This window comes from Lactuca saligna, chromosome 2, assembly GCF_052625555.1.
Source record: "Lactuca saligna cultivar CGN05327 chromosome 2, ASM5262555v1, whole genome shotgun sequence".
NCBI classification, from domain to species: Eukaryota; Viridiplantae; Streptophyta; class Magnoliopsida; order Asterales; family Asteraceae; genus Lactuca; species Lactuca saligna.
The window spans coordinates 4275593-4336540 of record NC_136418.1 but is presented as its reverse complement, the minus strand read 5'-3'; the positions used below and the strand labels follow the sequence as shown (position 1 = coordinate 4336540).

General features: G+C 41.2%; 1 pseudogene across 1 annotated transcript; it reads left to right on the top strand.

Moving 5' to 3' along the window:
- The first annotated feature begins 14654 nt into the window (after positions 1–14654).
- LOC145030597 (F-box/kelch-repeat protein At5g42350 pseudogene) lies at positions 14655–18944 on the top strand (annotated as a pseudogene). Its single transcript, XR_013676645.1, has 2 exons — positions 14655–15016; positions 17307–18944. The product of XR_013676645.1 is annotated as an F-box/kelch-repeat protein At5g42350 pseudogene (transcript).
- Positions 18945–60948: the final 42004 nt, after the last annotated feature.

Below are 60948 nucleotides of genomic sequence, written 5' to 3'. Positions count from 1 at the left end.
CAAAATGGCCCCAAATCTCATTCAAGAATAAATCTAGGAGCAACAAAGGAAACGTAACAACTCATTACCTCCAAGATGTGCCCAAAATTGTAGTAAATTCTGGATCTACACTACTTTCTTGATGCAAACCCTTTTGATCTTCAAGTTTCTTCCACTAGAACGCCTCCCAAAGCTTCAATCTCCCTCCAATGGCCTTATACATATGAGCTAGGGTTTACTGGATCTCAAAGGGGGATAATGGAGCTGAGGGGAGGACATTAAGTCCTTTAAATAAGGTGCAAACCCTAAGATTATGGGTTTTCTCATCCCAGCACCAACTCATCGAGTCCAGCTTCCGACTCGGCGAGTTGGTCACTTAATTCGCGATCCAAACCCGCTCCGACTCGGCGAGTAAGCGTACCTACTCGTCGAGTCCCTTCTTCGAAATTACACTTTAAACTCTTAAATCGTACTTCTTAAATTTAGGATGTTACACCATGAGGTTGTTAGAGTGCTCAAAACTCATCAGTGGTATCAAAGCCTAGGATTGTTTTCTGTTATACTTGATGCTTATTGGTTTTCAAAGTTGAAAAAATTGATTTTCCGCCTTTTGACTGGTGAACTTACCAAGTCCACTGGCTGACTCGATGAGTCCACTCAGAAACTGACCAACTCGACGAGTCCAGTTCATGTACTCGCCGAGTTGGTGCTACTATATGCAGGATTTCGAGTTTTTTTCCAGAATTAGATTAGGATCATTACCCTAAACTGTGTTTTTGAAGCATGCAGTGGCGGATCTAGGATTTCGATATGTTGGGGGGCACCAAAGTATCAAACAAAGGGCCAGGTCAAAATTATTTTAAACAAGATTTCATGATTAGGTTCTTTTCTTTGAACCAAAGAATTGATATTGAAAATAAATAGTTTTTGAAGCTTGTAAAGACTCTAAAGATAATCTAACATTAATAAGCATTATATCTAAAACTCCAAAATAGAAGCTATAAAGCTAAGGTGATAAACGGGAAAGGAAAACATCATTTCATTCCAATCAAAATATATTGCATTGTTGATAAACTGGTAAAGAAAGAATCATGAACGGAGGAATGTCATTCCATTAACTAGCATGTTTTTCATTCCATCTCTCCAAGGAATGAGAGTTCCCATTTTACCCTTTACAAATTACACCATTTTACCCTTTATAAATTACACAAGCTTGTCATCAATCTACCAAAATAACCTTCCAAATCACTTTTATGCATGTATTTAAAACAGATTTGATAATCGATATTAATGACCTAATCAATTTCAAGCACAGTGGAGAATTGATGATTTTTTTACAGTAAGTCATAAATTCTAACCTAGTATTCTTCAACCATTCCCCAACATTAATACATTAAGAATTCATAAAGAAAACCTCAATCAGAAATAATATTAAACATTTTTATGAAGCCTCAATCATATGACTAACCTGATCTCACGAAGCTTGATTTTGAGTTATAGCCTGTAGGTCGAATCATGCACTTCAATTTCAAGTTTCTTCCTTTCGATTTTTCATATTTTATGGTTTTCTTGAGTGGTTGAAGGGAGACGGAACACAGATTACGTTCTAGGGTTTTAAGTCTTAATGGTTTGACAAAACTAAAAAGGAATGACATAAAAGAATAGAAGATGTTGTTGAAAGTTAACAATTAAACCCCAAATTGGGCTTAATTTGTTTTCAACTAAATTATGGTGCCCCCGACTCTCAAAGTCCAATAGCTTTAGCCATATTTTGTTGGGGCATGTTGTATCAAGAAGAACAAATATCCAGAATTTAAGACTACTCTAATAGAAGAAATTTCAAACCCTTGGGGGCACTTCCCCCTTCCCTTGCAGTTGCGACCACCCCTGGAACCATGAAATATGTTTTATGATATGGTAATCATCATGCTTATCCAGTTAAAAGATAATTTTCATAATTTCAAGATTTGTATTAGTTTATATGATTAGGCTAATTTCTTGAATATTGTTGATGTGAATTATCTTGTTCTTATGAGTTTAACTAGATCATGGATGGATTATTTGATTATTGTATTAATTAAAATAATGATCTAAATGCCTTTAATGGAATCCATAACTTGTCCTCAATTTATGGAAAATGAAAAGTCTTTTCTTTAAGAAGTCATTAAACTCATAAGTTATGAAAATGAAAAGTTTTGAAGAGTTTCAAAACTTTCCCTCAAGTTTTGGAATTTGTAAAGTCACCCTTATGAATACTTTAATTCCAAACCCTATAATTTTAAAATTTTAAAATTCAACCCTTTTACTATTATAATATTAAAAGTTTAATAATTATATATATGTATAAGATAAGTCAGTCTTACTATTAGTATGCCTCATTCACGAAGCCGGTCTATAAGGGGTATAAAGTTACTGCCTATTAAATGGTGGTTTAATGGGTGTTCACTCTCACCCACCGCTTCCTTGATTGATGGAGGGTCGTTAGCCGAACAGGTAGGATATGACATTAATTCTCATTAAAAGTATAATGAAAATTATAAAGTAACTAAATGTTTTATTAAATTCCTAATCTTAGTTACTTTAGGAAAGATGTGAAATTGATGCTAATCCATGAAATTGTACTTTGCACCTTGCCAGGTCGTTAATGGAGCGTGTGTGGTTAACCGACACATTAACTTGGACTAGTAAGGGTGGTAAATGGCAGCTTGATGTTTGTCATAGATCAATGGGACGTGTGTGGTTAACCGACACATTGATTAGGTGATAAATGACATCGAGTGTACCAAGCACATTTGCATGGTTATTCACACCTTGTTTGTGATCCTTGGTATCCCAGTCACAAACTTAAAGGGCATAATCGAGATTTAAACATGCCATTAAAAAGTTCAATGAATCTCAAAGGAATCTATGAATTTCAATCCAATTAAAACTTAATAATCAATTTCGTTTTTCATGGTGGAAATTGGTAAATCGTCATTTACCTACCTTCAAATATTTTTCATTTGTAAAATATTGTGTTAGGTACTAGCCTTAAGATTTCATTTTGGGTGTTATATTAAGGATTATTATATAATCTAAACTTTGTCTTTCTTTTTTAAGATGTCTTCCAACACTGCTTCTGGCTCAAACCCTACTGGCTCATTCTCTCTCATGAAATTGTGTGGGAGGGTCATCTTTGATGGTACCAACTTCAATGATTGTATTAGGAACATCAGGATGGTCAGTCGCTATGAGGACAAGGAATATGTCCTCGATAAGGAGATCTGAAGCTTTTTGAGATTAGTCAGATATTACCGAAGGTTTATCCATGGATTTTCTTCGATAGCTAATCCATTGACAACTTTGACCCATAAAGGAGCTACTTATAAATGGGGTGAGAAGCACGAGGAAGCATTCGAGAGGCTAAAAGAGAAGTTGTGTGAAGCACCAATTCTTTCTCTACTCGACGGAGTTGAGGACTTCACTGTTTATAGTGATGCATCCGTAGTTGGGTTAGGTTGTGTTCTGACCTAAAGGGATAAGGTGATAAAATATGCATCGAGACAATTGAAAGAACACGAAAAGAACTACCCCACTCATGATCTGGAGTTGGCAGCAGTAATATTTACCCTAAAGATATGGAGACATTATCTTTACGGCATGAAGTGCAAACTTTTCACTGATTAAGAGTCTTCAGTATCTCTTTGATAAAAAAAAAGTTAAATATGAGGCAACGACGCTAGCTAGAGTTGCTTAAGGATTACGATTGTGAGATACTTTACCACCCTGGTAAAGCAAATATCGTAGCTGATGCTTTTAGCTGAAAAGTGAGCCTAGAAAGGAAAAGGCCAAGAGCATTAAGAATTGAAGTTGTCTCAACGATTGTGGAAAGCATCAAGAAAGCTCAGGAAGAAGCTTAAGAGAAAAGTGACTGAAAGGAAGAGTATTTGGGCAAAACGCTGGTGTTCGATATAAACAGTCAAGGATTGAAGGTATTCCAAGATATGATTTGGGTACCTAAGACGGGAGGAATAAGAGATCTTCTGATGGAAGAAGCTCACAAGACCATGTAATTGATTCATCCTAGAAGCACAAATATGTATAAGGATCTGAAACCCTACTACTGGTGGCCGATGATGAAGCTCAATGTTGCAAAGTATGTGGCCGAGTGTGTGACATGTGCGAGAGTTAAGACATAACATCAGAAACCATATGGGAGTTTAGAACCTTTACTTGTACCCATGGGTAAATGGGAAGACATTACCATGGATTTTGTCGCTAAACTGCCCAGAACAAAGGACATTCACAACATGATTATGGTGGTTGTTGATCGATTCACTAAGAGTGCACACTTCATAGCAGCCAATGAAAGATGGTCTATGTATAAGCTTGCAAATGTTTACGTGAAGTAAGTAGTAAGACTTCATGGTGTTCCTTTAACGATTGTATTAGACCGTGATATCCGTTTCACGTCAAGGTTTTGGAGGAGTCTACAAGAGGAATTGGGTACGAAGTTGTGCTTAAGTACAACCTACCATTTGCAGACTAATGGCTAGAGCGAAAGAACAATTTAAACACTTGAAGATATGCTGAGAGCATGTACCCTCGAGTTTCAAGGTAACTGGGATGAACATTTACCTCTGGTAGATTTTTTTTACAACAATAGTTACCATTCGAGCATCAAGATAGCACCTTACCAGGCTTTGTATGGACAAAAGTGTCATACGCCGTATTGTTGGCTTGAAGCTGGAGAAAAGCAGTTTATGGGCCCCGAGATAATCCATCAAACCGCTGAAAAGCTGAAAGTAATTAGGGAAAGGATGTTAGCAGCTCAGGATCGTCAAAAGAGCTATGCTGACAACAAAAAACGACTGGTGACATTCGAAGTTGGGGATTCATTTTTGCTTAAAGTCTCACCATGGAAGGGAATTATAAGATTTGGGAGAAGAGGAAAGTTGAGTCCAAGGTTCATTGGATCGTTTAAAGTTCTTCAGAGGATTGGGAACCAAGCTTACAAGCTCAAACTACCAGAAGAACTAAATGATATTCATAACACTTTCCATGTGTGTTGTTTGAGGAAGTTCACGGGCGAAGTTCCCAACATAAATCCAATTTCAGAATTAAGGATGGATGAAAATAAGAGACTAATTGAAGAATCGAAAGCAATTGTTGACCGTAAGACAAAGAAGTTGCGATGTTAGATGGTCGACTTAGTGCTTGTGCGATGGAAACATTCAAATGGGCCAAATCTCACATGGGAAACAAAGAGTGACATGATGAGTCGCTATCTATATTTGTTTGCTGATGCATGATTCCAGGATGAAATCATCCTAAGGGGGAGAGAATTATAATGTCTGTGTTTCTGGGCTAAGCATTAATAACGATGGAATAGTCTGGGTCAACCGTTGTAACCTATCTTAAAGTAGTAAAGATGAATTACTTGAATATTATGTGAATTATGTGATTATATACTTGTTTGTAAAGATATAATAAAATAAGCTTCAAAAATAAAATGTTAGATAAGCCCGATATCGATGACGTAAGTCGTAGTGGTCGTGACAAGGATTTTGGACATATAAAGTACACCGGAATCCGAATTATAACGAAGAAGTTATGGTCTGTCGAAGTTTCGCGACAGAACCGGCACGACACTACGTGACGTAAATAGTGAATTTACAATAGAAGAATTTTAGAATTATTGATCTAAACGAAAGTCGTAGTGTTCATCAAACCGAGAGCGTGCGTAAAAAGAATGCCCAAATCTGACTTCGTATGAGAAAGTTATGATTTTTCTAAGTTTCGACTTAGCAATATGCAATCCGAAGTTCGAATATCAGATCGAACGATTTCTGGCCGACACAACCTAAACAAGAATTGAAGATCTCATTAATAGTAGCGCAACGGTAAAAGACAGATGAAAGTGGACGTCGGATGAAGGAGTTATGAATTTTTAATGGACTTTCCTATCACGGTCTGTTAAAAATATAACTTTATATATAGATTGAAAATTAATCGACGGAGTATAAACCAAAGTTGTAGAGTACGGTCTCACCTACATCGCGAATATAAAGAATGTCAAAAATGGAGCTCGTATGCGAAAGTTATGAATCTTTGAAGACGGGATGGAAAATTGCGAGCTAGGTGTGAGGGGTACGCCTAACGTACCTTCAGACACAAAGTGTTTCAGAGTACGCCCCGCGCAAAGAAGCTCGTACGCCCTGCGTTTTGACTTCTTCTGCGGTCCGAAATGGTCTACGTAGCCCCAACCAAAGTTCGACAACTACCCCTTACGCGCCACGTAGATTTGGAGTACGCCCAATGTAGTCCGAGGTCTCGCAGCTATAAATAGAGGAGCGAGGCCAACCACAATTCCCACACCATTCTTCATCTCTTTCTCTCTCAACTCTCTCTCTCTCTCTCTCTCTCTCTCTAGCCTTCGAAAACACCTCCAAAGTTTTGCTGCCCGCGCAAAGCCTAGTTTTCAAGCAAACCTCCCGGTTTGGTCAAAGAAGATTATTTTAAGATGCGAAGTGTTGTCCGAATCATCCCTTATCAAGTGAGTGTATAGTCACTTTCATCTTACACATAGATATGAAGTATTTTATATAAATTATGTGCTATGTGTATATTTATTATCTGTTTACTTGAGATTTATGCTGGATGAAAGATCTGAACCTCTTTCTTTTCAGATTTGAACCTTTTCAATTAGATCTAAGACTTTTTCTTCAGATCTGAACTGTATATGTATTTTTTTGTCAGATCTAGATCTTTTCTTTCAATATGAACTGTATATGTATTTTTTTGTCAGATTTAGACCTTTTCTTCAGATATGAACTTCATATGTATTTTTACTTTGAAGATCTATGTTGGGTGAAAGATTTGGACTTTGTTTTTCAGATCTAAACTATATATATATATATATATATATATATATATATATATATATATATATATATATCTATATCTACAAATATGTTGGGAAAAACATGGGTAGATGAAATAGGTGGTGTGTGATGAAATAAAACGATGAGAGGCCTCGATGTTGACGTTGATCCAGTCATCTAGCGGAGTATGGATGACAACCATAGACTTTTCTAGGAAGTCCAGTGGAATGCTAGCAGACTCACACCATGTAGGTGTTTGTGAACGATGTGTTCACCGATGTACTCCATCCCCCCTCCCCATGGTTGCCTTACAGACCCTTATGGTTGAGGAACCCGTTTAGCAGTAGTGTCCATCCCGATGAAATTCCTTAGGATATGTCTCTTATAATAGATGCTTTAGGGACGTAAAGTGAGGATAATGGAAACGGGTAATCAGGTTGAATGATTGTTGAAAATAATAAACTTATTTATTGTGGGTTGAACACCCTATATGCTCACCAGGCTCCCCAGCCCGACCCACTCAGTTTCTTGTATTACAGGTAGTGGCAAAAGCATATTTGGATGATCTGATGAGAGATTATGGATTTATAGGCCAGAATAAAATAAATAGAATGTTGTTAGACATATATTGTTTTGAGGCCAATTTTGTTTTATGGCCTATGATGTTTGTTTATGCTTTTGATCTGTATTGACGATGACATCCCGAGTTTTGTAATGTAATGATAATACATTTCTTTAAGAAATGCTTTGATAAATTTATTTTATCATATTTTGTTTTTGGGAACAAATTCTGCAACACTTTTCTTTAAAAATTACTCTGATTTTATTATAAAAAGCATAAACGAAATCGGTCTTTTCTGGCCGTAAAAATGGGGATGTCATAGCTGGGTCGGCATTGGTGCCTTCAACCCACAAGTGGAGTGAGGAAAACTCACATCTCAGTCGGAAATGCCAACTACATAAATCTCTGTTCTGAAAAATTGGCTTAATGATCACCTAACCAAAACCAAGGACCTAATCTCAATTAAAAGCTCAAAATACCCAAAATACCCTTAGGTCCAACTTGGTCAAAACTCTAGTCAAAGGTCAAGGTCAACGAGTCAACTCGGTCAACTCAGCTAAGTACACGGGGGGTACTTAGCTCCTATGTTGGGCGCAAGGCCTGACCAGGATCGGGCGGTTGACCCCTTACAAGCGGCATACGTTGGGTGACACACAATGTACACACCAAAGTCTTTTTCATTAATATGAGCTTAATGCGTTAAGCTCTTACGTTCCAAATGTAGATCGAATGCCAAAATACCACTAGGAGTCATAAAGTTTCCGACTTTATGACTTTGCATGCCCATTAAGTGCTTAATACCAACAAACTTAACTTTTTAACACCTAAAGACCTTCTAGAGCATATATGGGGAAGAAATCAGCATCAAAATCTCATTTTTATTACTCAAGACCCCTTATTGGGTCTGAAAGGATGACTTATTTGGTTAAGAGCATGCCATGCTCAAGAATCACAAAGGTTGGGACCAAAAATGCCCTAAATGAAGAAATACCTAGATCCATAAGAAAAGATGATCGAGCTAGGAGCTTTTTACCTCTGGAAGGTTGCTATCAAGGTGAGAGTCCCACATCTAAGCTTCTTCTAAGCTCCAATGTCCTTTTACCACCTTCTTCTTCTTCTTCTTCTTCTTCAAGAACACCACCAAAACACACAAATGAGCTCAAAGTGCACTCTTCTCACTTAGGGTTAGCTAGATGGACGATTTTTAGGTAGAGGTTGATGAGGATGAATGTCTTGGGGCTATAAGTTGGATTATATAGGGTGTCCCTCAAAGTAGGGTTTTGGTTTGAATAACGTACGCACTACGTACCTGGTGAGTACGCCGGGCATACGCATGCGAGACTCGATTCCTCATACATGAGTACGCCTTGTGTACACCCCGAGTACGCACAATGTACAAACCAAAATGTCAATCTTAAATATGTTTTAGGGTTAAAAATGAACCTTTCTCATAACGGGTGTTACAAACTAAATCCAAGTCAAATGGGACAAAGACTAAAAACTACATAATTTATTTAATCAACTAGTTACATATACTTATCAAAAGGTTTCTCAAAGTACCCATATATTTGTACATGACATAAATAATCATACTATATGATTATATTTGTTGGGATTAAAACCCTAATTGAGATTTGATGAACAAGATGCAGAAAATAAGAACAAACACAAATATGAAGATTATGTCGAATGATCACTCGATTTATTGAATTGTGAGGAACAAATTACACTTAAGAAATAAGAATCTAACTCTACAAGAAACCTCACAACGTGGCAGCTACATTTTGTCTCACTCTCTTCACCCTAATTGTGAATAATACATGACTATTTATAGGGAAAAGAGAAGTCTTGGGCTTTTGACCTAGAATTAGTCAAAGGGGCCCATTGCCATCATCCATGGAGTGCTTTGAAACCCTACAATCTCCCCCTCAAAGTATGGAATGGATGACAATGCTTTAACTTCCAAAACAAGCATCTAGCAAATAAAAAGATCTGCAACGAGGAATATATGAAGCAATCCACGAATCTTGATTCTTCAATAGTCTTCAAACACGGGCTCTAGGATATATAAATCAGGCACTGAAGTAATGTCTTTAAACTTCATTTTCGAATGTAATCCCAAAGAATCTTCATGAAAACCAAACCCGCCATAAAAACCCATTTCAAAACAAAGAAACCGAATCACTTCTTGTCTTTGAAGAGCTCCCCCTCCAAGTCACAATGATCTTCAAATAAGCTAATGATATAAGCCATCAAAAAATATCATGTAACAACCCAAACTTTATGATTCGTAACGCCACTTGATCGACAAAATACAAGAAGTCGGAGATATAACAAGTCCTTAGCAGAGCTCGATAAAGAACTTCCGCCGTAAAGGATACTTCTCTGTAAAAGCTTTAGCAGAGCTCGATGAAGAACTTCCGCTATAAAAGCTACATTCATAATTCTACCATAAGCTTTATCAAAAATCTTCAACTTTGAAAAGTCACAAATCCAATTTCGAATGGCCATACCAAATTCTCCCCCGATTTATAATAAAAAACATGATTATAAAGCCTTCAAATGGTCATGAGAATGATCTTGAATGGATAAAAATTTACTAAGCTCCCCCGCGACAAATCGTGAAAATTTGACGTTATCACGAAAAACGACTTTCCGAACTGCCAAGACTTGATGGAATCTTTATTTTTCTGTTCACGAAAAATATGAGCGTTAAAGAATTCAAAACTGTTCACCGGCCCTCAAAGTAGTAAACTTTTCTGAATATTGGGCCGAAACTGTCACTTGCTGAAAGATAGGGGCTAGAATGGTAATTCTGAATCAATATACCCCTTTATTTGTAACAATTTCTGGGATTGGTCCAAAAATATCAAACTGTGAAAACAACAGGGATCAAAAGTGCCATTTTATTGGAGTTATAGGGACCAAATATGAAACGTTGTGTCTTCTTCCCATATATCGACTGATTAAAAGAATCAGCACCAAAAAGCGACTCGCATGGCAACTTCAAACGGATGAAACCACGAATCCTATTCCGATCAAACCTTTCGTTCTCATTTCTTATGTTCGTGGGACTTAGGAATCCAAGCCAATTCCAGTTGCGAACATATTTGAAGCTAGATGCGAATTAGTGTCGACTGGAAGAGAATCTCAGGTTCACTTCAAATGTTCGCGTCTGTGACCTTCACTTCTATGAGTTTTGCTTGTGATTGTAAGGTTCATTTCTTGTTGATTACACACCCAAAAAGCAAACCCAACCGAACGTTCATTTCCTTTCGTTTCCATTTCCGTTTCAAGCTCCTTCAGGCGAATCACCCTTTCGCTCCAAGCTCTTTCGTTCCAAGAGCTTACATACACAAATTCGTTCCATGTTCTTTTTGAGCACGAGCCTTTATATCGATCCTTGAGTTTTGAACACCAAGAATCATACCCAAAGTGAACCAATTTTAAAGAAGAACCCATTCACAGGTTCGCTTCCGAGTACAAGCAACCGAAACCAAGTTCGGTCCAGGTTCATTGAACCGAAACAATGTTCGGTCCCAGCACAGGTTCGCTTTCGGCTCATCTCCTCTTTCGGTCCAAGCATAAACACGCGAGACCAAGATCGAGGTTCGTTCCAAGTCTGTCGATTATACTCCAAGGCGAATCTCCATTCTCAAGTTCGCTTATTGTTCTCACTCTACATTCGCTTCAAGCCCTTTCGTTCCAAGAGCTACCACCCAAACCCAAGTTCGTTCCAGGTCCGTTCCAAGGCCATTGATACAAAAGCAAAATCAAGCATGACGATGCGAACAAAGAGCGAAACTTTGGCCAAGCCGAACCACAGGTTCGCTTTCTGTCTTCCCTTCTTTCGTTCTAAGGAAACAGACGAACCCAATCATAGATTTGCTTCAATTTTGACGATTATACCCCAAAGAGAAGAACAGTAAACGAGCATTCACAGGTAAGGCTTTCATAGAGATTTTGACTTTTCAGTATTTGACCACAAACAAACCCAGTTCTGTTCATTCGATCCTCATCTGTTCATCACACAATCGATTTTGACATAAACCCCAACCAAACACATGCTCGATTCCGAGACCCATTTCACCGTGATTGATAAGAACAACGGACCATCAAATTGCGAACAGATGAGAACACCACAATTTCACTTTGACTTTTTAATTGGCCATTTCGATTCCAAGTCAGTCGACAACATACTCCATAAATTCAGATCAGTGACCAATGATCAATTCAATTCCAAGATTGATTTTGACTTTGAATGCGTTTCAGGTTTGACCATCTGTTCATCAACTATAAGTCACAGGACTCCAAAATTCCACTCAACCATCATACAATCGAGATGAGGAATAGATTAATAATCAAATCAAATCAAACGACATAATCAGATAACAAAATCAAAATCGATTTTTGAATGATGCGATTCACACATCTCGACTCAAGAACAGAAAATGGGTGATAAATAAAATTGGAACAAATGATTATCAAAGTCAAATAAATCGTTTAGATTGACCAGAGGATTTCAATATGCAATGTTCCCAATCTAGAGATATGTCGACTGCGTGATTTGTGATTTCAAACGCCATAAAGAAATGATCATCGAACAAAGATTTTGACTTACGAATCTAGAACTTACGATTTCAACAATTAAGTGGGCTAAACGATGAATAGTAAACACACACAATGAGCCCAAAGGATGCAACGAATGTACAGTAAAAAAATGGGCTCAAGAACAAATAAACTGTACTGGATCGTTGAACGAATAATAATCAGATCCAAAAAAAAATGAGTGACAGTGGAACTCGTGATTAACGTGGATCTATAGAAAAATAATTAAATCAAAATATTTTGATCTCAAAACAATTCAGATCCAAAGAACAGAAAAAAGATACCACGATGAATAGTAGAATACACCATAAATCTTCATGAACAGTAACTTGAACAGAATTTTGATTCCTAGACGCCAAAACACCAATAATCTTCAATAACTTGTGCAGAAAATCATCAAATCAAGAACCGATACTTCAAAAATCAATAGATCTTCAAAGACCCGCTCTGATACCACTTGTTGGGATTAAAACCCTAATTGAGATTTGATGAACAAGATGCGGAAAATAAGAACAAACACAAATATGAAGATTATGTCGAATGATCACTCGATTTATTGAATTGTGAGGAACAAATTACACTTAAGAAATAAGAATCTAACTCTACAAGAAACCTCACAACGTGGCGGCTACATTTTATCTCACTCTCTTCACCCTAATTGTGAATAATACATGACTATTTATAGGGAAAAGACAAGTCTTGGGCTTTTGATCTAGAATTAGTCAAAGGGGCCCATTGCCATCATCCATGGAGTGCTTTTAAATTTTTTAAATTTTTTAGAAATAATAATTCCCAATATGTTGGTAAAATATTATTTCACAAAATAATGTTTTTCCAATCAAATACAAATGTTTATATATTTATTAATAATCAAATTATACTAATAAATAATTAATTGATGGTAACTTGCTATAAGTTGTGATCCTATAGGATCATATATTATTAGCAATACCACTCTATAAGGACTCTTGGGCATACTAGATCATTCACTGGAAACTCTTGATCTTGGCTTTCTTACCTGTTTCTTGTTTGGTTGTGGTTCTAGAGTGGGATCACATGTTCGAATGTCTATCTCACATCTGGTTACATATAGCTATGAATTCCATGGAGATCTACCGATAACGACGTATCCATGTTAGTCAGGTAGACTAGTGTAGATAGTTGCCTGTGTTTATGTGTTTACTTGATTGCTTGTTTGTTACATATGTCGACTTTTTGGGTGGTGGGCTGAGGCGATCTTGGTATGTGCGGTAGACCAAGATACTCGGGTAGGCCAATGGTGTGTTGTAGGCCACGTATGGAACAACTGTATGTTGTGGGGGAGCAGTCCAGACATACTATTGGCCTTGTGAGGTGGGCCAGACAGACTGAAGGCTTATGTGTGCATGCATTGTATGTATATTGTGGTATGTTGTATTTTGGGAACTCATTAAACTTTGATGTACAGTTCTGGATTAAATGTTTTTAAGGTACCATTGGTGATTGTGGGAAGACGAAGATGTGACTGTACACACTCATTAGCAACACTGGAGTTCCATGTTTATATCTTAATGCTCTGTTTTCCTAATTAATTGTAATTGAACAAATGAATTTCTTAACTTTGGATTGTATGAAAATGATGTTTTATCTTAATTAAAAATGAAAAATTTATTTGTGAACTGGGACATTAGATATTATATATTATATGTAACAATATGCTGTTTCTTGGCCATTTAGGATTCTTGGAGGATAAAATGAGTATTTTTTGGTAAGTTTAGATGACTGATTAGTTTATTTATTTATTTATTATTATTATTATTATTATTATTATTATTATTATTATTATTATTATTTACATGAGGATCCATATTATTATAAACTAGGTGTGAGCCCCATGTATTACATGAGTGTATTTAAAACAATTAAATATGTATAAATATTTGAGAAATTTGAATTTATAAGAAAAATGAGAAAAATATTGAATTACTAAAATTAAAATGTTTTTTTCTCTTTTAAATTTAAACAAATTATTTAGATAAAATAATCAAAGCAAATTAATGAGATTTTATTTTAAAATTTTGAAATTATAAGGAAAATCCATTAATAAAATTGATATGATTTATTATTAAATTTAAATACCATATGAAATTTAATAAAATAGGAAAACCATAAAATTACATATGAAATAAAAATTAATTCAAAATAACCACAAAATAACATGTGACAAAATGAATGAAAGTGTGATAACTAATAAAAAAATCTTCATTTATTAAAGAAGATAGGGGAGTTATTATGAATTGATTAATAAAAACTTATTCGAAAGAATTAGAGATCACTTCCTTTTATAGTTTTATCCCTAAAAAAGAAAGATTGTTCTTGAAAGTTGTGAGCTAAGTTTCAAAGATTTATTTCCACTTTCTAGTTGGTTCATTTAATTTAGCACATTCTTTTCTCTCCCATTAAACCTATTTAGTTTTTGGATATAATGTGGAGTGTAGAGTGTAGACAGCTTTAATCAAATAGCAAAAATGAATAATGTAATTTTGGATGAATAAAACCAAAAATAGAGAACTGTTTCCGCTTTTCTTCAAATAAAGCCATTTAATTGAACAAAACAAATAATAAATAAGTACACCCACTTCTTGACATGATGATTAAACTCAAAAAGAGAGAGACCAGATCCATCACTTTCATATCTCTCTCTCTTTCTTCCCCTTAAAAACGTTTAATTTCTGCTTTTGCTTTGCCTTTCAAACTTTACCAAAAATCCTCCCTTCTTGATTGCATCCTTTAACCTAACCAGATAATCAATTGCTATCCCAAAGATTTCACATTTCATCTTCCTACTCAAACCCCTTCTTTTTAAAGAATTGAATCCCCAAGAAATTACTACTTTTAGTACCCTTTTGTTGGATCTATTATTTGGATCGATCGTTTGGAGTGCAGAACAAGAATCTTGAAGCGAAACACCGGTCTTTTTTTCTGCTTACACGCATCTGGACTGTGGCTGTATAAACTTGATGAGGTTTGGTTTCTTTACTTTTACCTGTTTGTGTAATTTCAGTGCATTCAGCTGCTTAAGTTTCTGGGTTGTTGTTCACATTCGTCGCATTTTTTCTTCTTACATAGTTTGTGCGTCTTTCTGAGAGCATTGTATTTTGACTTTTCCTTGGTAGTCAAACCTGATGCTTTTCAAATTCTGCATTTTTCGTTTTGATTTTTGGTCCTGTGTAACTGTTCTTCTTTGAGTTATCTTCGGGTAGATGTATATATTGGCTGATTGCTTACATATAATGATTACTCTTATCAATTTATGAAGTTAGAGAATCATTCGTTTGATACAAAAGAGTTAACAGTTACATCTGTTTCGTGTGTTCATAGTTGATAGTTCTCTGGGTTCGTTGACTGTAGATAGTCAAACCTATCAAATTACAGATTCACAACCGACATCAAATTTTTACTTTTTTTTTACCCAAAAGATATATTTTTTGTAATAATGTATTAATATTTAAGCATGGTTACTAAAATTTTCTGGATTAAGATCAGCATTATTGAAAATAATAAGGGAAAGAACAAATCATTTGACTTCAAATTTGGACTGTTTTGGAACTAAGGGGATATTATTTTTGGAATCATATACTGTATCTGTATGTCTTTTTCTGAATTTATTTAAATTTGACTCTTTTAGGTTCTTCATTTCAATTTATTTAAACCTCCTTGATTTACATATTTGATGTATGATTAAGTTGAGATTGTTTCAGAAGCAATTTCACTAATTATTAATCACCTCTGTCAAAATGAGATTCCACTTTGATGCTAAGACTCAAACAAAGGTGAATTCATTAAGCACAAGAATAATGGGAAAACAGCTTGATTTCATGGAAATAACGTTTCAAAGGCTAGTGCTTTCTTGATACTCACTGAGTCACTCCCTTATTCTCCATACCCACAAATAAGCTAGAGTAACAAACTCTATAAATTAAACTTCCGAAATTGCCCTCCAATGCCCAGGTATTCTGTTTTGCCTGTATTTCCAGTTTTACCCCTCCTAGAGTACATGGACTTTAGAGGTGGCTTAGCAAACAACCACCTTGTACTCAATGTGGAATTTCAATTGACTTCTTTCCTCTTTTTATCCTCAACACTCTTCATTTACTATTTGAACAAGTAGAAAATTGAGTTTCTGTTTCAATTCATCTAAAGATTGTGTCTCTTTCAGTTAGTTGATGCAACTGTAGTTTGTCCCATCTTGTGCTTCACAAGTCTAGGAGGGTCCCATCAGTATAAAATTTTGACAAAAGTGCATAAATGGCCCCTATGGTTTCCAAAAAGTCTCAAGTTTAGGATCATGTTAGTTTTCGTTACACCTGTGGTCCTTGTGGTTCCAAGATCAGGCATGCCGAGTCCTTTACGGTAACTCCATTGAAAATAGGGGTTAGTTACTTGTGAAATGACCAATTTACCCCTCTTTGTTACTTTTTAGTCTTGTACTCTAGCTTGTATTTTTTCCAACTTCTAACAGGTTTCTCATCTATTTTCTAAAAATTCTCTGTAACCAAGAAAATAAGTCAAGTTTAAACCAAAAGAATCCACTAGTATGCAGATTGTGCTTTTGGCCAAGAACAAGTTTAAACTATAGAGATAAATAAGTGTAAATTAAAATTATAAAAAGTGACTAGATCAAATTTGGTTTTGATTATAATAATATAATATAAAGTGGTTGGAAAAAAAGAAAAACAACCATAATACAAAATTACAAATACAAAATAAAAATAAGTAAAGATTGCAAAAAGGGTCCTTGTAGCATTTTGTATATTTCAGATTTGGTCCAAGGGCAAATTGGTCATATTAGAGAAGTTACTCCCTAACCGGTTAAAAGTTAGGTTTAACGGCCGAGGGACTAAGCATGCTTGATTTTGAAACCATAGGGACAACTATTGTAGCAAAAACAAACATTGTCTTGAACCTGAGACTTTTTGGAAACCACAGGGACCATTTATGAAATTTTGTTAAATTTTTTTTTTTTTTTTTTTTTTATCATGGTCCGATACAATTGAGTTTGGAAATCTGTGAAGCCTTACAATCTCTTTCACTAATAAACTAGCAACCATATAAGCCGAAAATGGGTGTTTGAGGCTCAAAATATTGTCAAACTTTGAAAGCCGAAACACCATAACTATTATCGTATCATTCCATGAGATTTTGGTAAAGCTTCTATGAAATCCATGGATACTTTTTTCTGAATTTCAACGAATCATATTTCTTGTGATCTTGTATTGCTATCATCATCTAACATGTAATGTTCATATGCCCAGGCTTAGGAGCAAGCACATTTTCACATCAAGACACAAACATGTTAATAGATGTTAGAATGCAAGATGAAATCTGAGCAACAACAGGGTGAAAGTTCACATCAAGAACTCAAAACTTCCAACAATTATGGAAGTGTGATGGAGGATGAAGATGACACCACAGGGGTTTCATTAAGGTGTCTAAGTTTATACACCCGAGGTGGAGGAGGGTGCAAGGTTGGAGCTGCAACAACCGACGACTTCGCCCAACTCGGTAAAGTACCCAAACCTGTGTGCGGGACCCACGACACGAGTATCGATTGTTTCTCGTATGGAGTTGAGAGGTTTTGGAAAAGAAATTATACAAAAAAGAATAATTTTGAAGCCCAAAACAACGCCATGCATGTGTTTCTTCCCGATGATATTCTCGAGATGTGTTTAATGAGACTCCCGTTAACAAGCCTAATGAACACACGTCTCGTGTGCAAAAAATGGAGGTCATTAACAACCACCCCTCGGTTTTTACAAATGAGAAAAGACGGGTTTTACCCGAGCCCATGGTTGTTCCTTTTTGGTACTGTTAAAAACGGATATTGCTCACGTGAGATTTACGCGTTTGATGTTTCTTTCAAAAAATGGCATAAAATTGAAACCGAAGTTTTAAACGGCCGGTTTTTATTCTCCGTGGCGACGGTCCATGATACTGTTTACATCATCGGAGGGTGTTCGAGCCGGAAAACACACCGTGGAGTATTGGTTTTTAATCCGTTGATGAAATCTTTTCACAAAGTCGCATCTATGAGACATGCAAGATCGAAACCGGTTCTTGGAGTCTATGAAGTCAACTCCGATCGTTTGACCATCAAAAGTCAAACCCGAACACGGACACGGACATTGACACAGACACAAACACGGTTCTTGATAATTGCGGTAGGTGGGGTCGGTTCATTCGACGAGCCGTTAGATTCATGCGAGATTTACGATTCTTCATCGAACAAATGGACGGAAATCCAACGGGTCCCGGTTGATTTCGGGATCATTTGTTCGGCCGTTGTTTGTAACGGGATTTTTTACGTTTACTCCGAGAGTGATAAACTTGCGGCGTATGACATTAAACACGGTTTTTGGGTTCGGGTCCCGACGAATCCGGTGCCGCCACGTGTCCATGAGTACTCCCCGAAACTGGTGTCGTGTGGTGGTGAACGGTTGTTTATGGTGGCGGTTTCGTGGTGTGAAGGAGATGGTGAAATTGGAAGGAGAAATAAGGCGGTTAGAAAGTTGTGGGAGCTTGATCTTGTTTGTTTAAGTTGGAATCAGGTTTTGATGCATCCTGATGCACCCATGGACTGGAATGCAGTGTTTGTTGGAGATAAGAACTTAATTTTTGGGGTTGAAATGTTTAAGATTTTTGGACAGGTGTTGGAGTTTGTGACCATCTGTGATGTATCGGATCCGAATATGGATTGGGTTCATGTGTCCAAGAATGAGGTGGCTCGTGACATGGATGTGTCTTCGTGTGTCATGAAATCTATGGCTGTTGTGCATTTGTAACTCGTGCGAAGTGAAATTGATATCTTTATGTTTGTATTTTCTTGTAAGTTTTTGCTTCGAAACGAAATTTGGTAATTAATTTTCAATATTTCTTGCGTTTATGGGATTCAATCCATATGTTTTGGAGCCAAAACGAGTAACTTTTAAATATGGATTCCTTTAATTTTTTTTGCAAACTCATGGGTGCTCCGGAATTTCAAAGAATAAATCCTCTTTGCAAGAACCTTGAAAATGACTTGCATAATTAATAATAAAGGTATTCAAGATCATCCTTTTCAAAAGATTCATTTGTTCAATGATTTAGAAACCGGTTGAACCGGCCGGACCAAGAAGGGAGGGCGGGTCGGGTGTTTTTACAAAAAACCTGGTTGAACCAGTAAAAATTAAATCGGTTGAACATGTTAAATTGAACAAAAACACATGGAAAAGAACAATTTTGCATAAGAAACTTTGGTGGTCTTTTTCACATTTATTTGGTGGTTGAACCAGTTAAATAAAAACATATGATAAATGTTATAAAGTATTTTGATATGCTTGTATTTATCTAAAACATTATTTCGTTTCGGTATTATATTTTGTTTTCTTTTTAATATATGTGAATTGATGTAAAACTTATGCTTATATGTTATCTAATGTATTTGGATTTATATAAAACTTGTTTTTATGTGTATTTTTAATGTTTGAACTTGTGGAAAATTCTTAATTTATGCATGTATGTATATGTAGAAAAATAGAAAGAATATGAAAAATTATAGAAATCGGAGATGCTTTTTGGAATATAATTAAGCAGTTAGATTCTAAATAATGCTTTATTGGTTTTTACCATAGATTTAGTATTCAGTGTAATATATTAATTTTATTTAATGTTACTGTAAAATACTTTTTTCTTTTTAAAAATATTACATGTGTTTGCAAATAACAAATTAGATTTGGGTGAATTATAAAACATTTTATTTTCAAACAAATTACATTGGGGTGAATTATAAAACATTTTATAAAGACTAAGGATAAATTAATTTAGTTATTATTTGTTTAAAAATGGTTAATAGGGTTGTAAAATAACCAAACGAATACAAAAATTGGCTTGTTTTTGTATAACAAATGTCCTTGAGTTGACATGTTTTGTATGATATTGGTAAACAATGCTTATTCATTGTAATACTGGAGTTCAATTATAGTTTCGGCCTGAATAGATTCTAGTTTGTTTGGGGTCGAGCAAAGTCCAAGTGTGAGGTATTTTCATATTATCATAATTATACATAAATTTTAGGCAATATCTTATACGTTAGAATACCTGATATGTGTATTTTTATATATATTTTTATGCACTTTATCTTAATATTTTGGCCTTATTTACTCTATTTTAGAACTAAAAAGTACTCATAATACTTTGAATTATGTTTTGCAGCTAATTGTTGTCGATAAAGCACAAAAGAAAAGACTGAAGTGGAAACCGGGCTTAGAAGCTAAAAGAAAGAAAAGAATGCTGAGGTAGCGAGTACGCCCCGCGTACCTTAAGGTTACGCCCCGCGTACCTGCTTGTGCCGGATAGACTTGATCGCGTGATTATCTTGAGTACGCGCTGCGTAATCCTAAGTACGCCCAGCGTACTTAGGTCGGCCACAAAGATTATAAATATCGATTTTTAGCTAACCAGGAGGGAGGATTCGACTTCTAACCTAATTTAGTCGACAATTAACTTCTGTTAAGCCGTTTTGAAGGTCTAGAAGGCGGCCGGAAGGCCGTTAAGCTAACGGAAGCGGAGATCGGACGGATTGGAGAGCGAATACATGTTGATTATCATATGGTTTGCTGACGTGACCATGTTTAGCATTCCATTGTGGTACTTTTCTGTATTTAGTTTCTGATTTAGGTGTAAAAACCTTTTACTTTGTGTTTATGATTGAATGAAGCTTTGATTATTAGACTAATTGCTATATTAAATAGTTTATTTGTGTTTAATTTATCTTGCCAAGCTTGTTTAAAGATCCTCATGTGTTAATAATGATTATTTTCTGTTAATTGTTAAGTGAATTGAGTTGCTTGAACATCTTCTTGATTTGCTTGTCTCTTATGATTTTTGATGACCATCGAGATTATAAGACTAGAAATAACGAATGTGAAACTAGGATTAACTTGAGAATAGGTAAGTTAATGTGTGAGCCTTGTTTGATGACCATCAACAAGAGGTTGATTAAATGTCTACATTGATTAACTATATTTACAAGTCTTGCTTGATACGAACTGAACACTAGGAAGCATGTTAGTTTAATCAACTGATCACTGTTTGAATTGACTTGTTTGCTAAAGGATTAGTTATAGTGAACATGAATCTAATCATTTTAGGAATCGGTGAACATGAATAAATGAATTTGTGTATGCAATTGTCTATGTTTTAAGGTGTAATTTATCTAAACCAAAGTACCTGAAGAGATTTGTTTTCCTGTTAGTTTATCGAGAATTGTTAATTGATTTATTAAACCATTTTATTTATTATTTTCGTGTGACCTGTAACCTATAGTCAAATATATTAAATTAATCCACCGTTCCCTGTGATCGACACCCGACTTACCTAAGCTATACTGTAATCTGACTAGGTACACTGCCTATAAGTGCATAGATAGTCTAAGTTTGTTAGGTTATAAATATTAAAATTAGTGGGTACTTTTGTGCACATCAAGTTTTTGGCGCCGTTGCCGGGGACACAAAGAACACAAATATAGTGTCTAAGGCTGTAACTAAATTAATCCGGTGGATTAATTTAATATATTTGATTATAGGTTACAGGTTACACGAAAATAATAAAATGGTTTAATAAATCAATTAACAACTCTTCTGTTAATAAATTAGTAATTAAGTTGTATGAACATCTCTTAGTTATTAATTTCATATGATTTATTGTGACCACATAGTTGTATGTCTAGGAATAACGAATGTGAAACTAGAATTAACTAGAAGATAGGTAAGTTAATGTGTGAGATTGTTTGATGAACATCAGCAATAGGTTAATTGAAGGGTCAATTTAATTAACCATTACAAGTCTTACTTAACCCGAATCAATAATCTAGGAAACCCGTTAATTTAGACAACTGGCCATTGCTTGAGTTAATTTGTTTTCTAAGAATTAGGAATAGCGAACGTGAACCTAATTATCTTAATCGGTAGAGAGAGGAGAGGGAAGGAATTCGTCCATAGCTTATCCAAATGGATTTACAGTCTAAAGCTTAACTATCAAACAATTGACAGTTTATACCCCTTTATTTAATTAATCTCTTTAAGTCACCAAATTAATTCTAATTAATTCTATGACTTATATTAATCAAATAACAATATATTATTCATTATATTATTCACATAATATATTAATAATATTTACTCTCTCTTAATAAATCATCCTATCAAGTTGCTATGGTGAAGGCAACCCAAAAGGACCATGCACAACCGAATATAGTTACAGCCTTAGACACTATATTTGATTAATTCTAATTTTTTTTTTTATATGTGCAGATTATGGCTCGAAGGACACAAAGAACCAACCCTCCCGAGGATGTGACCGATCATCGATTTTTACAATTTCCGCAAACGCTGAACGATGCTACCCGGGCGCGTTATGTCACCAACTTGAGCTTGCTTCTCACAAAGGAGATTGATATTGCACCATCATTCGACTGGGAGTTGGCTACCAGGACTGGACTTGATGCATTGATCCAGGAATTTTTGCAATACACACACTCGGACGCGAGTGGTGTGGAATTGTTTGTGTGTCAGGGATGGGCGCGTTTGTTCAGGATCCAGGAGCCTGTGTATCGGGAGTTTTTGCTGGAGTTCTACGCTACAGTTTCCTATGATCCTAGGAAGCCACTCGATGACAGGACAGCCTTTGCTTTCAGACTGGGAGGAGTGAGCCGGGAATGCAGCGTGATAGAGCTTGCTACTCGGGTGGGTATTTACACAGCCGACGAGACGAGGAGTGTCCACTTCCCGACATTCCTTGCTGACTGTATCACGGACCGGCCAGCGGACTATAATGAGAACACCTTTTGGGCCGAGATTACAGGAGGAGTCTATACACCATCTACCGCTCGAGGGGGGATGATTCGGTCCACTACATACCGAATGTTGCACCAGTTGATTTCTATGTCTCTCACGCATCACAAGAATAGTGAGAGAGTGCCTTCGACGGACCTGTATTTCCTATGGGCACTAGTTACTCCAGGGAGGCACCTGAACCTTCCAGTTGCTTTAGCTGCATACTTGGGACGGAGGGCCAGGGGACTTCGGGGAGATAGCCCGATATGCGGAGGGCATTTTATCACAAGGTTAGCTCGATCATACCAGTTGATGACACGTGAGATCACGAGATCGATGGTGTTTCACGACATGAGGCCGATGAGTCTTCAGCTACTGGAGTCGATGCGCGTATTGGAGCGGGGTGGTGATGGTGTTTTGAGAGTTCGAGCAGATGATGAGGCAGAAGAGGAGGGTGCTGCCGAGCCACAGCCGAGACGGGTCCAGCGGCGTCGACCTGCTCCTCGGGGAGCGCAGCAGGGACCTGAGCGGGAGATTGATATGCGCTACTTAGCTCAGGGCATTGATCGTCTTAGCGAGTATGTTGCACATGTGGACGCGCAACAGCGGTGGCAAGGGAATGCATTGAATGCATTCTTTGCTCACCAGGGGTTTCAGTATTCGGTTCCCTTTCCACCACCATTCCAGTCACGATTTGATGGGGCCGGTACTTCTGGGACACAGCCACATGATGATGGAGATGACGAGTGATCCTTTTATTTTGTTTTATTTGTTTTGTGTTATTTTTAGTTTAGTTTAGTTTTTAGTATTTGGTATGTAATTAAACTTTGATTTAGTTTGATTTAGTTTGTTTTCCATGTTGATGCTCTTTGGTTGTTTAGATTTCTGCAGAATTTTCGCCCTTAGGAAGCTGGCAGTAAGTTCAGCAGCTAGGTCCGACTGTTGCTAGAGAGAGCGATATGAGAGTTGAAGATTATAGTCGAGACCCACGATTTGTCATAAGTGTGGGGTGCATATTTATTTCGTGAGCGATCGTTTTGAAGATTGGCATTGTTACGATGTTTTGACTCTTATGATTCCCATATCATAGAGTTTTATTTCGACGCGAGGAAGACGTATCGTCCCGGCTGCCACGACATGGTTGACACTTTCCTATGTTATGGGGGATTTTTCATCGCGAGTAGAGGATGTCATTCTCGACGAGACGACATGGTCGACACTTTCCCACGTCATGGTTACTATGCTTTGCAATATTTGCACCACATTTTTGAAGATGGCGGTCTTGATTTTATTTTTCGGCAAATTCAGAGGCAGCAATTCCAGTTTTCAGTCTTTCGGCGATATTTGAAGCAACTTGTAGCAGCCCCATTCGATCTTACCACAACTACCCAGGGGAGTCTGTTCCTTTTTCTCCCTTTTTATGTTCTTAATTTGTTTTAGCATACAATGAGGGCATTGTATGAAATAAGTGTGGGGTAGGGGATCGGTAAAAGTAAATTAAAATTAAGAAAAAATGAAATTGCTAGAATTTACAAAATTTAAAAATTTGAAAAACTTGAAATAATAGTTTAATTTAGAAAAATCTAGTGATAATTTAAAATTTGCTAATATTGTATGAAATGATCCGATGAGAACTCAAATGTTTAGTTGAGCCAATATACGTTATAGTGCATTTGTGGCCTCCCTTATTTTAGTGAAATCATGGAACAAAAACATAACCCCGCTTGGTTTGAGGGATGCAATATGTTTAGCAGCCTAAACCTGAAATGTATCCAGGAAAATTATTATCATTAACCAATAAAGGTTGAGGTTGAGCGCCTCTGCTTAAGCATGTAGGGTTTTGAGTGAAGAAAAAAAAAGTGAGTTACATGTGAAAAAAAAAAAAGGAGAGAGAGAATTACGAAAAAGTTTGAAGAATTTTGGAGCAAATAAAGTAAAGATCAAAAGATCAAAATTCTGAAGAAATCCAAAAAGTTGAAGATACCAGAAATCAATTCAAATAAGGTGTTGAATTCAAAGAAATCAAAGATCAAAATGCCAAAGAAATGAAGAATTCAAATAAAGCTCCATAGTGGTATCGAAAAGTTGTAATTCTAGAATATGTATGCTTAGGTTGCTCAACTAAAAATACCTTGAGGATTAGGAGGTTTTCTGCGGATGGATTCGGAGGGTTGCATAAAATGAGCATTGTTCGGAAAAAGTGGGCGAGTGTTTATGAAGATTGTGAGTATTTAAAATATGGGGGGGTACTTTAGGAAAATATTAGACACAAATGTACGCGTTGAGGTCTTGGCATAATGGCTGAGTTTTAAATGGATTGTTTAGTACGATATTGGTAAAATAAAAGTAAATTTGCTTGGGGGCAAGCAAAGGCTAAGTGTGGGGTATTTTGATATGTGTATTTTTATATATATTTTTATGCACTTTATCTTAATATTTTGGCCTTATTTACTCTATTTTAGAACTAAAAAGTACTCATAATACTTTGAATTATGTTTTGCAGCTAATTGTTGTCGATAAAGCACAAAAGAAAAGACTGAAGTGGAAACCGGGCTTAGAAGCTAAAAGAAAGAAAAGAATGCTGAGGTAGCGAGTACGCCCCGCGTACCTTAAGGTTACGCCCCGCGTACCTGCTTGTGCCGGATAGACTTGATCGCGTGATTATCTTGAGTACGCGCTGCGTAATCCTAAGTACGCCCAGCGTACTTAGGTCGGCCACAAAGATTATAAATATCGATTTTTAGCTAACCAGGAGGGAGGATTCGACTTCTAACCTAATTTAGTCGACAATTAACTTCTGTTAAGCCGTTTTGAAGGTCTAGAAGGCGGCCGGAAGGCCGTTAAGCTAACGGAAGCGGAGATCGGACGGATTGGAGAGCGAATACATGTTGATTATCATATGGTTTGCTGACGTGACCATGTTTAGCATTCCATTGTGGTACTTTTCTGTATTTAGTTTCTGATTTAGGTGTAAAAACCTTTTACTTTGTGTTTATGATTGAATGAAGCTTTGATTATTAGACTAATTGCTATATTAAATAGTTTATTTGTGTTTAATTTATCTTGCCAAGCTTGTTTAAAGATCCTCATGTGTTAATAATGATTATTTTCTGTTAATTGTTAAGTGAATTGAGTTGCTTGAACATCTTCTTGATTTGCTTGTCTCTTATGATTTTTGATGACCATCGAGATTATAAGACTAGAAATAACGAATGTGAAACTAGGATTAACTTGAGAATAGGTAAGTTAATGTGTGAGCCTTGTTTGATGACCATCAACAAGAGGTTGATTAAATGTCTACATTGATTAACTATATTTACAAGTCTTGCTTGATACGAACTGAACACTAGGAAGCATGTTAGTTTAATCAACTGATCACTGTTTGAATTGACTTGTTTGCTAAAGGATTAGTTATAGTGAACATGAATCTAATCATTTTAGGAATCGGTGAACATGAATAAATGAATTTGTGTATGCAATTGTCTATGTTTTAAGGTGTAATTTATCTAAACCAAAGTACCTGAAGAGATTTGTTTTCCTGTTAGTTTATCGAGAATTGTTAATTGATTTATTAAACCATTTTATTTATTATTTTCGTGTGACCTGTAACCTATAGTCAAATATATTAAATTAATCCACCGTTCCCTGTGATCGACACCCGTCTTACCTAAGCTATACTGTAATCTGACTAGGTACACTGCCTATAAGTGCATAGATAGTCTAAGTTTGTTAGGTTATAAATATTAAAATTAGTGGGTACTTTTGTGCACATCAATACCCTAGGTGGAATGCCAATATACAATGGGTCCAGTAAACCATCGGGTTAGAATACCTTAGGCCCAGTCAACCATCGGATTGGAATGTTAATATACAAGGGGTCCAATCATCCTCGGGATACCCTCAGTCCCAATCAACCATCGGGTTGGAATGCCCCCGGTCTGTTGGCCCACACACATAGCAGTAAAGCCTCAACCACCCACCAAAACATGTGCACATATAACAGATAATCATATAATCTATCAACAGACAATCATGCTAATCTACAGATAACTAAGCATAACATCATCCTATATCAGGATACAGATCTAACAGATCACTACAACACGATAGTATACCATCAAATAAAAAAATATCTAATCCATTGGGTCGTGCTTGGTGCCTTCAACCTGTAAGTACAATGAGGAAAACTCACCTCACAGTCTGGACAAAAGCTGATGAGGTCTCGACTCTGAATCTTAGCTCTAACCGTCACCTATCCAACCAAATGAACAATCCTCAATCACCATCCCAAAATACCTAAAATACCCTTACGTCAAACTTGGTCAAAGTCAAAGTCAATGTGCTCAAGTCAACTGAGTCAACCCAACCGAGTCGACACAGTGAGCGTATGCGGGGCGTACTCATTCGTTGACCGATTCGGGATGGCTGACCGAGTATGCTGGGCGTACACACTAGTACGCACGACATACTCCCATGTTTTCTTCTTTTCCCATTAAGTGCTTAATACTTCGACTTAATGCGTCCAATTGTAAACCCACAACCAAAATATCACTAGGGGTCATAAAGTTTCCAACTTTATGACCTTGCATGCTCAATAAGTGTTTAAAACACCAAAACTCCACATCTTAATGTATTAAGTCCTTCAATAACATGCATGGGACAAAACTAACCATAATGACTCTGTTTTTATGGCTTAAGACCTCTCCTAAGGTCTAAAGGGACGAATTAATGGGTCAAGAACAAGCCATGCTCAAGATTCACCATTTGGGACCAAAAAATGTCTTTAAAAGAACAAGATATAGATCTATATGATGGATTGGTAAAGTTGCAAGCTTTTTACCTTCAAAAGGTTGCAAACAAGGTAGAAATCCCAAATCCAATTTTCTTCACTCCTCCAAGATGGTCTCTTCATTCTTCCTTTTTCTTCAAAGCACAAAAAAACACACTCAAGCTTAGAAATGCTTCACAAGGTAGATTAGGGTTACAAAACATTTTAAGATTATGGAGGCTGATGAATTGAGGGGAAATGAGGCTATAATGGGGTTTAAATATGAGCCAACCCCTAAAAATTACAGTTTGCATGCTTGACATGTATGCCCTACGTACAGATGTACGCCCAGCGTACTAGGGCGCGCCCTAGTATGCTCAGCGTACACATGTACCGTAACTGTGACATCCCCATTTTCATGGCCAGAAAAGACCGATTTTGTTCATGCTTGTTTAAAAATCAGAGCAACATTTTAAAGAAAAGTGTTGCGGAATTTGTTCCTAAAAGTAAATACGATAAAGACTTATCAAAGCATTTCCGAAGAAATGTATTTCGTTAAAAACCTCGGGATGTCATGTTCGATACAGATCAAAAACATAAATAGTACAATATAAACCTTACAACATTTATTCATATCTATATGCCTATAATCCGTAATCCCTCATCCAAACATCACATCTATGCTCGAGTGCCACTACCTGTAATACAAGAAACTGAGTGGGTCAGGCTTGGGACCTGGTGAACACATAGGGTTTTCAACCCACAATAAATAAGTTTATTAATTTCATCAACCAATAATAACTCGATTACTCATTCACGTTATCCTCACTTTACGTCCCTAAAACACCTTTCATAAGGGACCTAGTCTAAGGATCATCATTGGGATGGACACTACTGCTAAGGGGGTTCCTTAGCAATAAATGTCCTAAAGGTAACCATGAGGGGGATGAATTACACCGATGAACACATCGTTCAGAAACACCTACAGGTTGCGAGCCTGCTAGCGTTCCACTGGACTGTCTAGAAAAGTCGGTGGTCGTCATCTATACTCCGCTAGATGACTGGATCAACAACATTGAGGCCTCTCATCATTTTATTTTATCACACACCAAGTATTACATCTACCCATGTTTTACCCAACACATTTTGCAGATATAAAATACATATACAGTTTAAATCATTTAAAACATGTATAAAATCGTTCATCCAACATAGACAACAAGTATTCAGATAATATGCACACATAACATGTAATTTATATAAAATACTTCATATCTATGTGTAAGATGAAAGTAACTATGCACTTACTTGTTATAGTGATGACTCGAAATTGGAGCAGCGCTTCACTTCTTAACAATATGATTTCCTTCGATGAAACCTTGTATTATTACCACTAGATTTTAGTCTAATATTTATTGCGACTAATTATTAGTCTAGATTCGTCATTAACTCAGAGTCTACTTCATGATCTATCAAGTAAGGATCAGCCAGGCAGGACGGTTGGGAGGCATAACCATTTCGACATATAACTTTTATGAAATCCAACAACCAAACCCAACGTGACCATTCTAGACACGTCTCCCATAAGAAGATCAATTAGTATAACGACTTTGAATCACTGATAAATCTTATTTATAAGTTATAATAACGATATTATATTTAAATATAAGCTATATTTTGTAACACCCTTTTTATAAATAAATAAATAAATTAATGAATGTATAGTAGACCTGAATCAATAATTATATAGCGAGGTGTTGGCTCGAGGAGCTAATTGTCATAATTTTAGAGATAGGGGGTTAAAGGTGTAAGTTTTGGGATTTACTCTGTAAAGATTTTTAGAAGATAGGGGGTGTTTGGTATAATTTGGACCTAATGTGAAAGGAATTATGGAAGAGGGGAGCTAAATAGTAAATTCTAGACTTCATTTGAAAATAAATGTAGAGAGAGGGAGCTACTTGGTAAAAGTTGGACTTAATTTGTAAAGGTTTTTAAGAGGAAGGGTTCAAGTGGTAATTTATGGGTTCACTTTGAAAGAAAATGGGAAGGCAGGGCTGAAGGCGTTATTATGGAAACAAGTTTGGGGGATCAGGGTATATAAACCCGTCACCCCCGGTCCCAAACCCTAACCCTAAATGATGCAGCCGCCGACCTTATGACTCCCACTCTCTCTGGCCGCCGCCACCTTCCACCTAGTCGTTCTCCAACTACTGAGCACCATTGAATGAGGTTGATGACCGTCTGAGATGGAAAGACAACTGCATCAGTGAAGATTGAAGGCGTGGTGTTGTGGTGGCCACCGTTCGTGACCCCTTTAGCCGTCGCCACCGCCCCATTTGCCTCTTTGCCATCGGGATTCTACCGCCATTGCCGGACGACGTGCATAAATGAGGGAAAGCCACCGTGAGGGGATGAATGAGGTTGTACCGGCTGGGAATCGAAGATGTGCCACCACCCTTCTTTTGTTCGACATCCGTTCGTTAACAATGCGTCTCAGCCCTGCTGGTGTCGCTGCTGCCCGTCTCCGTCGAAGACAAGGGAGCTGCCGGGTACTAAGCTTCGGTTGCTGTCGTTAATCGCCATCAAGACCGTAGCTACCTTGTCTCATCACCACCACCCACCATGGGAGGTGGCTGTGAGTTGTGTGTGTAACACCCAAAAATTTCAAACCAATTTAAAATTTTAAAACATGTCAACATCAAAACATTACAACTTTGTTCTCAAAATATTATGTATCAGAGTATTCCCAGAAACATAAACATAATATGAGGAGCTGTATGATCGTGCCTTCGCCTTGCCACAATCCCCTGATGTACCTGAAACAATAAACTGAAACTGTAAGCCCGAAAGCTTAGTGAGTTACCCCCAAAATACCGATACACATACAGTCCACATAACCATGTCAGCAATAACATATCATAACAAACTGAACAGAACAACACATAACGGGTCCACAACCCTACAAACTGTATACACACGAGCCCACAGTATGAGTCTTCCTTAGCCCGTAACTGGAATGCTCCTGAGCCCATAGTACGAGTCTCCCTTAGCCCGTAACCGGAATGCTCCTAGGGTTTGTTGGCTACCACATGAAGCAGTAAAACCTCAACCCATCCCATATAACAAGAACATAACATAACCACTGAACATTCAATAACCACATAACATCACAGGTAGTCCTACAGATCCACCTAACTGGCATAACCACTAACATGCAACACTAACTCGTACTCAACCTCTAACACTGCTAGGATAGTATATCCAATGGTCCGGCCTTGGTGCCTTAGACCCTTTAGTATAGTGAGGAGAACTCACCTCGCAACTGTTGTCTGAAACTAGAAAGCTCAACTCCCGAATCACCAACACGAACTCCACCACCTATAGTTACCATAAAACCCTTTTTCATAAATCTCCAAATTACCAGAATACCCTCAGAAGTCAACTGGTCAACCCTTGGTCCAAGTCAAAGTCCACAGTCAAAGTCAATGGTCCATGTTGACTCGACTCGTCGAGTGCAGTTCGCCAACTCGTCGAGTCCTTCCTGAACTCGAGAAGTCGTGAAATCCTTGATTGGCTTGTCGAGTTCCCCTTTAACTCACCGAGTTCATACGTGTCCAAGAATTTAGGAGAAACTCTAGTCGACTCGCCGAGTTCAAGGCAATCTTCAACGAACTCGCCGAGTTGTTCATCCAACTCGTCGAGTTCATGGCCATCATCAACGGGCTCGCCGAGTTGTTCCCTCAACTCCCCGAGTCCTTGCAGACCTTCATCCATGCAGACGCTTTTTAAGACATGGCAAGGTTCCAGATTACAGATCCAAGCTTCTAAGGCATGTTTATCACGTAAAGTTGCAAACTTTATGAACATGCAAGGCTCTAGAGGTCCTAAATGACCAATATAAGCTTCCAATGGAGGTTTGCACCTTAGGAGAGTCTCATTCTTGCACAAGCTGGAAACTTTATGGACTAAGAAGTCAAAGGGAGCTCAGTTCTGAAGTTACAACTTAGGATCTTAGCTTGCACACAAGAATAGCTTCTAATCATACCATGAAAACCCTAGAATTGTCCAAATAGGGGATCTAGAATGAAATGAGGTCAGGGTAATGATTATACCTTCCAGAAGATGCCCACTAAGGTAGATTTCAGATCCCACAAGCTCCTTGCTTCTGAATACTTGCTCTCTAAGCTCCCTTCTCCACAAAATCCTCTTCCAAGCTCAAAGTACACAAATGGAACACACACACTCGATTAGGGTTTGAGAGGGAGAAGAAACAATAAAAGGGGAGGCTGGGGGAGGCCAATGATCCTTTAAATAGGGTGCAAAACCACGAGATTTAGGGTTTCATCTGCCAGCTCCTACACGTCGAGTCCCTTCTTGGACTCGGCGAGTAGGTCGTTAAAATACATAGACCAATCCGCTGCTACTCGATGAGTAGGGCAATCAAATCGTCGAGTAGCCCTTGAAATCAAGAAACTCACACATTAAATCAATACCTGAGAATCGGGGTGTTACAGTGTGGGTGTGTGATTTTGCTTCAAGTTCGTGTTTAGGTGTGTGTGTGGTTATGTGTCCATTCGTAATATGTGTGTTTTGGTGTTTTTGTTAGTCAGGATTCATGGAAAAGTCACCACCACCACCGTGAGGTGGTGGCTACCACCATCTACCACCGCCAACCACCATAAGGTGGCTGTGTGTGTTTATTTTGGGATTTAATATTTGTACAATGTAATTAGAAAGTGGAATAATAAAAAGAAAGCTCAAACCACCACCGTGAGGTGGTGGCTGCCGCCACCGGCCGCCGTGTTGGGTAGCGGTGTGCTTGGTTAGTGTTTTGGACTCGTTTGGGATGCATAAAACCCTAATGGGCCCAATTAAGCTCTAATTGACCTAAAAGCCCAAACATGTGACTAATGGGCCTAGTGAAACCCTTATGGGCCTAATGAACCTTGATTGGTCAAAGAACCTAGCTGTTGGGCCTATTGGGCTAAGATAGGGTTGGAAACCCTAACTAGGGTTTAGAAAACCCTAATATTGGATTTATGGGCTTTGGACTTCGGGACCCACATTTGGGCCTTTGGAATTGGACTATGTATTAAGCCCATCACACCATATGATTTATTTAGAAGAGTGATCGACTTAATGGATTAAGTCCTTAACGGGTTAAGTGAGAAACACTTAACCCTAATTATCATTTTATGTGAAATCCTAATTTTTTGGATTTATCGGGACCGCATGAGAATTAATTATTAAACCTAAAATAATAATTAATAATCATTGGCAAGTTACCCTAAGGCAATATTGGACTTAATGGATTAAGTCCTTAATGGGTTAAGTAAGAAACACTTAACACTAATCGTCATTTCATGTGGGAACCCTAATTTCACTTGGGCCTTGAGTTGTGTCTTCCTATTGGGCCTTGGTGGTTGGACTATGGATGGGCTATCCAAGAACAAGTAAATGGACCAAAATAATTGGATGGATTTTAAGGTAAGTCCCATGTGAAGGACTTGGGCCCAATTTGGAAAATCGGGCCATAGATTGGGCCTTTATGATTATGAGATATTGGGCCGTTAGAAATGCCAAATGTTTGGACTAGACCAAATGGTTGGGCCTTTGAATAAGGCCATGTAAAGGCTTGGTCCCAATTTGGAAAATTGGGCCATATGTTGGGCTTTGAGCTATAGTGGGACTTTGGACCTTTGGAGTGTGAGTTGGACCTTGGGCTTGGAATCCAATTATTAATTGGGTGTTGTTTGATGTTGGCAGTTTTGGACTCTGTCAACCAGCAGCTGGAGTTTCATCTGCGGGACTTCAACAGTGTCAGGTGAGTTATCCTCACTATATCAATAGGGTCTAAGGAACCAAGGCCGACCCTTTATGTATTTGTGTTTGGATTATGGCATGATATGTTCATTGATTACATCCTGGTAGTTAGGATGGTGATATGCTTATGCTTAGTGACCTGCTTAGGCCGGTGTCCTGGTTATAGGATGATGCTATGTTAGTGACCGGTTAGGTATGTATCCCGGTTATTGGGATGTTGCTCTGATTAGTAGTCTATTAGATCGGTTTGACTGTTATATGATATGAGCTAGCATATGATTGTTTGGTTGGGGGTTAGGTTGAGGCGGTCCTGCTTTGTGTTGTAGGCCAACATACCCAGCGAGCGGTCCGGATAGGTTGTAAGCCCTGCGAGGCGGTCCAGTCATGCCGAAGGCTCGGGAGCGGTCCAGATAGATTATAGGCCCTGCGAGGCGGTCCAGTCAGGCTGAAGGCTCGTTATGCATGCTGTTCTGTATTTTTTATATGAGATGGTTATATTTGTATGGCGTTGGTATTTTGGGGAAACTAACTAAGCTTTGGGCTTACAGTTGTTGATTATGTTTCAGGTACTTCTGATGATTGCGGGAAGGCGAAGGCGTGATCATATAGCTCCTCATATCTCATGATTTTATGATTTGATTATAGGGATACTCTGATGATTAAACAATTTTGAAAACAAACTGTAATAACTTAATGGTTTTAAATGTTTTAAAAAGTTTTAAATTGGCTTGAATTTTTGGGATGTTACATATTTAAAGTATGGTAGACGTATGTTACTTACAACGGTTTGTTATTAAAAACCGGGCTTCATTGGAACAGAGCTTCTAAGCCGAAAAGCTCTTTTCCTCGGAGATGTCGGGAGCTCTTGGCTTCCTTCTCGTGCTAGGGAGGTACCATAGGCTTGGGGGGGGGGGGGGGGGGGGCGTTTGGGGGTGTTAGAGAGTATATAGAGAGAGAAAGAGATGGGAATTGGTGTGAGAAATGAGGCTGCCCCGCACCTCTATTTATAGGCTGGAAATCTGATCAGCTCGTCGAGTTGGGCCTCCAACATGTCGATTTGGATGCCACATGTCACCATCTAGTTGCAAGACTTGGGGAGAAACCAATGGCCCAGATCGCGCCACGGCACCCGTTTCGCAGCAGCACACTCCCGACTTCTAAACCCCGTAACTTTTGCATACGAGCTCCGTTTTCGACGTTATTTATATCCACGCGTAGGTATTGACAAGATCTACAAGTCTCCTTTTGACTCTATTGACTAATTCTCGTCCGATTTTAAATTTAACAATATGAGAAGATTACACTGTTAAATGACCGTGTAGAATTCTTAACTTCTACATACGGACTCCGTTTTTGTCTGTCTTTTTATTGTTGAGCTCTTATTAATGAGATCTTCAATTCTCATTTAGGTTGCGTTGGCCAAAAATCGATCGATCTAAAATTCAAATTTCAGGCTGTGCACTGCTATGCCGAATCTTAGAAAAATAATAACTTCCTCATACGAAGTCGGATTTGGGCGTTCTTTTTTATGTATCTTCTCAGTTTAACATATACCACAACTTTAATTTAGATCTCTAAGGCTAAAAAGTAGTTTATCAAAAAATCACTTTTTACAATTCCCGGTGCCGTGCCGGTTTTACCGTAAAATTTCGACAGGTCATAACTTCTTCATTATAACGTGGATTTGGGCATTCTTTATATATCCGGAATCTTTGGTTCGACCACTACAACTTTATGTATAGATATTGGGTTTGTCTAACACTTTAGTTTCGACACTTATTTTTATTATATCTTTATACACAAATATATAAGCACATAAAATCACATAATTCACATAATATTCAAGTAATTCATCTTTATTAATTCAAAATAGGTTGCAATGGTTGAACTTGACTATTACATCATTATACTAATGCGTATCCTAGAAACACGGACGTTACAGTAACGTCCTAAAAATATAGGGTAAAAATTTCATATATAAAACAGCCAAAACACCAATTATATTTTACTTAGACATTTAGAAATATATCATAATGAAATAGTTATCAGAGTACAATCCCAAAATCACTAAGATGTGGAAAAACATGGGTGTGTGCACTGCGATCAAGCCGGCCTTTCCCTTTTGAACCTGAAACACCTGAAACCAAAACAGAAAACCGTAAGCACAAATCTTAGTGAGTTCCAAAAAATACCACATACCATACATATCATAAATATCATACATGCCATAGAAAGTGCTATGAGCCATTCATAGTCTAGCCATTATGCCACTAGTTGTATCATGGTCTTTCCTTGCCTGGCCGGGGGAAAAACCTGGGTCTTACCGACAAGTGCCAAGAGCCACCTCTTGGTCTTCCATGTAAGTATCAAAAAGACAACTAGCATACAAACTACTACTAACTATCTACTTAACTGCTAGGGTCCGAAGCCTGGTCTTGTATACAGTGTTGCAATGAGCCACCTGCGGGTCTTTCATACAAATGACAAGGGCCACCCCCTGTCTCCCTATAATACATAAGTCAATGGGCTAGCATTGGTGCCTTCGACCCATAGTACAGTGAGGAGACTCACCTCAAAAAACTGAACCCACAGATAAGTCTCTGACTGCCGATATGCTAAATTCCCCGCGCTATCAATAACAATTAATCATCCAATTAATAATTGGGTTCCGACTTGTACTAAGAATCCAACTCAGGGTAAAAGACCTTTTACCCTTCCTCTATCTTGGCCCAAGGCCAAGTCCCAACTAGTGGACCTAAAAGCCCAATTTCTAAAAATGAGCACCCAAGTCCCAATTATCCAAATTGGGCACAAGTCCATCATGGGCCTATCTTGAGAAGGACCAATATCCTAAAAGGACCAAAATATATAATGGTCAACTATGGTCTAACTTTTGGTCAATGGTCAACGATCAAAAGGTCAACATTTCAAGACATCCCAAACAAGCTGAGTACGCCCCGCGTACTCAGTGGGTACACACAACATACGCCGTTTGGGGCCAGTATGCATTGCGTACCAGATGGGTACGCCCATCGTACTCCCTTGAACCCCATCCTTCTTCATTAAGCACTTAATCACTTAGGCCCTTGCTCCAAACTCTCCAATCTGATTCCTATGGCTAACTTTTCACGTAAAGTTGGAAACTTTACTTGCATGCATGGATTAACGGGGCTTTAGAGATCAAAAGAACCTAATAAAGGGTCTTAACACATGCATGAATTCCAATACTTCATAAATCTTGCACCTTTATGTAAAAGGGACTCTTAATATGACCAAATCTACTAGTTTGAGCTTCTGAAACAACCTTAGCTGAGAAGGACCAAGCATATGGGACTAAAATAACCATAATCAACCCCTAAAGTAGATGTATACAATAAGTAGCCAAGATAGAGACTTTATACCTCTAAAGTCTCGAAATAAAGATGCTAACACTAGATATCTAGGCTCCTCTCTAGGGCTCAGGTCATTCTTGGAACCCCAACCAGGGCCCATCAAAAGGCTGTTATCCATCACCAAGAAGGCGCAAACTAATTGCTGGAAGTTTCCTGAACTCCCAGTTCACACAATCCTCAATCCAAGCGACCACTTAAGCCACCTTCCATTCCAACAGGTATGTGAAACTCAACCTAGTATCCCACCTGATTCAGCTTCCAGGAACCAAAACAGTTCTTTCCCACGTGGATTCGTCGAAGCTCTTTCAGCTCATAAAGTTTGATGAATTCCCCAATCCATATTCCTTAACGTGGTTGAGCCACCTATAACCTACTCTTACAAATACTAGTGTTCCATCACTAGTCAAACGTAAACACCATACAACTCTTGAAGTTCAGAAAAACACTCCTGAAGTATCAACAAGTATGAAAAGTCCGAACGCTCCCAATGATACTGCACCCAAACCCTTAAATTCTTTATGTCAGTGATAATGACCACAACCTTCACGATAAACAAATCCATTGGCACCTCCACGACCAACCAAACTCGTATGACTGACACCTATGTATTCTTGCTACCTTTCCCTCCCTTAGCAACGGTAGCGATTGAACCGAAAAGCTCTCCCACAAACGACCGCCGATCCTACCAGATCGAAAGCTAAAACCACTAAACTCTGAATTAACTGGAGGGCTAATCCGCCGATACTGACCCTAGGCATTCTATAGCATATCTCGAAATTGATCCCATTGGGGGACCAGAACAATCAAACACACTGAAACCTATTAATGATTCATGGCATGCAAATGACATGTAATAATTCTTGATGATATAATCCAAACAATAACAGAGACCAATACTGATAAGGCTTACCCAAACCAATACAAAGTCCCAAGAAAAATGAATGCAAGTAATAACCAAGAAGAAAGAAAAAGAAAACATACCCGCAATATCACCCGCTGGAGTTGTGGCCTCCCGCACTGCAATGCTCGGCTCCTCTCCGATGGGAATCCTGCCCTAACCTCAAGACCATCGGTGATCCTCAAAGTAACCATTGTAGATGCACTCACTGCTCCTCCCCAAATCATCGGGCAATCAGCCTTCTTGTGACCCACTTGGTTGCAGTGAAAACATAATAGGCTTGCCCCCTAAGGACAATCCCTGCTGACATGACCAACCCTGCCACACTTGTAGTAGCCCAGACCTCTGAAACGACAAACCTCATCATGCAGTTTCCTGTACGTACTACACTAAACCCGACCATGCTGGCCCCTCAATTATTGATATGAAGTCTTGGGTCTCTTCACAAGACCCTCCACTACATGTACCTGATCTGGCTTCCTCTTCCTCATATGTGTAACAACCCGGATTTCTAGGTATTATTTATTCTTGTAATTTTGGTGATTTGTGAGGGGACTCGGCGAGTTGGAGCTCAAACTCGCCGAGTAGGATCGCGGGTTGGACGCAGATTCGCGTCTGGACTCGGCGAGTCCAAAAGGGTGGACTCGTCCATGTTGTTTAATGAAACCCTAATTTCCCGACCCTGAGAACTATTTAAAGGACCTTATAACCCTTCATTACGGCTACCTTCTACCTTGAGAGCACCAGAGCATCTGAGAGTCTTTGTGAGAGAGAAAGGAAGCATTTCTTGACCTTTGTGTGTTGTTTAGCAAAGGAGAGGGAGGTTCTAGCCAAGAGGAAGCAAAGGAGGTTGCTATACTGTGGATTTGAAGCTTGGATCATCGATCTAGAGGTATGATTTTGGCTCATCTTCTGTTTTGTGAAGTATAATTGGATTTAGGGTTCCTTGTGGCCTTTGTTGGGTTGATTTGATGGCCAAATAGTCCCTTTCTAGTGACGAGGCTTTGGATTTGGATCCATAGAGGTCCAGAGAGCCTCATTCATCGAGCTTTATGAAGAACAATGGAGGTTATGACCTTGAGTTGTGGTATTTGTGGCTATTTCATCATATATGGTCATATAGAGGTTGTATGTACATCAAGATAGCGACTTTACGTGATAAATAAGCTTGGAAGGACTGGATCTATGAGTTAGTGGAACAGATCTGACCTTAGGAGTGAGTTTGAGTCATTGCATGGCATGAACTCGCCGAGTCCGAAGAACAGACTCGACGAGTAGCATGAAGATTGTCCTTAACCACTCAGCGAGTGGCCTTGCCGAGTTAAGGTGTTGACTCAGTGAGTCAGAGAGGGTTGTCGAGTGAACCGAGTCAAATGGGACTCGCCGAGTTGTTCTTGAGACTCGGCGAGTTGAGCCGTGGTGGCCCCGCGATTCATGCCAGGTGGAACTCGTCGAGTCAAGGAAGTACTCGACGTGCCAGGAGAGGATCCGAGGGAGTCAGTGAACACGTATAGACTCGCCGAGTCGCTTAGGTGCACTCGCCGAGTCCGGTCAAAGTTGACCGTTGACCAGCGTTGACCAATGTTGACTCGATAGGGGAAGTCAACCTTAATTGTGAAAAAGTGTTAATTAGAGGTATATACATTGTTATAGGAGGATTATAGCTCGAGGGATCGAGCACGAGTGATTTCCGGGATTTGCAAGTTAGCGAGATACACGAGGTGAGTCTTCTCACTATACTTTACCTTGAGTAGGTAACCAGAGTTATTTGACAGAGTATTTGTATGCTATGCATGTTATGTGTTGTACTGCATTATTTCTATGTGATTTATGCTGTGCATGTTTACAGTGTTAGAACCGGAAGGTTCACAGAGTTAGAACCTGAGGGTTCACAGAGTTTGGGTGCACAGACCCACAGAGTTATAGGCTCGAGTGGCTAATATGTGTTATGTGTGGTATTTTGGGGAACTCACTAAGCTTTGTGCTTACAGTGTTTGGTGTTATTTGTTTCAGGTACTAGTGATGACCGTGGGAAGGCGCCGACTTGAACTGTACACGCGCAGAGGATTTATGATTTTGTGATCTTGGGATTCTTGTATAACTTGGACTAGTTTTAAAGATAGGTGTTTTTATGAATATCAAGGGAATTTGTGCTTTATAAAAATTGAAAAATTGTTTTGAAATTTACGGTGTTACAAGTTGGTATCAGAGCCTTGGTTTGAGGGATTCGGGTACACCTTCGGGGGTATTTGAACTCAAACTGAGGATTTGGAAAATGTTTTCAAAGAGAACCGAATTTTACAAAGGAAGTAAAAGATTTTTTTTGAGAAACTCAGAGCAGAAACGTGTGTACGATCAGTTAGCGCATGAACGGTGATTTCCCAAAATACGCTTGTACTATATGTTTTTGAAATTGATATGATGTATTCTCTTGCTAGAGCAGGCTAGGTATCCCTATTAGGACTAGAGTACTCTGATATGTGATGCCTTAGCCTAGGGGAAAGTGAGCTGCTATGAGATGCTTGAGAGTGAGTAGGTAGCAGCGAGGAGCTTATGAGAGAACCATTAGAGAGTGATAGAGTACTTGGGGCATGGAGTCCGAAGAGGAAGATTTGGGATGTATACTGAAACGGTGCTAACAGTAGTATTGGGCCCGTACTACTGAAAACACCGGAGCGGTGTACAGTTCAGATATGAACCTTCGGAATGCCAGGGATCAAGGAGGGAAGAGTTGTCGAGTGTGAGTATGCTCAAATGGATTCTAATTCATCGTATGTTGTTTTTCAGAGATCGATCATGGTGAGGATGCGTCATATGCCTGAGAGCAGCGGGGTTAGTGATGAGGAGATCCGTCAGATCATTCACGAGGAGGTGGCTGCGGCCATCAGGGAAGAGATACCAGAGATGTTCGGGTCTATCAAGACCACGCTGATTGAGACCTTCGACGAGCGTTATGCTGCTCTTTCTGAGGCTGCTGTTGCGGCGGCCACCGCAGCTGTTGCTGTTGCGAGGCCGCAGGGTGGTGATGCGTTGCTGTTCCGAGAGTTAAGCAACACAAAACCACCAGAGTTTGATGGGACCCAGGACCCGGTGGCAGCTATGAGATGGATTTCTGATATAGAGGGGTGTTTCTTCACTTGCTCATCTCCTGAGCACTTGAGAGTTCGGTTCACGCTGAACCAGCTTCGCTTGGGAGCAAAGGACTGGTGGAAGTTTGTGACGACGCACTTTACGCCTGCTGAGCTTGCGGTAGTGACCTGGGAGAGGTTCACTGCCATGTTCCGAGACGAGTACGTTCCCCAGGTGGAGAGGGAGCGTTTGGCCCAGGAGTTTCTGACCCTCAAGCAGGGTACTGAGTCTGTTACGGTGATTACCAGGATGTTCCATGAGAGGGCGATGTTCTGCCCTGAGCACGTGTCTACGGAGCAGGCACGCATGAGCCGATATCTGAGTATCTTGAGGCGAGACATCAGGGAGTTCATGGCGAACTCCTCGTACCGGAAATTTGCCGAGCTTCAGGCAAATGCCCGGAAGAGGGAGATTGAGCTAGAGACTCAGGCCAGGGAGGAGGCTGAGTCTAAAGGGAGGGATCGACGACCGGCACAGTCCCAGCCGGCAGCCAAGCGGGCCAAGCCCGCTGATCCCAAATTTGGGAGCCAGAAGGGCCGCACTTGTGGAAAGTGCGGCAAGGATCATGATGGAGTCTTTAGAGCTGGGTCTTGCTACAAGTGTGGCAAGGAGGGGCATATGGCCAAGGACTGCCCCAAGGGGTTTGTAGTGTGTTTTCACTGCAATCAGACTGGACACCGGAAGGCGGAGTGTCCACAGTTGCGGGGATTAGCTCAGGGAGCACCTCAGGGATCTGCCCCTGCCGCCATCAGAGCTACCAAGGTTCGGCCAGTGAAGGCCGAGGCGCCAAGGGCACGAGGGAGAGCCTTTCAGTTGACCGTGGAGGAGGTCCATGCAGCGCCCGATTTCTTGGCTGGTATGTATTCTTTCATATATTTATTTTGATGTTGAAATATCATGCTTATATTATGTTATGCGTAGGTACTTTTCTTGTGAATTCTGTACCTGCCTTAGTGTTATTTGACTCGGGTGCGAGTCGGTCTTTTGTATCTTTGGCTTTTAGTCAACATATCAGTGTCAGTCGCGAGACGCTGAGTCGGCCTCTGAGGGTTTCCATAGCTAACGAGAGGGTGATATATGCCATGGAGGTGATCCGTGGGTGCGTATTCGAGATTTTCGGTGTTGAGTTCCCGATTGATTTGATTTCTATTGCGATGGGTGATGTCTGTGTCATCGTGGGCATGGACTGGTTGAGCAGGTTCGGTGCGGTTATTGACTGCGAGCGACAGCTGGTGACCATCCGAGACCCTAGTGGGGGAGTTCTTACGGTGTACGGCGAGGGTACCCATTCGGGGTCAGCATTTTGTTCGGCCGCTAGGGTGAGGCAGTGTCTACAGTAGGGCTGTAAGGGTTTTGTGGTGTACGTGTCAGATACGCGGGTTGATTCTGAGAGGCCGGGGTCAGTGGAGGAGGTTCCGATAGTGCGTGAGTTTCCGGATGTATTTCCAGAGGAGTTGCCGGGTGTGCCTCCCGTGAGGCAAGTAGAGTTCAGTATCGATTTGGTTCCGGGGGCCGCGCCTATCGCCAAGGTGCCTTATCGTCTTGCACCTCCAGAGATGCAAGAGTTATCCTCGCAGCTTCAGGAGCTGCTGGGGAAGGGGTTTATTCGGCCGAGCAGCGTGCCGTGGGGAGCGCCTATCCTGTTTGTCAAGAAGAAGGATGGTTCACACCGGATGTGCATTGATTACCGGGAGTTGAACAAGCTGACGGTCAAGAACCGTTACCCATTGCCGAGGATCGACGATTTGTTCGATCAGTTGCAGGGAGCATCTTGGTTCTCCAAGATCGATTTGAGGTCTGGATATCATCAGGTGAGGGTGCAAGATGAGGACATCCAGAAGACAGCGTTCAGGACGCGTTATGGGCATTACGAGTTTGTGGTGATGCCCTTCGGGCTCACCAATGCCCCGACAGTGTTCATGGATCTCATGAACCTGGTGTGCAAGCCGATGCTGGATCAGTCAGTGATTGTATTTATCGATGACATCTTGGTATATTCGAGATCTAGAGAGCAGCATGAGGAGCATTTGAGGGAGATCCTCGAAGTTTTGAGATCGGAGAGGCTTTATGCCAAATTCTCCAAGTGTGATTTCTGGTTGCGAGAGGTCCAGTTCCTAGGGCATCTCGTTAACCAGGAAGGGATATTGGTTGACCCGGCCAAAGTTGAGGCAGTGATGAGTTGGGAAGTGTCGAGGTCACCCTTCGAGATCAGGAGTTTTCTAGGGTTGGCAGGTTATTATCGGAGCTTTATCAGGGATTTCTCTAAGATCGCGGTGCCAATCACCTGGTTGACCCGGAAGGGTGTCGCTTTTTCATGAGGCCCCGAGCAGTAGGCCTCCTTTGAGACGCTTCACCAAAGGTTATGCGAGGCCCCGGTGTTAGCCCTCCCGGAGGGAATGGAGGACTCTGTGGTATACTGTGATGCGTTGATCTTGGGGTTGGGAGCGGTGCTGATGCAGAAAGGGCATGTGATAGCATATGCATCGAGGCAGCTGAAGCCTCATGAGACGAGATATCCCACCCATGATCTAGAGTTGGGGGCAGTGGTGTTCGCTCTCAAGATTTGGCGTCACTATCTGTATGGGGTTCGGTGTACGATATACACGGACCACAAGAGTTTGAAGTATTTGATGGATTAGCCCAACCTAAATATGCGTCAGAGAAGGTGGTTGGACGTGGTCAAGGATTATGATTGTGAGATCCTGTACCACCCAGGCAAGGCTAATGTGGTAGCCGATGCACTGAGTCGCAGGGCGGAGAGCACCCCACTGCGGGATGTATGTTTGAGATTGACCGTGATAGCTCCAGTGTTGGACGCCATTCGTGGGGCACAGGCCGAGGCTGTGCAACCCAAGATGCAGAAGAAAGAGCGAGTTGTTAGATTGATTTCAGAGTTTGTTACCGATGGTTGGGGGCTTATGACATTCCAGGGGCGTATCTGGGTGCCGTTTGTGGGGGGAACGCGTACCATATTGATGGAGGAGGCTCATCAGTCGAAATTTTCGATCCATCCGGGGGCCACTAAAATGTATTTGGATCTGAGGAAAGAGTATTGGTGGCCCTGTATGAAGAGGGATGTTGCGTGGTTTGTTGAGAGGTGCTTGACCTGTCGTAGGGTTAAGGCCGAGCACCAGAGACCGCATGGGAAGTTGCAGCCGTTGGATGTTCCCGAATGGAAGTGGGAACAGATCACTATGGATTTTATCACCAAATTGCCAAGGACTGTTAGGGGAATTGATGCAATTTGGGTGATTGTGGACAGATTGACGAAAAGTGCTCATTTCCTTGCCGTCAGCAAGAGTTCTTCCGCAGAGAAGTTAGCCGAGATGTACATGAGGGAAGTGGTGTCTCGGCATGGGGTGCCGGTCTCGATTGTCTCAGATCGGGATGTACGTTTCACTTCCAGATTCTGGAAGAAGTTTCATGAGGAATTGGGTACTAGGTTGCATTTTAGTACCGCCTGTCATCCCCAGACGGATGGGCAGAGTGACCGGACGATTCAGACGCTCGAGGATATGCTTCGGGCATGTGTGTTGGATTTCAGGGGAAGTTGGGATACGTACTTGCTCTTGGCAGAGTTTTCCTACAACAACAGCCATCATTCGAGCATTGGTATGCCGCCCTTTGAGCTGTTGTATGGGAGAAGGTGCAGGACCCCCATTTGTTGGGGAGAGGTTGGTCAGCGCATAATGGGCAGTACAGAGATAGTGCTTCAGACGACAGAGCAGATCCAGTAGGTCAGGCAGAGGTTGTTGACCGCTCAGAATCGTCAGAAGAGTTATGCGGACAGACGCTGGTCCAAGCTTGAGTTTCAGGTCGGCGACTTTGTGCTCCTGAAGGTCTCTCTTTGGAATGGAGTGATTCGATTCAGGAAGAGGGGCAAGTTGGGTCCCCGATTTATTGGACCATTCCGAGTGATCGCGAGGGAAGGCCGGGTAGCCTATCGTTTGGAGTTGCCAGCAGAGTGGGGACAGATTCACGACACTTTTCATCTGTCGCAGCTGCGGAAGTGTATAGCCGATGAGTCGGTAGTGGTTCCGTTAGAGGATATTCAGGTGGATGCGAGCCTAAATTATGCCGAGAGACCAGTGGCAATCAGAGATCGGAAGGTGAAGGTTCTGAGGAACAAGGAGGTACCCTTGGTTTTGGTTCAGTGGCAACATTGGAAGGGGTCCGAGATGACCTGGGAGCCGGAGAGTGAGATGCGTGAGCAGCATCCAGAGTTGTTTGTAGAGCGAGACTTCGAGGGCGAAGTCTAGTTCTAGTGGGGGAGAATTGTAACAGCCCGGATTTCCAGGTATTATTTATTCTTGTAATTTTGGTGATTTGTGAGGGGACTCGGCGAGTTGGAGCTCAAACTCACCGAGTAGGATCGCGGGTTGGACGCGGATTCACGTCTGGACTCGGCGAGTCCACACTGTTTAATGAAACCCTAATTTCCCGACCTTGAGACCTATTTAAAGGACCTTATAACCCTTCATTACGGCTACCTTCTACCTTGAGAGCACCAGAGCATCTGAGAGTCTTTGTGAGAGAGAAAGGAAGCATTTCTTGACCTTTGTGTGTTGTTTAGCAAAGGAGAGGGAGGTTCTAGCCAAGAGGAAGCAAAGGAGGTTGCTATACTGTGGATTTGAAGCTTGGATCATCGATCTAGAGGTATGATTTTGGCTCATCTTCTGTTTTGTGAAGTATAATTGGATTTAGGGTTCCTTGTGGCCTTTGTTGGGTTGATTTGATGGCCAAATAGTCCCTTTCTAGTGACGAGGCTTTGGATTTGGATCCATAGAGGTCCAGAGAGCCTCATTCATCGAGCTTTATGAAGAACAATGGAGGTTATGACCTTGAGTTGTGGTATTTGTGGCTATTTCATCATATATGGTCATATAGAGGTTGTATGTACATCAAGATAGCGACTTTACGTGATAAATAAGCTTGGAAGGACTGGATCTATGAGTTAGTGGAACAGATCTGACCTTAGGAGTGAGTTTGAGTCATTGCATGGCATGAACTCGCCGAGTCCGAAGAACAGACTCGACGAGTAGCATGAAGATTGTCCTTAACCACTCAGCGAGTGGCCTTGCCGAGTTAAGGTGTTGACTCAGTGAGTCAGAGAGGGTTGTCGAGTGAACCGAGTCAAATGGGACTCACCGAGTTGTTCTTGAGACTCGGCGAGTTGAGCCGTGGTGGCCCCGCGATTCATGCCAGGTGGAACTCGTCGAGTCAAGGAAGTACTCGACGTGCCAGGAGAGGATCCGAGGGAGTCAGTGAACACGTATAGACTCGCCGAGTCGCTTAGGTGCACTCGCCGAGTCCGGTCAAAGTTGACCGTTGACCAGCGTTGACCAATGTTGACTCGATAGGGGAAGTCAACCTTAATTGTGAAAAAGTGTTAATTAGAGGTATATACATTGTTATAGGAGGATTATAGCTCGAGGGATCGAGCACGAGTGATTTCCGGGATTTGCAAGTTAGCGAGATACATGAGGTGAGTCTTCTCACTATACTTTACCTTGAGTAGGTAACCAGAGTTATATGACAGAGTATTTGTATGCTATACATGTTATATGTTGTACTGCATTATTTCTATGTGATTTATGCTGTGCATGTTTACAGAGTTAGAACCGGAAGGTTCACAGAGTTAGAACCTGAGGGTTCACAGAGTTTGGGTGCATGGACCCACAGAGTTATAGCCTCGAGTGGCTAATATGTGTTATGTGTGGTATTTTGGGGAACTTACTAAGCTTTGTGCTTACAATGTTTGGTGTTATTTGTTTCAGGTACTAGTGATGACCGTGGGAAGGCGCCGGCTTGATCTGTACACGCGCAGAGGATTTTATGATTTTGTGATCTTGGGATTCTTGTATAACTTGGACTAATTTTAAAGATAGGTGTTTTTATGAATATCAAGGGAATTTGTGCTTTATAAAAATTGAAAATTTGTTTTGAAATTTACGGTGTTACAATATGCTCCAAATCGATCTTCCGTTCTCAGGCTCTAGAAATCATATCATTCAGGGTCTTGCACCCTGGCCTACTCACAAACTCCTTGATGTCATCCCTCATCATATCATTATACCTCAACTTCTTCATCTCCTCGTTTGCTGCATACTGCAGGACCAATAAAGCCCTCTCCTGGAACTTGGCAGTGATCTCTGACATAGTCTTAGTAGTTTGGCGGAGATCTTGATGCTCTCACGCCAACTACTGCACCTTGATCATCGGTGCAAACTTAGCTCGGAACATGGTCGAAAAGTCATCCCGCGTCATCGTATCCATAACATCATCACCCACGTCATGTCCTACCTCCTCCCACCAGTCCCGAGCTCTGTCCTTTAGAAGACAGGAAGCAAATTTGACATTCGACCCCTTGGGAAGAAGCTGGTCCGAAATGCATTAGCTATGTCTGCTAACCATCTCTTACTAACAATGGGTTCCTTCTCCCCAAAGAACCCGGGAGCTCCACAAGCACGGAACTCGTGGAAGGAAAGAGTGAGAGCTGCAATGATAGCCGTAACCTCATCACGGAACGTGTCCAAGCGCTCACCAAAATCTCCAAAATCCCCTCCTTGGCCGTACCAAGGATCACGGGAGTTTGCTCCAAAATACGTTGGGTAATCTCTGATGAGATGAACTCCCGCATCTGCTCGCTAATCGGCTCCGCACCTGCACCTGAGCCAGAACCAGAACGTGAACCTCCTTCCTGAGTGCTCATCACCATACTAAAAAATAAGAGACAACTTATCAGGATATATCCAAGAATCCTCATTCCACCAACTTCCTAGATTCTCCAAGACTCTCCCCGATTCGAGTATGAATCATGTGCTTTCAGTTGTACGGGCCTAATACTACCTTCCACACCTATCCCTACTTACCTCAAGAATAATCCCGAATCCTCTAAGTCACCTTTTCAACTGATACCCCAAATAATCGCTAAACAGCGCAACTAGGCCCACTAAAGCACTTCCTAGGCTCTCCTAGGTTCCCAAACTCACCCTGCCCTCAACTACTGAAAGACTCATACCAATGTCAACTAACTACCTCATGAATATAGTCCCTTTCAATAGAGATTAGATAATCCTTCGAGTAAAAGACTCAACCCTAGAATGGTTGAACTCAAACGAGAGCTGCGCACTAGGGCCAAATCCATTACTCTTAGATTATTTAACCTATGCGACATGTGAGTTAACATATTCACTTAACAACTAATCCACATCAATAGGAGTCCCACAAAGCACAAAGCAAGCAACATTCGGATAATGGAAAATCCAACCAGCATATCACTAATCAAGCCATTCTCTCCAACCATCAGAACATACTAGCATGCAATTCTAAAAGCTCATACAATCAGACATATAAAGACATCTCTCCTAGCAATATATCATGCAAACACTGAGTAGATCCTTAGCCCTAACTAGCATGTAGTTCACAGATTCATAAATCAAATCATATCACATAACATAATAACCATGTATGGGTATTCTGGGAACCACTTACTTGAGCTCGACTGATTACACGCACCACATACTTTCCTTGTCTTTAGAAAACTCTTTTTTTTTTTAAAAAAAATATACATTTCTTTTGAAAACTTTACCAAATCCTCAGTTTGAGTTCAAACACACTCGAGAGTATGTCCGAATCCCTCAAACCAATGCTCTGATACCAACTTGTAACGTCCCAACAACATAGGGTAAAAATTTCATTTTTAAAACAACCAAAACACCAATTATCTTTTACTTAAACGTTTAGAAATATATCATAATAAAATAGTTATCATAGTACAATCCCAAAATCACTAAGATGCAGAAAAACATAGGTGTGTGCACTGCGATCAAGCCGGGCCCTTCCATTTTGAACCTGAAACACTTGAAACCAAAACTGAAAACTGTAAGCACAAAGCTTAGTGAGTTCCCCAAAATACCACATACCATACATATCATAAATATAATACATGCCATTGAAAGTGATATGATCCAGTCATAGTCTTGCCATTATGCCACTAGTCGTATCATGGTCTTTCCTTGCCAGGACGGGGGCCAAAAGGCCCAAAGCCCTGCGTCTTACAGACACGTGCCAAAAGCCACCTCCTGGTCTTCCATGCAAGTATCACAAAGACAGCTAGCATACAAACTACTACTAACTATCTACTTAACTACTAGGGTCCAAACCCTGGTCTTATATACAGTGTTGCAAGGAGCCACCTCTAGGTCTTTGATACAAATAACAAGGGCCACCATTGGTCTTCCTATAATACATAAGCCAATGGGCTGGAATTGGTGCCTTCGACCCATAGTACAGTGAGGAGACTCACCTCAAACAACTGAACCCACGGATAAGTCTCTGACTACCGATATGCTAAAATCCCCGTGCTATCAATAACAATTAATTATCTAATTAATAATTGGGTCCCAACTTGCACTAAGAATCCAAATCATGGTAAAAGACCTTTTTTACCCTTCCTCTATCTTGGCCCAAGTCCAAGGCCTAATCTAATGGACCCAAAAGCCCAATTTCTAAAAATGAGCACCCATGGCCCAATTATTCAAATTGGGCCCAAGTACCTCATGGGCCTCTCCCGAGAAGGCCCAATATCCTGAAAGGCTCAAAATATATAATGGTCAACCCTGATCAAACTTTTGGTCAAACTTCTGGTCAACGATCATATGGTGAACATTTCAAGACTTCCCAAACAGTCCGAGTACGCCCCACGTATTGAGAGGGTACGCCCAGCGTACGCCATTTGGGGCCAGTACGCATAGCATACCAGATAGGTATGCCCAACGTACTCCCCTGAACCCCATTATTCTTCATTAAGCACTTAATCACTTAAGCCCTTACTCCAAACTCTCCAATCTGATTCCTATGGATGAATTTTCACATAAAGTTGGCAAATTTACTTGCATGCGTGGCTTAATGGGGATTTAGAGATCAAAAGAGATTAATAAACGGTCTTAAAACATGCATGAATTCCAATACTTCATAAATCTTGCACCGTTATGTAAAAGGCTCCCTTAATATGACTAGATTTACTAGTTTGAGCTTCTGAAACAACCTTAGCTCATAAGGACCATGCAAAAGGGACTAAAATGGCCATAAACATGCCCTAAAGTAGATCTATACAATAAGTAGCCAAGATAGAGACTTTATACCTCTAAAGTCTCGAAATGAAAATTCTAACACTGGATCTCTAGGCTCCTCTCTAGGGATTGAGTCTTCAACCTTCTTCTTCTCTTGCACAAACCACCATAAAACCTCTTCTAAGCTCCAAAGCTCACTCAAGGAACTCAAGGGCTTTATGTATGTCAAAATTGGTGGAGCTTGACCTAAAATGGCCAAAGGGATGATATAATGTTGTTTATATAGGGTAAAAACCTGAAAATTAGGGTTTGGTACTGAAGGGAGTACGCCCCGCGTACCTCTTAGTACGCCCGACGTACTCATGGACCACTCGCGATCCTCTCACCTGGTACGCCCGACGTACATGACGGGTATGCCCTGCGTACTCGATGTCCCACTAAAACCCTGAAATTTCTTTCCGCCATAACTCCTTCGTTCTATGTCCGTTCTCGACGAACTTTATATGTACGGAAAGGTGACGAGAAGCCCTATGCTTTTATCAACTCACTTTCAGCATAAAATTTCCCAAACAAAAACCCAAAATTCATAAAGGACCGAGTGTTACATGTACGTATGGCGTACTCCCCCTAAACTCAAATTTAGGGACCAAATTGCAATGTAATTAAATTATAGGGTCAAAATTAAAAGTACCTTATCATCGGGAAGTTACAATTCTCCCCCACTTGAGTTAGAATTCGTCCTCGAAGTCTTCCGTAGTGAATAACTTGAGGTAATGCTCCCTCATTTCAGCCTCCGGCTCGTAGGTCCACTCGGAGCCTCTCTGATGCTGCCACTGAAGCTTTACCAAAGGTATCTCCTTGTTGCGCATGAATTTCATCTTTCTTTTTAAAATAGCTACCGGCCTCTCGATATAATTCAGACACTCGTCGACCTGGATATCATCCAAAGGAGCCACCGTCTCGCTGTCCAACACATACTTCTGCAACTGAGAGACATGGAAAGTGTTGTGGATCTGAATGAGCTTGCTTGATAAATCCAATCTGTAAGCTACCTTGACAACCCTAGCAATCACCTAAAAAGGTCTAATATAACGGGGGCCTAATTTCCCCCTCTTTTTGAAGCGTATCACACATTTCCAAGTTCTGATGGAGGAGGCTCACAAGTCGAGATTCTCCATTCATCCCGGGGTAACAAAGATGTATAGGGATCTTCGCCCTGATTATTGGTGGCCCTACATGAAGTGGGATATATCGTGGTCTATGGAACGATGCTTGCATTGTAGGAAAGTCAAGGCCAAGCATTAGCGACCTCACGACAAGACGCAACCGTTGGAGATTCACGTATGGAAATGGGAAGACACCACAATGGATTTTATCACGAAGCTCCCAAGAGCGTGCATTTTATCCCAATCCAGGAGAGTATTTCAGCAGAGAATCTAACCTAGATTTATATCCGGGAGGTGGTGGCACGTCATGGGGTGCCGATATCATTAGTTTTAGACCGAGATGTTCGCTTTACTTCTAGATTTTGGAAGAGGTTTCATGACGACATGGGTACTCGTCTCCACTTCAATACAACTTTCCATCCGCAGACCGATGGGCAGAGTGAGCGGAAGATTTAGACTCTTGAGGACATGCTGCATGTGTGCATATTAGATTTTGGTGGGAGTTGGGATACATATCTTCCATTAGTGGAATTTTCGTATAACAACAACTATCACGCTAGTATCAATCGACCTCCTTTTGAGATTCTATACGAGAGGAAATGTAGGACCCCGATTTGTTGGGGCGAGGTCGGCCAGCGAGTCATGGGGAGTACCGAGGTGGTGCTCAAGACCACTTAGATGATCTAACAGGTTCGGAGCAAGCTTCAGAAAGCTCGAAGTCGGTAGAAAAGCTATGCTGAAAAGCACCGATCAGATTTGGAGTTCCAGGTGGGTGATATGGTTCTTCTGAAGGTATCACCTTGGAAAGGTGTCATTCAGTTCGAGAGGCGGGGCAAGCTGGGTCCCAGATATATCGGTCCCTTCAGGGTTTTGGCTCATGTGGTCCGGGTTGCATATTGTCTAGATCTTCCAGCCAAGCTCAGTTAGATTCATATCACTTTCCACGTCTCTCGGCTGCGAAAGTGTTTGGTGGATGATTCTACAGTTGTACCCTTAGAGGATATTCAGGTGGATGACCTCCTAAAGTATGTCGAGAGGCCAGTGGCAATATTAGATCGGAATACGAAAAACTTGAGGAACAAGGTCGCGGAGCTTGTGAAGATGCAATGGCTTTATTGCAACGGGTCGGAGTGGACTTGGGAGCCCGAGGAGGAGATGAGGAAGTATTATCCAGGATTGTTCGAGGAGGCGGACTTCGAGGATGAAGTCCGAGACAAGTGGGGGAGAATTGTAACACATGGTTCCTGGTATGTATTTAATCTTCCAAATTATTCAATTTACTAGAGAAACTCGATGAGTTGGTGGCCCCAACTCGTCATGTTGAAATGTTATAGACCACATGTTTTAAGTGACCAACTTGACAAGTTGGGAGGCCTCAACTTGACGAGGTGGTTGGAAGAAATGAAACCCTAATTTCGGTGTTTTGCACACTATTTAAGCAACTTATGCCCCATAAGTTGGCCTCATTTCCTGCCTCCACTGTCCTAAACCCTAACCTTGAAACCCTAAGGAATTTTTGAGTGTTTGTGAGCCATTGTTGAGTGTGTTGTGTGTGTTTGAAGCCATTGGAAGAAAGGGGAGCTTGGAGATACAAGAAGGAGATGGTAGATCCAGAATCCTTGCTTCATTTTCGACATATTTCTGGTAAAAAGTCTCAACCTTGCCTTGTGGTTACTTAGATCTTCATCTTAGTGTTCTTTTGCTTGTTTTTGTCCAAATGAAGTGTTCATTGGGAGTTGGACGTCCCATATGGACAAACCCTTTCAGATCCAGGGTCTTAAGGAGCTTTCATGGCATAAAGGTGCCAACTTTATGGCCCTAAGAGCTCGATGCACTTTCTATGCCCTTGTTTTGGCCTCTTAAGCTTCATTTGGCCATGCATGTGAGTAAAGTTGAAGACTTTATGTGACCTTTTAGCCTTTAAGGTCCATATCTGTGTTCATGAGCTCTATCATGAAGATATGGTGGTTTTGGATTAAGACATAAGCCTTTTAGGATTGGGGTTTGAGCTTAATGCCTTTGGGGTGGTTCTGAAACTTTACCCTTCTAGACGTATTATTGGTCTATATCTAGAAGATAGGGCTTCAGTTTGAAGAATAGTGTGGCTTAATGCATTAATTGGGTTGGCTGATCGAAGAACTCGATGAGTTCTTAAGGGAACTCGGCGAGTTGGGTTGGGTTTGTCCCGATTCTGTTGACCAAGGGAGGGACTCGACAAGTTAAAGGGAAACTCGATGAGTTGGATCGAAATATTGCGATTCTGTGCTTGATGGAAACATGACGAGTTAAGGGATAACTTGACGAGTTGAGTCAACACGGAGCGTTGACTTCGACTTTGACTTTGACTTTGGCCAAGGTTGACCTTTTATGGGTTTTGAAGTATGGTGTAACATTCATAAAATTTGAGCCAATTTAAAACTTTTTAAATCATTTAAGACCATTTTATTATTACAATTTGTTTCCAAAATAGTTTAAACATCAGAGTTCCCAGAAATCATAATCATCAATCGAGGAAGTGTACGGTTATGCTTTCGCATTTCTGCGGTCATCCGCTGAACCTAAAACAATAAACTGAAACTGTAAGCTCAAAGGATTAGTGAGTTACCCTCAAAATACCCATACACACCATAATACACATAGAATAACAACAACATACTATGGGTCCAATCATCTATCGGGATAGAATACCCCAGGCCCTCAAGCATCGGGTTGGAATGCCAACATACTACGAGTCCAATCATCCTCGAGATGGAATACCCTCGGCCCACAACCATCGGGTTGGAATGCCCACATACAATACATACATACATACATATATATATATATATATATATATATCAGATACTCTGGGTCTAATCATCCATCGGGATGGAATATCCTAGGCCCTCAACCATCGGGTTGGAATGCCAACATACTATGAGTCCAATTAACCATCGGGTTGGAATACCCTAGGCCCTCAACCATTGTGTTGGAATGCCAACATAACCAATCAAACATGTGAAACTATATCAGATAATCAAATAACAATCTATAAGGACAACATACTAGGGTCTTATCATCCTCGGGATGGAATACCCTCAACCACCAATCAATCATGTGCACATATATCAGGTAATCCCCTATCAGCATACAAATAGCCAGACAAATGGTCACTAAGCATAACAACATCCGATCAACCAGGATACCGATCTAACATATCACACCAGCATACAACCATCCTATCTAGCAGGATACCAATCTAATAGATCATACTAGCATACAAACATCCTATCTACCAGGATACCGATCTAACATATTATAACAGTAACAATCCAAATAGCAAATCCAAGGGATGACCTAGGTGCCTTAGACCCTTGAGTACAATGAGGATAACTCACCTTGCAACCGTCGACTCGAAGGATAAGCTCAAACTCTTGGGTCACCTCCACAAACTCCACCACCTATAATCCATAAAACCATTCTCATAACTCTTTAATCTCCCAAAATGCCCTAGAAGTCAACTAGTCAACCCTTGGTCAGAGTTTAAGTCAATGGTCAAGGTCAAAAAATCCATGTTGACCTCAACTCGTCGAGTAAAACCATTGTAACGACCCAAAAATCACGACTAAAAATTTCTTTTAAAACATTACTAAAACTGGGTTTATAAAACGTATCATAAGTCAAACATAACTTTTGAGTATTAATTTCAAGACATAATATCATTATCAGAGTCAAACATTCCCAGGCTAACTGACTATGGTGTGTGCTCTGCAATCTTCCCGAGCTCCTCTTTTGAAAACCGAGTACCTGAAACCAAAACTGAAAACCGTAAGCACGAAGCTTAGTGAGCTCCCCCAATCTACCACATATCACACAAAAACATATAAAGCACATATTGGGCCTTGCCCACTGCATCGGACCGAAGTCCGGACTAACTGGGACCTTGTCCCCTGCATCGGACCGAAGTCCGGGCTAACTGGGGCCTTGCCCCCCTGCATCGGACCGAAGTCCGGACTAACTGGGACCTTGTCCCCTGCATCGGACCGAAGTCCGGGCTAACTGGGGCCTTGCCCCCTGCATCGGACCGAAGTCCGGACTAACTGGGACCTTGTCCCCTGCATCGGACCGAAGTCCGGGCTAACTGGGGCCTTGCCCCCTGCATCAGACCGAAGTCCGGACTAACTGGGACCTTGTCCCCTGCATCGGACCGAAGTCCGGGCTAACTGGGGCCTTGCCCCCTGCATCGGACCGAAGTCCGGACTAACTGGGACCTTGTCCCCTGCATCGGACCGAAGTCCGGGCTAACTGAACAGAACATAACATAAACATATCAATTAGCATGAACACACGTATACTGCATACTACATCGGGCCGTAGCCCGGAACACATAACACATAAACCCTGTCTGAGCCACGAAGGCATCAAACATACTAACTATTGTATCAGATCAACATCCGAAAACTACTGCTAGCTAAACGGGCCGGCATTGTGGCCTTAGACCCGTTCCTACTGGAAAGGAAACTCACCTGAACTGCTGAGCCCTGCTGATAAACCTCTGGCTGCTACTCGACAATCCCCTGAACCGCTGCTCCTCTAGCTCTCCAAGCTATCAATATACATATAACACTTAATCTGACAGTCAACTAAGTCAATTCTGGTCAAAGTCAACCTTCCAGGTCAACCCTACTCGCCGAGTCTTCCTAAAGACTCGCCGAGTTCATAAGCTTAGGGACTTTCTTATTCGCGACCCGACTCGCCGAGTCAGTCCATGACTCGCCGAGTCCCACTAGTTCCAAGTCCTGTCCTGCCCAACTCGCTGAGTCACCACCCGACTCACTGATTCGAGTCTCAACTCAAAAGGGTTTAAGGTTTCGCGATCTGACTCGCCGAGTCCAAGAACAGACTCGCCGAGTCCTAGACAATCTTCAACCAACTCGTCGAGTTGTTCATCCAACTCGCCGAGTCCATGCCTAACTTCATCCGACTCGACGAGCTGTTCATCCTACTCGTCGAGTTCCTCCTCATCTTCAAGCTACTCGCCGAGTCCACTCGAAGGACTCGCCGAGTCTATCCAGTCCTCAATCCATGCAGTGGCTTTTCGAGCCAAACAGAGCTTCCAATTCATAGATCTATACTTCTAGGGCCTATTCCCCACGTAAAGTGGCAAACTTTACGTGTAGATTGAGAGATCTATGCTCAAAACACACTAAACTAGGGTTTATGGAAAACATGCCTCTTCAACATACCGAGGGCTGATACTTTAGGGGATTCAAGACCAAAACCAACATGGATCTGAGGTAGCAACCTCAGATCTGAACCTCCAACTCGAATTGGTTACATATCATACCAATAATGACCAAAACTCACACATAAGAATAGATCTAGATGCAAAGGGAGTCCAAGAAATGGCTTGTTACCTCCAATTGGTCTGAAATGACTCCTCAATCCCAGATCTACAGTCCCTTCTTGTACCTCCAAGGTCTTTCTTCCTCCTCCAAGCTTTAGTGCATTCTTTAAGACAAGATCTAGCTCAAAAACGGATATGGCGGCTAGGGTTTGGTGTTCTGGGGTAGAGAGGCAGTAGAGGAACCCTAGGAAGGAGAATGAGACGCTTGAATAGTCTCCAAGTCCCAGATTTAGGGTTTTCCTCGTTCAGACCCAACTCGTCGAGTCTCCTTGGCCGACTCGCCGAGTCGGTCGCTTCCACCACAACCCGGATCCCGCTCGGACTCGCCGAGTCCCTCCATGGACTCGCCGAGTCTACCCTAAACTTGAGGTTTTCTTTCTTTTCTTGGCTTTCCAAACTTTGGGGTGTTACAACTCTCCCCCACTTAAACTAAACTTCGTCCTCGAAGTTTGCTATGATCAACTGCCTGCGAACTGCCTCCAACTCTTTGTCTGGAAAATCCCTCACTCTTGCCCATCACTCCGGCCACTCACAGTGCCGATCACTACCGATAGAACATACTAAATCCTTCTCTTTCCCCATAATCTCCTCAACGTTGCTTCCTCCGACTGAAAATCCTGCTGCCTCCCATCCGCCTACCGGATGTACTGAGACTACTCTGGTCTAACCAATCTCCCTATATCTGAGTTACCGGACTCCCACCGGTCACTACACTCCATCGCAACCTCCTAGTCTCTTCCAGCGACTCCTAAAGATACTTCGATTATCTATAACTGTTCTACCCATCCTGCCGCTCATACTGAAACGATGCTGCTGGAACCAGCTTGCTTTTATCCCACCTGATTACTCATCTCCTACTTACTCGAGCCTTCCCTCCTGAATGAAAATCTACCAGCCTATCTATCCTTACAGATCATTTATACTCGGCAAAAGGCTCCACTGATCCTGCTGAGAGGGACTTGCCAATTCCAAATCAACCAACTATACCGTCAGCACTTGCATTCCAACGCAAAAACAATACTGACCCAGAACCCTGAAACCTTCCAAGCACTGAACTGCCTGCAATACTGAACATGCCTGAAACACTAAACTGCCCGAAACGCTGAACCGACTGAGACGCTGAACGGCCTGAAACACTGAACTGACTGAAACACTGAGCTGCCTGAAACACTGAACTCCAACCCAACTGTGGAGTCAAGGGACTCCTCACTTAGTCTCTTCCACGACTTCTGAACGAAATCTTCCTCTAGGACTAGTTTCCACTGGTTATCCTGTCACGGTGGCTCTAGCAACCTTCCGATCCAACCGATCGGGTTCATACGTCACATCCTGACATCATCAATTCCACGACTAACAACATGATGGCTCCCAGACTGACGGTATCCCACAACATACCCGAACCCCAACGGTCCACCGCGACTCTGATCTCATAACTGATGTGACGATCCCAAGCCCAAATTGCTAATTTAGCCGTAACTGATCCCTTTGGGAAATCCGAAAGCTAACCCGTGGATTCCCATATCCTCACTGCTGCACCCGAACTGGTGGGTACAACTGCTTTCCCGCGTCTAACACGCGCTCATGCTACCTACCAATCTGATAAAAGGCTGCGACTACGCTTGCGGACTTACGACTCTCTAATACTATCTGGCTGCTAGTGGATGCTACGGCTACCCCCCGCAGACTTACAACACTACTACTGCTATCTGACTGCTAGTGAATGCTACGGCTACCCCCGTAGACTTACAACACTACTACTGCTATCTGACTGCTAGTGAATGCTACGGCTACCCCCGCAGACTTACAACACTACTACTGCTATCTGACTGCTAGTGAATGCTACGGCTACCCCCGCAGACTTACAACACTACTACTGCTATCTGACTGCTAGTGAATGCTACGGCTACCCCCGCAGACTTACAACACTACTACTGCTATCTCGAGGACATCCTGACTATCCCTAGTCCCGCTAGTGATTCCTCATCCCGATTTCTAAAAAAAAGACAGTCCTTAGACTTTGAATTCTGCATCATCCCCTACATCTTATATCCTTGATATACTTAGCGCTTCGTCGAGGAATCCTTCGGCTTGGTTCCCAAACCAACCGTTTACTAATCCGGATACAAGAAGCTATTGTTGGGAAGTTTCCACACTCCCAACTCCTGAATCTACGCAACCTGCATGCCACCTCAGTCACTGGCTACCAATACGAAAACATCTCTTGCTACCCGTTCTCAAGATCTTCATTCCGACTCTCATGCGTCCGACAGGTGGTCCTCCATTCCTGGATTCCCAACCAGCTTCTAACCATCTCGATTACATGAACTAATTGCTGGGAAAAGTTCTCGAACTCCCAATTCTGAACTTCTCAATCCATCCATCACTGTGCTACTACCATTTCTTCTCGGAGGCTGCGCACTCATTCTGGGTCTACGTGTCTCTTATCCATGAATACTCGGAGGGTTCTCCCCCACTTCAATCCTGCTTACCCCTTGCTGCTTCACACTCAAAAGAGATCCTGATCTTCACTACCATTCTGGAACATCTACTAGGGAACCCAAGCCTGCCAGGTAGGAATTTAACCAATCCATCCCAATCACTAACCACTCCGAACTAGTGAAACGAACCGAATCTCTCTCTCAACCATGCTACAGTTACTGCATCCTCCGAAACCTTCTCCATAAGAGCACATCCCCTAACTACCAACCAATTATCCGAGGTATGCAAAAGGCATATAACATAATCACAAGCAAGCCACACTATAACACAACACTCATACCACAATTTGATGCAGAACCATAACAATATAATCATGACATAAGCTGACAGAAAAACAAAAGTTACGTACCTTCATTACTCAGTGCTGCTCGAATCCCTGCTGAAATCTACCGGAAAACTCGGCTCTGAGCCGTAGGCACCCTTGCCGGGCCTCGACAACTGCTGGCGGTACTCGAAGTCCCAAGGGCAGGAGCTGGCACCTGCCCTGCTGGATACAAACTCGGACAGTGGCCCTTCTTGTGGCCCCTCTGACTGCAATGGAAACATAACGGATCAAGCCCCTGGGCGGTGGTAACAACACAGTCTCTGCTAAAATGACCAATCTGGCCGCACTTGAAACACCCAGCATCGCCACCACTCCTACGCCTACACACACCCATATGCGTCCTTCCGCACTTCCCGCATCGACTGCGGCTCTGATAGTTCCTCGTCCTCAAATCTGGACCCTTGGGCCTCTTACCCGAACCTGTGGCTACCTGAGTCTCATCGATTTTCCTTTTCCCTTCTGACTCCCTGCCCGACCCTCGCTCCTGCGTTACCCCAACGGCAACGCCTGCTAACGGAACAACAGATGTCTGATCCTGAAGCCTCGCTATCAATCTATCAGTGATCCTCACGACCATGTCGGGCAGATCCTCGCGAATGGCTCGCGAAACTTCCTCAACTATCCAATCATGCAATGGTCTCTCTTGGAGACAAAATTCCCCATTCACCCCTGCCCCCTGATGGCAGGAACTAGAAATAGGATCTCCCTCCTTGATGGATCCCTGAACTCCATAAGATTCGGGACCTAGACGAGCCCCAATCTGTCCTGAAACTAACTCGGCCTTAAAGGCCTCAAGATGACTGTCCATGAGCTCCACAATGGCCTCTCTAACCGAACCGAAAATCACTGGAGTCTGATCAATGATGTTGCGCGTAATCTCTGCGGAAATGAAATCCCTCATTTGATCATCAAGCTGCCCGGCTCTGAAGCCCGAGCCAGACCCCTCCTCGACACCTGAACTGCTAACTGGTATCTCGCGCAACGTCACCATGCTGAAAATACAACAAAATCCTGATCAATTTACATACTACTGCTGAGGAATTTCTCACTCACTACCCCATTCCTGGTTTCGGCTTGGCCCCTCTTGAATCGAGTACGGATCCTCTGCTTTCAGTAGTATGGGCCCCTACTACCTTCCACATCTATCCATACTTTCCTCGAGAGTTACCTCAACTCCACACAATCCCCTTTACTCTTCTACTGATCTCTGCTACTCTCATCCTAGGCTTGCCCTAGGGAACCTCTGACTCTACTCAAACCAGTCCTCAGCTGCTGAAGGCCTCCTTGTAATGCCAATTAGCCACCACCTGAATACCATCACATGTAATGAGGCTCGGATAATCCTTCGAGTGAAAGTCTCGTCCCTACAACGGTTAGACTCAAACGAGAGCTGCGCAGTAGGGCCAAATCCAGCACTCTGAGATTATTCAACCCTGATCACATGTGATGTGACGTATTCACCTAATGGCTAACTCCCATCACTCAAAGTCCCACAAAGCACAAAGCAAGCAGCATTCGGATAAAGGAAACGTACTCAGGCAAAACTATTCTCATAACAAGAAACTACACTAGCATACAATGCTAAGCTCGCGCTACCAGGCATAACCTAAACAGGCTATCCTACTG